We start from the raw sequence: 72,089 nt of genomic DNA, 5'->3' as shown, positions 1-72,089 counted from the left end.
AGATCATCCATTTCGGCGGCCATTTTAGGCGCCCAGAGTTCGATATATCGGATGTGATCTTCGTTATAAGGAATATGTTTCCCACGCATTTCCGTAACTGAATTATTTTTGTTCGATATATAGCATACTTCGCTCTATCCGGGTTCGTTATAGCCGGGTTTGACTGTATTCTTAGGCAGTTATAAAGCGTACTTGTTGAAAACATGCCTTTAAACGGTGCACCAACTTTCACTGGGAAGAGCAGCACACTGAATGGTCTTTCCACCATTTATTTACTTCGCCCAAAAAATGAAGCACACAGAAGCCCGTGGAATAAAACACAAAGTACACACAGCCTTTTTCAAAACATTTATACTGTCTTTCTACAACGTTTATCCCAACTTTACGAAACTTTATAGTGTTTTTCTGGAAACTGAACCTCAACAAAGTAGAATGACTTAAATTAATATGAAAATTCAAACCAAAAACTATTTGAGCACGCAGCCTAATCGTCCTTCCTGAGTTGAAGCGGCAATGACTAGACAATTCTGTGGATTGTTTTAGCTGCCAAATAGATTTGCAGTCGCTTGGAGGAAAAACAGGCCCCGGAAATAGCCGTCGCAGCTGCGAAACTCCACGGTACAATTTATATGTATCTGAAAAACAAAAGATTCGAGATGTTACTGAAATTTGGCGTGAGCCCAAAATCGAAGTAGGCATTCAAATAAATGCTCCTAAAAATAAACTAAGACAGGACACGAAGAAAAATGTTTTAGGTCCACCTACTTCCGTTATAGACAACACGCGGTGAAAATAAGGGAGCGGTTCACGCGGTGAAAATAAGGGAGCAACAATTTACCTGCAGAAAAGTATCCGACATGTGCTGTTTCCAACGAGCTCCCGGTGAATTAGGTCCACGTGGAAGAAAAGAAAGAAAATATCTTTTTTGTTATAAGCCAGTATCATTAGGCTGCAACTGAAGAACTTACTCTTAAGCCTAAAAATAAATAATCTATTTACCAGAAGTACTTACGTTCAGCCCTGAAAGGAAATCTAAATGAATGCTACGACCGTTATATTGGCCTCCCAGCTACACCACGCAGAAGTCTGAATGCCGCTGTATTACACTGATATTATGGATAAAATTACTCCTAGTTATTTTATCCGTGACATTTATTAGCAACGCTAATCACTTTCGCACTGTCAGCCTCGTTTATCGAGAGAAGTTCACGCTATTTAGCAGTTGCGTATCTTGTGGACTATTTTTTTATCAATATGGCCTCTGGCGCAATAAACGCCTAATGTAAAATTCTGCCCTTACCATACACAGAAGCTCTCGGCATGGCAGCACTGATACTTACTGTCAGCGCTCCAGCAACTATTGTCAGAGCAACAAGTATCCTCTCACAACTAAAAACATTCGTAAACATGGTGTCAATATCAGCATCACGCAGAGCCAGCTCTGTTGTTGCCACCAAGCTTTAATTTCGTTCGCGTATGTTTAAGAAGTCGCTAACGTGCGTAACATTTGTTCCACCAGTATAAATTGTAACACTAAAGCATTTATACCAGCACAGATAGTGTACTGTTAGTTTACAGGCCATAATACGGCTGTGGCGGCAGTAAAATACCATGCAAGTGACTTACCATAGTCTACGTGTACCAGCACAGCACGTATCATAGCGAACAATGCATTAATATTATAGGGGAACACTTTACTTTTGTACGAGCACTAACCAGCGTCATTAGTGCTATGAACGCGCAAATCACAAGAATGGAAAATATAAGCAAATACGCTGCTCCATTTGTCCTGTACCAGCGCAGTAATCATCACCCTGAGTCAACCATACTAACACTATTAAACTTGCTTAATCGTACCAGCTAAAAATTACTGCTACCTAGGACCAGCACCATTACCAGCACAGTTACCAACGCATTAAATATTATATCGGCGTTTTAAACATGCCACGCAGATGTACCAGCAGTAGTATTCACCACTTGTATTTTGTACATTCTAGGAACCCAGCGCCGTCACATAAATACCAGCATAATAACAGCTCAATTTGTATCACAAATACCAGCCCAACAGTAACAGTAATTAGCACCTGAGACTGAACTGCACATTGCTGGCAGATTGCAACCGTAACGTGAAGCTTCCCAACAACAAGAACAGTTACCAGCACAGTAGCTACTGTATTAGCTTCGTAAATATGTCGCCCTGTCGTACGAGCATCAGTAACCAGCACTATCAGTACGAACACTTCTGTTCGCCGCAAATACCAGCACAAAAGTATGTCGCCCTGTTGTACCAGCACCACTAACCAGCACTATCAGTACAAATATTTCTGTTCACCTCAAATACCAGCACAAAATATGTCGCCCTGTTGTTCCAGCACCACGAACCAGCACTATCAGTACGAACACTTCAGTTCTACCGCAAATACCAGCACAATGACCAACGCCATAGGTTTCGGTATAGCAGCATCAACAAAAAAAAATCAACTTACTATCACTAAGAAAATTTATACCACAAATACCAGCAAAATAACCAACGCACTGGCTTTGATATACCATTTTAAGTAATAGGCTACGCTCCGCACTACCATCGCATCGTTCCGCAATAACACTTGCGGGTGCACCATAAAAGCAAGTGGCTCTAGTTATGAAAAGAAACTCGTATACAAGCACCTAGTGTATACCACTAGTTCAGTAGTATCATATCAGCACAATCACCGTAGTAAGACCATTAGTTTCAGGGAACTTACACGCGATGGTAACGTTTCGTTCTAACCCATGCTCCTTTCGATTCTGCAACCAGCACACCACTTGTACATAACAGCGCTTTTGTTTCATTTCTAATGACTACAGAAACTGTCAAACAAAGCAGTACTACCGAACGTGACCAATACGTTTGCGACCAGCGTAAACGCGTACGCACCAACACTCATTTCGGGTTTTATGACGAGGAATTCCCATTTTGTTACACTCCAATAGCCACAATGGTGGGGCAGTTGGTGGGCGCAAAGTGCTAAGGCCATGAACAATGTTTTTTTTTTTAAATCATTTGTGTTCAAGCTGATTCTCAGCGTGTAGCCCAAACGCATCCATAATGCATCGTATACAGCATGCCAGAAGTGAACTCATTTAGAATGAGGATAAAAGATTGGAAGCAAACTGCTGAACAAGCAAAAAGATAGACCACCTTTGTCTCCCAAGGAACACAGTCAGTAAGGCGCTGATAGGGATTCCAGCCATGAACACAGCTGCCTGTAAAGCTGAGTGAATACCTGAGGTACAGCACCATTCAATAATAAAAATAAATTGCTACGTCACCCGTTGTGTTGAAATTGGGAGCTGGAAGTGAGACAGACAAAAAATTGTCAATTAAGCACTGTTCGTTATTTACGCATTGAACTGGGCAGGACAACAAAAAAATGAAAGACGCTGTGCCTACGCCAACGGAATATTGTGCAAAAAGTAGCGTGCATTAAGGCTTACAAAGCATTGTGCAATACACAATGGAGGGGATGTGCCACTCTGTCAGCATGTAACCGTTTGCTGTGCTTCACAGTACGCACACAGTATTCATGGACTTGTATTCATTTATTATGAAGCATTTTCCATACACCGTTACCCGTATGTGGTGTTTCGTATGTAGCCCCATCTTAGATTATATCTGGTATGTGCAGGAGTTCAGGAGTTTAAGCGTAACATTACCCTTTGAAGTGTTGTGACGTCAGCCGGTACACGCAACTTGATCTTCTACAGCTACTGTAATTTAGTAACTATTGCGAATAAAACATTGCTAGCGCTGGAGAAACGGTCCGACAACAATAAATTAACAGTTAATGCGTCTAAAAAAGGCCACGTTCTTTTTCGCTAAAAATAAGCAACCACAGGACAACTGTACCCTTTCCTATAAGTCACAAAATATTCAGGTCATGAGCGACTTTAAAATTTTAGGAGTACATTTCTCTAATTCACTTAATTGGAGCATTCACGTAAACTATGTGATAAATAAGCTATCTTCCATTGAGGGCGTGTTACCAAAACTGAGATTCGTAATACCAACTGGAGTAAAAGTATTAATCTACCACTTTGTTTTTCTGTCTCATGTAAATTATTGTCAACTTGTCTGGGGCTTGACAAACAAGACAAATAAACAAAAAATATTTAGTTTACAAAAAAGAGCGTCGAGAGCAATTTTCAATATTCATATAGACTAATCCATGGAATCCGCCTTGAATAGCTTAAATAAATTCAGTATTCTCACTCTATACGAAATCCGTCTATTCGCGGCCTATAGAAAAGCTTCCCGATCCCACCAGCAAAACAGTCTTCTTGAATTAGCAAACCTAATCGAGCGAAATATACCTTATCCTACACGACAACCGGACAAATGGATTGTAGTGCGCCCCAGAACAAATTATGGCTCACAGATGGTGTGTTTCATTCTACGCTCATGGCTAAACCGGTTGTGTAAATATAACGTGGATACCATGTATTTCAATCTACAAGATATTATTAGTTTGCTGAGAAGTTGACTACAGACTCATTCAGATTTTTTGGTTGTGCAGTAATGCGGCCCCTTTTAGTCTTTTGTTTATCTTTTTGTCTCGTTTAAGTGCTGACCAGTTTGTCTTTCCTCTGTACCTGAAGGCGCCAAGGGCTATAGTCAAGCTGTCTAGTACATCTTTTTTCTTTGGCCCCGCCACTCTATACGAAAATATCTGTATATATAGATGTACATAAGTGGAAATAAAGAATTGATTCATTCATTGATGTACAATAAGTACTTCAAGTGCGAGAGCCTTTCACGCTACATGTGCCAGTTTCGCGCGAATGTCGTGAACCCCGTTTCGTGAAACCTTTTCGCGAAGCCTGTTTTCGGAAGCCTCAATTATGAAGCCTGCTTCACGGAGCCTCGTTCATGAATCCACGCGTATTTCCAGCATATAATGAGCCACGCAAGCGTCCATGCCCAGCCGAAAGAGGGGGTGACGCGGGAAGGCGACGATCTGGCGTCAGGCTTAACGTGACGCTTTGAGGTCAACCGTCGCCACCCCGCTCCCGTAACCCGGCTTTCTAAAGTTTTACCTATCTCTAGTACACGGAACTTGACAGGAAATGCGTATGAAGTTGCTGCGCATGTTGTGAAGCTCAGCTTGAAGGATACCCAAGTTAAACCTACAATGGGACGTTAGGCCTAACGTCACGCCTTGAGGTCTAACGTCCTCAACCAGTACTCATTGGAAAAACGCACTTATGGCATATCAAGCTGCGGGTGCCTGTTGATGCCATAAGATCTCAAAACAAAGTATTAGGCTAAGCAGTTTCTGCTCCTAATCTAGCAAAGTGATGCACCCTGAATAGCGCTTTAAAAGCTCCGTGATCACTGGGTATGCTCCAAGGAATCAATACTCCAATCAATCAATTACATGAGCGGGTGCACTAGCAGGGTCAACCACAAAAAAATGGGGGGGGTGGGGCAATGGGTTCCTGGGTGGTTTAGCCGGGGGGGGGGGGGGGGGGGATGGAGGGCAAGTGCCCATTTTGCACCCTCCCCCGTGCCGACGCCCATGGTTACCGTATACCGTTATTGTGGGAGTCGATCGCGCGTGCGCGAGCGTTACCGTGAACGGCAACTTACCGGGGCTGTATAGTTGCCACCAAGCTCCCTGCGCTGGCGAAATCATTGTCTCGCGTATTGACTGCAGCCAAATGTATACTGCGCTCGGCGCTTCATGCTTGCTACAGTCACGATAAAGGTAGTGTTGATGTGTATTACGTATTCTTGTGAAGTGATCCTCAGGAGTACAAAAAACGACTATTTTTCTGAGATGGGTGAGCAAAATGCCCCCCCTACTCATGCTAATCCTCGTCCACCCCACATGGTTCAGATGCCTAACTAGACGGAAAGCGCTTACGCGTTTAAAATCAAGTTGGGCAAGGTAGGATAGGTTATTGTGTAATTATTACAACATACTTCACTCATTGTATCCCGAAATGTTTAAAAGAGTGAATTCTGCTTAACGTAATTATTGCAACATACTTCACTCATTGTATGCCGAAATATTTAAATGAGTGAATTCTGCTTAACGTTATTTGGTGTCAGTTGTGCCCACTATATGGCTCAATCGACATCATGATTTCTTTTTTAAAGCTGTACGGGAGATGTCTAAACTATTTCGAAAGAAAATTATTGTATTGTGAGCGTCTAATATCAGAAGTCCAAACTTCAAGCTATTTTGATCAAGCGTAAACAAACAGCTTGGGCAGCAGAGTTTTGTGTCATTCGCTTTGAGACCATTTCTTCAAGTGTCGCTACTTGCATTACGGCAGTCGGTAATCCGGGCACGGAAAGTGCAAACGGAGTGTTAAAGCAGGTCATATCGATTTCAGCGCTAAACGCAAACTCCCGTTTCCGGAATGCGATAAACAGTGACGTAAACACGGTATCGGTATGCTAGAAGTCCCTATTGAATGCCTACGGGAAACTTTAGGTAACATTAATTTGAAGCTTAACGCTATGCCAAGATAGTCAAACTCATTGTGTGATCAGATTGTGTGCACCAATTTGTGGCGTTCATTACCAAACTGTGACATTAGGACTACCACCGGACCACCCATTCCTTCAGCTGCACATCTGGGCTGGCGCAAGCGATTAATAAACTGGAAAATACGCAGCCTTCACGAATGAACCTTCATAAATGATGCGTAATCAAGCAGGCCGCACAAATTTCCTGCGAAACTAACTGAGGTTGGCTGGCAAAGGGCTTTCGCACTAAAAGTAGCCCGCCCGCTATGTTCTCCTGTCTCCTCCCTTGCACAACATAGCAAGAAATCATTCCCCCACTGCGTTCTAGTTGGGGAATGCTTGAACCGTGAAAGTCGCTCTCCAACGCCCCCTTGCCCCCGCCCCCTGAACTCGCAGCAAGGCACCGAAGGTAAGTCGCCGTGAACAAGATCAATTTCAACTTCTTTTCGACTGAGTCTCGCGGACCTAAGACACGCTTCATAAAGTTTGCAGCCCCCCACGCCTTCAGCTTCCGGCTGCAGCTCGCGGTGCCTTGCAAGCCAATGTCCTTTTTAACGCTTCCTCGCATTGAGTGCGCGGACTTATTGCATTTCCAGGAGAACAGTGCGAATGAAGCTGAAGGACAAGTACGCCCAATGAAGCAGCTACCACTAAGATCTTATGAATTGGTTCAAGAGGGCAGATCGGATCAATGACTGAACGACTTCCGGCGGACCGCGTCCCACTTGGAACGATTTACGACGGCGCGGCCAGAAATTTCACCCCCTGGAGCTTAGATTATCCCTAAGGTGGTAACACGTAAGCCGTCAGTTATCCCCTTCTACCTAAAGAACAGAAGTAACAGGTTCGTTTGGAACAACAGTGACAAGCCATTACTCGAATAACAAGTCATTCTCGATTCACGTCCTTGAGATTGAATTCACGAGAACGCTATAGCACAGATATTTCAAATTCGGTTATGGCTTTGGTGGCCGGGTGCCAATCGGACGCCCAAGATTCTGTGACGCCCCCATAGAGTCGCCATTGCTATCTCGGTCACTTATTTGAAGTTTGCGGTGAAATATGTATCATTATTCGTCGAAGAACTAATTCATTTTATACCTACGGGCCCTTCAAGCATAACGAACGTGATGACACTTTAACGCTGTGCCAGTGGCGAGGCTATTGTGTGCGGTGCTAACATTACAGTCAACGTCGCAGACGAGAGGGCAACGATGTGCGGTCACGTACGTTCGGGCAGGTTCAACGAGGGCCATTCCCTCTTGGCGCCCTCGGGGGTGGCGGAGTCGTTGGCCCCGCTGCCGCTGTGCCTGCGCAGACCCTGTCGTCCTTGAGCCTTGGCCCAGCGTATCTTTCCCCCGAACATCATTCCGAGAATCACCACGACGAAGACCAGCACCACGCCGCCCACGCAGATGCCGGCCGTCAGACACTGCCGCCAGCGGCCCTCACCACCTCCGTCCATGAACGCAGGCTCCGGCCTGGACGGGCGACACGAAGTATACGATGAGGAATTCACGTATCAACGCGCTCTCTGTTGTCAACGCAGGTTTGCACCGTGCGCATTGTGAATATTCTAAAAATTCAAATTTAAATTGTGGGGTTTAGCGCGCCGAAGTTAAGCCCTGGCTATAGGCCATGCCGTATTGGAGGGCTCCACATTAACTTTGACCTCCCGACAATCTAACGTGCGTGGAAATCTCGAACACACGGGCGTTTTCGCTTTTCGACTACATCTAAAAGCTGCCACTGTAGCCGGGATCGGACCCGCCTCCTTGGGCTCAGCCGTACAACGCCTTAGCCTTTGAGCTGCCGTGCAGGTCAAGAGGAAAGCATTAGACGTCTCACCAGATGCGACAAGTGGCCGTAGTCGACGTCGGCGACAACACGAATGGTACCAAAATGGCCGCCGCTGTAGATATGATACATAAAGATTCATTTCGGTTCGTGTGGGATTTGAACTTGGGCCGCCCGAGCAGCAGCCAAGTAAGCTAAGCACTGTACTAACCCGACACTGCCAGAATGGAACAGGAATTAGCCTTAATCGACCAGGTTTAGGGGAAATCCCCAACGTGGAATAAGTTTCTACGAAGGAAGGTTTGTTTGCAGCCGTACGGCTACAAAGGAAAGCTGTACAGCTTTATCAAAAGCTTCGCAGTTGAAAAAAAATTCGTCCTGGTCCAGGATTCGAACCCGAGAACACCGCTTAGCCGGAGCCGTCGCTCTACCTGCTGATCTAACCAGAAGGCTAGCAGTTTGCAGCGAAAGAGCGAATTGATCAACTCGAAGTGATGGACAGGTGTTCATCGACCAGATTTAGGGAAAATTCCCCAAGTTACTCCACCTTCGGTATTTCCCCTAAATCTGATCGATTAACACCTGTTCATCACTTCGAGATGATCAATTCGCTCTCGTGCAACAAACTGCTAGCCTTCTGGTTAGCTCGGTAGGTAGAGCGACTGCTCGCGTTAAGCGGTGGTTCCGGGTTCGAATCCTAGACCGGGACGAATCTTACTGCAACTGCGAAGTTTCTGAGAAAGCTGTACAGCTTTCCTTTGTAGCCATACGGATGCAATGAGGTGGATGTCAAACCCTTCCTTCGTAGGAATTAGCCTGAAGCGTGCCCCATGGCAGGTGAACTCGATGGCACGTACGTAGAACAGGTACACGCAGAGGAGAGCTTTTACTGTGTGGACCCGCCGCGGTGGCTCAGTGGCTAAGGTGTTGCGCTGCTGAGCACGAGGTCGCGGGTTCGATTCCCGGCCGCAGCGGCCGCTTTCCTGATGGAGGCGAAAAGCAAAAACGCCCGTGTGTACGAGATTTCGGCGCACGTTAAAGATCCCCAGGTGGTTAAAATTAATCCGGAGCCCTCCACTACGGCGCGCCTCTTCGCCTGCGTTGCGTCGGCGCGTTAAACCCTACAATCAATCAATCAATCAATTTTACTGTGTGGACGCTGCCACGTGAGTTTCGGTCAGTCTGCCTGTCGGAGTAATGCGCGTCGGAAGACGAAGAACCGAAACCGAAAATAGAGACGCAGACAAGATGCGGCAATCACAGTTTCATACTAATATATACTAGAGGGAAATCTGGCGATGCAATCGCGGGCTGTCGTGGGAGCCGCCATTGCAGCTAGCGACGTTCCTCGCCTATTTGGCTTGGCTAGCTACAACACTTCTTTTTTGCCACGAAGCCAAAATCAAGAAAAGGGGGTAACATCTTTTTCTTTTTCATTTTTCATGAAGCTTCTAAATAATTCTTGACAAATAAATCTTTTTGGAGCTTCAATTTTATAACATCGAAGAAAATTTGATTGATCTTGCACTGTTCCTTTTTTGCAGCCACAGGCAACTTTTCAGCCTGTTCATGAGCCATGCCAAGGACAAGTGGAATGTGCCTGCCCGGTACGTGACGGAACGCTCGCCAAAGCGCGGCTCCCGCAGACAGTGTCGCCAGATTTCCCTCTATTATATATTAGTATTTAACCCTGTGGCAGCAATGGAGAGATCCGTGAAAGTAGGTGTCATTCGTCTTCAAATCACGTAAGGAGACTTAAGTGCCCGAGGAATGTTTCACCGCAGGTGTGCATCTTACGAATTGCGAACACACCAAACGACGTGCTAAAGGCACTCCAAGAGCGCCTTTTAGTGATAGCGCCTGGATTGAGGCCAGAAGCATGTGAGCTTGCGCGACCTCGTAACCCTAATTACTGTCGCTTCTCTCGTTTTGCCCCTAATCTTGCCATCAGCACGTGACTTCACAACAGAAGCGCTATCCGTGGTACCGGGTAGGGATAAAAAAGCGGAAATCAATCCGCACAGCACGCTGTTTGTGCATTTTAGAGCGAAATCTTTTTTAGTTGGACCGATGGCATCCTGTCAGAAAACTAATGTATTTCCCCACATACCGGTTGGTCGACCGAAAAGCTCTGATAAGATCTCTAGACACACGAAGCGTGCATGAAACAACCTTCCATTGTGTCAACGCAATAACTTGAAAAGCGCGAAAAAGTAACTGTTCTACATAACACAATATATACACGCATCGATCACGAGAAAGGAGTACGATAATTTACATTTATCTCATAAACCACGCATCGGTACACATTCAGATCGTTCGTATGTGCGTTTACGTAGTGCGCAAAAAAAAACTCGTCGCTTCGACTCGTTCATCATTTTCGATTTGGGTTCTTGAAGGTTTGACTATCGATTGGACGCACTTTCAGTGAAGGATAGCTTAGCAGAGTTTTGGTCTGGGCTGGCTACATGTCGTAACGGTAATCCACGACTTAGTACAGCAAAAAAAAAACAGACAAGGACAGAAGGAGGTGACGGGCACAAGCGCTACGATAAGGACCTATATACAACATCCAACTTGGTTCAATTTAAAATGATTAGCCTTTGATAACTCACTAAGCTCCCTTCCAGCCACGAAAGACGTTTTTTGTAAGTGGAGAAACGCGAGAAACATTCATAAACCTGTAATTTTTGCGCTACATTAACGTTATGTGTGCACCACTGACGCAGTATATGCCAGCACCATAACATTTGTCAGTGTTGTTTTACGAGCACATCGAGGGATACGATCAAACAAAAGTTCAGGCCCCACTACAATAGCCCAGCCATTTTTTTCGCGGTGGCTTTGGTAGACATCCGCCAATCACACAAACACTATTTTGTGACGTCGTGTAGATTTCGCAAAAAATAGTGACTGGGGCCCGCCACTGTCATCAAGTGATGCTATCAATGCTTCTTCCCGTCGCCTCCCTCTGTCTTCATCTGTTTTAGCGCAACACGAAACCATTGTTTCAGCGAAGGCTGGACGCACTTTTAGCCTCCGCGTTTTTTCCATCTTTCTTTAGGAAGCGGCCGTAAATTTTTCTGCTCACGGCAGTTTCGTTGAACCGGCAGTCCTTTCAGGTATTTAGTAATACCATTTCAGTAAGGAAATATTCGGCATAAGCGAGAGAAATTCACCATGACCATGAAAACTAAATGACATACTTCGCGGAACACTCAGCAAATTATGTTATATCAAAAATTTCTTGCATATAGAGTTACAGCTGCTAGTTTCCACGTCTCTCGAGCCCAGGAGAACAATGTCCTAAACCTGGAAGAACGCACAACGCAAGAAGCCCGATTCAATAGTAGATGCATGAAAAGTTTGCTATCTTGAACAACTCCGGAGCAACCAATATGGATTAACAGGGTACTGAAAACCAAAGCTGCGCCTTATTCGACATGTTTCTATTTCAGTATGCGTCACGGAGTCGTCAATTTTTAGAGGCGAAAGAAACTTAAAGGCATCGCTATAAGCAATGTTTCCGCAATCTCCCTATAGTAGTCATCGTGAATAATAAAAATATCACCGCTTTTTGTCACGATTGATCTCGAATCTGAATCACTGTGTTTAACAGCCGTAATTCATAAATGTGTCGATCGCGTACACCAATAGATATTTTCATGCGAGAATAGTTTAACTGCGGCCTGTAAAACAAAATTTCTCATCAGCGTGTCTACGCAATAGATCATTAATTAAACCGCTCCTGTGCTAACTGCGACCAATTATCCCCGCAAACTTCTTGATCTCGGCTGCCTACCTAACTTTCATAACTAAATTATGCAGCTTTTAATCATCTGGCCAAACGTAATAGCGAAGGAATCTTTTTTAGCAGCCGACATTCCAGACATGTTACCTATGTTGACGTTCGAGTCCCGCACATTCTTGTTTTGACATTTTCTGACTTTCAAGCTGTTTCTGAATTCTCCAGTTCGCATTTTGTGAAGCAAAACGAACGCTGTGAGGAATACTTTCCATTTGGGCTCTGCAATCGAAGCCAGTTTTGGACGCACGTTTACGAATCTTTCCGCACTAAAGTTAGCGTGTGCGATCAATCTAAGGTTGGCCGGCGCACAGGATTAGTAGGTTCCCCATCAGATAATCCGCCAGTTGCTTAAAAGCTGCTCTCATGCTATCTTACGTGAAAACAACTATGAAGCTCGGCACTGCGTCTTAACACGCGCGCAACCACGTGAGTGTGGCCGGGCGTTATTTTGCCACCATCACCCAAGCCAAAGCAAACAAAAGCGAAGCGAGAAATGGAAGCCACAATTACACCTCGTTTTCCAGAAACAAGGAGCACGAAAAAAGCGGCGATGAACTTCCCTGCCCGCAACACTAAAACATACCTGAACAGATACCAATATCGATATAGAAAAGGGACAGCAATTGTTATCCTTTTTGTCGTTGTATTTAGCTTTCTTACGAGCAGCGTTTGAGCTGCTGCTTGCCAGTTATCGGTAAAGGTCCGTTCACACTAGCGACGAAAGCGACGGGAATTCTTTCGCGCTACGAAAATTGGTCCCGACCATTCGACAAAAACGATCGTCGCGCGACGAAGGGACGGAATCCCCTTCGATTTCGCTCGCTGTCGTCGCAAGTGTGAACGGACCTAAACGCACAGACCCTTCTTAGATCCGTACTAACTAGGACGAAATATGCGTTTAATCCGCGGAAATGGGGATTTTTTGAGCGTCACAGGAGGGATACGTGAGTAAGAGCGACCAACTTAAAGGTAGCCAAATTGCACGAAAGTTATAAACGGCAGAATTTTGACGTTGGTGTGGTATGCAGGGCTAATCTGTCGCGTATAAGACAGTTTAGGCTATAGTGACATTTTATTTGTTGTATATTTTTAAGGGGAATAGATGGTTTTGCTAAAGAGTAGACCATCTGGAGCAAGCCGCCTTGCCAAAGAGCAAGAACGTGTGGGGCTTCTACCATTGCCGCTGCTAGTGACCTTTTTGTGACCAGCTACATTCTCAGCCTAGAAGCCCTGGCGAGGATGTGCGTTTTTCACTGTCCCCGTTGCCTTCACAAAAAGGAGACTTAGGGTCTACTAAAATGCCGGTCATACAAGCCGAGACTCACATGAACTGCCTGTCGGCGTCGTTCGCTCCAGCTTCCGCCGATGGCGCTCCCTGGGTGCCCAGCCCAGCGACTCCAGCCAGACGGCTGCCGAGCTTTCCCAGGAAGGTACGCTTTCTGCAAGTACCACAGTAAGTCACTCGCGCTTCATGGCTGCCCTTGGAGTCATTTTTAAAATTGAACCGAACATTCCTCACCGGATCACCAGTAGCGCAGCCTACTAGGTTCCCGTCCATTCCCGCGTTTTGCGAAACTTCATAGCATAAACCTAGTTTTACTAGTTGGGCGGGCCCATGGCAGGACGAGTCAGCTGCGAGACCTAGGGCTGACGTTGAGGTCGCTGAATGTTGAATCACAAGACCTATACAGGCCCCTGGCATCAACACAACGCAGCATCAATACCGATCGGCGAGCGCATTCCATTAATTCGTTGCACCCGTATTTTAGGGAAATCATCTGTTAGTGACTACGCGCGTAAGATCACGGTGCTATATTTTGTAACGCGACTTTCATTCCCTATGGCGGAAACGTCACAGATAAATGGAATCGCATTTAGAAAAGATAAAGATAAAGAGCGCGCGAGCAGGCGATGTCATGAAACATCCTTCTCGCGAGGGGCATGGTCAAATGCAGAGCATTTTGGTGTTGCGACGTTGGTGTTGGATTGCGTCGCAGCACTGGTTGAAGGTCTTGATTCCATCCCGTACAACGCTGACTCCGACGACAGCATCTGAAGAGAGCGCAGGCGATGACTGGATTGGAGCCCCGCACATACCCGATTTTATCTGGTTCGAAAGAAATTGACAGCGAGAGCGAACGCCGAGAACCGCCCCATCACGGCACGACCGCGCCACGACCACGTCACGACTACGTCACGATCACGCCACAACTGTTGTTGCTCCCGCGCCAAACTACGACGCATGCGCGCCCCACCTGTTGCTGAACGCGATCCGAGCACGCAGAGAACACGCGAGGAGCAGCGGAGAGCAGGCGAGGAGGAGTGGGGGAGAGGGCGCACCTGGAACGGCTGTTGCGGACGCCGAGGCACGCCGACAACGCCGGGTGACATCGTGAGTTAAAGAAATGCTGTGCATTTAAAATTAAATGGGTTCCTACCTCGCTGGCAGAAAGCATGGGCACATTTGCCTCAAACGACGTGCGAATGCTGAAAGGCGATCGGTGGCGAAAACGAGAAATAGGAGAGCAGCCCTAAGGCAGCGCCCCATGTAGCGGAAAGCGGCGGGTTGCTGGTCCGACGGCGTTCCGCAAACGTTCCTCGCTTGTGTGGACTGGCCGGTCATGTGGTTAGAAACTGCAATCCTTTTGGTCCTCAAACAGCCCATAGCCTGAAGATTAGACGATCCACATGCTTTCTAAAATAGTGAGTCAGATCATGATAATAAACCGCAAATGAAAGTTCTAACTGATAAGTGATCATCAGAACGTCAACAAGCATCCACTAAAGAGTGTGGTTCTCAACTCCAAGCGGATTTTTTCACATAGGTTGCTTGCCTTCAATATTGTGCCGGTCATAATCATTGACAAGGTATTTTTACATCACGTTGAGGCTAATTTGGGCCTTTAATAATGTCAAACCACCAGATTTCTTCTGGAGAACTATCCAAAATAGCAAAACTTGAAATAAAGGTTGGGCTTCACCACATAACACGGGCACCACGCGGACTATTATTTTCTTTTATATCTGACAAATTGTACTGCGCAACTCTATTTTTTTTTCTAGGATGGGTTTTCGAAATGTCTACCTACAAAATGTATATTCTAATTTTTTTCTACTACTGGTGGTTCATTATAGACAACTTACTTTTTTTCTTATTTTCTTCGACGGCTGGACAAAAAATTTAGAATTCGATAATTTTTTTCGGAATCATTATTTAGGAAAACATTATTAAAACTGGTGTCGTTGGAAAGCGCGTGGAATAATCTGCATTTTATGTCACTGCAATAGGTGCCTAATGAATATGTATAGCACAAAAAAAATGTTTTGTTAGACCCTTCAAAATTGGTCAATTTCCCGCGGTAACGAAAGAGTTAACGACGATTGCCATAAGGACTCCAGCTAAGAGGACCGAGGCATTGCTGAGGTAAGAAGTATAATGAAGATTCCAGAGATAAGTGCCACGAAGAAATCAACATAGGGGAAGAGAAGTTTGACGACGATATACCTAAACCAAGACCGGGCCGAACAAGGTAACGAAAAAAAATACTAGCCAGGAAGTGGTGCTGTGAAGTGTGACGAAGGGTGAAGTGGGCTGGTGAATTGAAAGATTATCCTGATGAAGCATTCATTCGTCAAACTGAACGGCAATATAAGAAGACTTGGGCGAGCAGGGCTATGCCGTCGCACCGAGATTAACGACTATTCCTCGGAGAATATATCATAATGCCAATGCGAATTCCAGGGCGAAGGCGCGGAGGAGGATCTTAGGGTCTGCTTAAGCGATCAGTTGGCTCTAAAACAAGGATAAAGAACCTTACAACATTGCGTAGACACTGCTTAACCAACACACATCAATTGACGCCGTGAAAGCACAGTACGACCGACTTGTTCGCCCACTTCAGTTATTCATAATGTGTGCTTACACGCTCTAATTTTTCATTAACGGTATTACGCGTGATAAATTGAGGAAACTAAATGTTTGCACGGTCATTACTTTACTATTGAATACCAGTATAACAAAGTGTCAGATCCAACTTTATCAAAGCATAATGGCAACACTTAGCATTATTAAAGGTAGCGCGATTATCTGGGTAGTTATTCCAGGTAAGCATAGCAGATAATAGAAAATTTCCGGAAGAGACACGCGCGCAAGAAATATCACATCGCGGGAAATAAAACTTCGCAAGGAATAGGCTGCGTCTAATCTCACGGCAGCCGGGAGAATTGCCCCCGGGAAATTCTCACGTCAGTTACCATAAAAGCTGGCGGGCCTAAAATTCGCTGAATAATATTACCGCCCAACGTAACCTAACATAACCTTACCTCACCGAACCTGACCTAACGTAACCTAACTAATTATACCCGAATTTGTCTACCCTACCGAACGTATCATAACCTACCCAAGCGCAGCCCAACTGCAACGAACCTAACCCCACCCAGCCCAACGACACACCTAATCAAACCCATTCTAGAAATGCTGTGTGTCGATCGCTTGATATGGTAATAACCATAACGAAAAAATGCGTGAACAAAATCACAACGACCAAAAACCTCAAAAATTCCGAAAGTTACAAAAAATCAATTTCCCTCGTGCTGGACTCGAACCTGGGCCTCCTCGTTGAGTGGTAGGTTTTTCACCACAACGCAAGAACAACAGCTGTAGGAGGTAGTCTTAGGGGAATATGTTTCGTAGAACGTCCGGGTGGCGTGCTTTAGCCAATGAGAGGCAACTGCCGTGAGAAATTTCTGAGAGTAATTCTCCCGGTGGCCCTGATGATAGACACTACCCAAGAAATATCACAACGGGAAGACCAGCGTGGAGGAGGTAGATAACGCAGCCTTTATTGCGCCGGCGCGGCATGAAATGCAATACAACAAAAGCTAGCTTTAACTTCCCCCGTTTCTCTATCTCGAAAAACGAGAAAAGCCGCGGACCCGTGATTAGCAACGACGACGTACAAGAGGCCATTAACATACCCATAGGTTGCAATACTCTTTGTATGCGAGCCATATACCCTGGCAGTATCTGTATGCGTTAAGAGCTCGCGCGTGAACCATACAACGGAAAATTTTTAATAACCTACGCCTCCCATAAACGTGACCTGTTCGCCGGAGTATTTGTTTTCGCTATGTTCATTGTTCGCTTCTTGCACATTCGTCCCCTCCCTGGGTCCCGTCCCTTCTAAAACGGTTATAGAAATGGCAGTTCCTATTCTGCCCGCGCCGGCAGAATAATCTTCCTAGAAATTCTACCGGCTGTAACCACCCATTGGCGGCCCGAAGTCCCATGTCATATGCCGGAAAAATAAGGAAATTGGTATTTTGTCGGCGCCGGCTGAATAAATTTTTTCTAAATTTTTCCGGTAGTAGAATTTAGGACACTAAAACCTAAAGTAGCGTAACCAAACCAGCCTCATTTTATTAACCTAATGTAACCTAACCCATCATGACGTAAGCTAACCCAACACAGCGTAAGCGAACCTAACTTGACTCAACTAAACTGAACGCAGACTATCCCTTGCGCAAAGTCCCTTGAAACCAAATTCTTCGGTTTCAAAACGGGTACGAAACCACATCGCCACGGGAGAAGCCGAAAGGGTCCGGTTTTCCGCAGCATTTCTCTCATAACTGCTCCATGCTAACCAACCACAGACTACTGCAGGTAGAATTCCGGAAAATGTATATTGCCGGCGCCAGTAGGATAGACACTACGTGTAGAATTGGAGTCAACTCACCGCGTTGCCTCCGACGAGCCCGGAATGGTCCCGCTCGAACTGCAACTCGCGACGGACGCGCTCATCTGAATGGACATGCCGGAGGTGGTGGCGGCCCGACCGGGCAAGGCGGCGACCAGCTGGAGCGGCGGCGGTGGTTTCTCGCCGGTGGCCGGACCCGGGGTTGGAACGCTGCGCCCACGCGACAGGCCACCTCGCGCGCTGCCGGACAGCCCGAACTTCGTCGTCTTCCACCAGGTGTAATCGCTCCTAGCGCCGACGACGGCATTCGGTAGAGTAGTTGCATTAATGCAGATGTGCCACAAATAAAGCGATTGTTTCGATGTCTCACTTGTGGCGGTTTCGGAGGGAAAAAAACGCACAGCAGGAAAGCAGTGGGTTTCCCGCAATGTGGGAAACAATGAGTTTTCACAAAGGTCGCTTGATCATGATGATGGTGATCATAGTGATAAAACGCGAAGCGTTCGCCAGTGTCAGAAAAACTCTGCAGGAAAGCCGACTATAAGCAATGGGTTCTTACAAATAGCGGATGATGATGATGATAGTGAGGATTATTATGTTATCATTATTATTATTATATTATTATTACTGTTGTTGTTGTGCGATGTGATGATTATGATGATGAATATGATGATGAAACGCAAAGCTTTCTATACAAATGCAAAGTCCACACTCCAGCCAAACTCCAATCCATGGAGCGACAACGCTGAGCTAAGCGAATCAGTACATTCAGAGGACCCAATCACAAATAGACCGAAAATCATAACATCGATTTCAATTATCTCAGCGTTGTCGTATATTTGGACTTCGGCTGATTGGATTACGGACTTTGCATTTTTATCGGAGAAACCTTCACGTTTCAACCATGTCTCTTGCGGAAAGGGGCGTTTATTTGAAGAAGTAGTATCAGTGGTAGTAGTTTTCGACGCTAAGGATCTCAATTACTTTGTTCAAGGCCAGAGTACTTAGATATATCTCTGCAAACGTTATGGTGCCACCAAGGCAGATTGAACTTCGCAATGTGCCAATAATCGGTCGCGCAACATGTTTTCATTTGGGTGGTATTCCGTTCCCCTGTGGTACAAGTTAAGGATTGATGATGATGATATTGTGGTGGCGACGATGATGATGATGGTGATGATGGTGGTGGTGTGGTGATGATGATGATGATTCGACACCCTCCCTTGTATCAGGACGTCGGTTGACACCAACCGACTTGCCTGTGTTATTCTACTTATTAGCCCTACCCTTAATTAACCTAATGGGTTTGCCCCCCTCCCGCCCCGGTTTTAAACTACCATCGCTTCCCCCCCTTCCTGCCCTTGCACACCGATTTACCCCTCCCCCGTTTTTTTCTGTATTACCTGGCGCCACCTACTGGTTTTTTTTTTTTTAAGACCCCCTCTGTTTTCTTGGGCAACTGCTAAGGGAAGCCAGCTATTTGGCCTCTGTAGTAGAGTTACGGGTTCTGGAGCTGACGGCCTTGGTTCCAGCCCAAGCTTGTATAGTATCTTTCTTAATTTCTAAATTTTAAAAACGTTTCCTATCACCATCACTGCGCGTTGTTTTCTTTAACAGCAGTGATTTGTTATCTTTCAGGTAAGTTTACGTATGGGGCGCAGCCTATGACGACATCTAATTAACATTCTATATGGTACAGGTAGGGCCGTGCATGTACCTTCATGCAGACTGAGTGCCGCTACCATTGCACAGTGTAGTATACCGTGGGAAGTGAAAGTAATTGACAAAAACTACCAAAGTACAAAAAAAACATTACGGGCAAAGCCTAATACATAGCACGGCATGCAGTTAAGGCAAAAAAAGCGAAAATAACACCAGTGTTTGAGGTAAGAAAACGCGTGGCGCTACTGCTACGCAGTGGTTAAGGAAGACTAGAAGGCTAACGATGAAATACGGAAACAACAGTGGGGAATACAAAACAGCCAAGGTAACCAAAAAAGAGGCAAGGCAGATAGAAACGGATAAATGCAGAAAAAAAATGGAAGCTAAAATGTCGTTAGAAATGTACAGGGCTGAGAAATTGGACATCAGAAACGAAATTTTCTACGTTAATTCCCAGGGCAGTGCTTTGCTTTTTTAGGCTGGAGCAGGTTGCTTGCGAACTAAGAGCTTTGTGGGGAAGTATTGATGGGGTATGCGTGGTCTGCGGAAAAGAAACAGAAACTATGCGGCACATAGTGTTAGAATGCGAGGATATCCATCCAAATCTACATGAAGGGAATATTCGGCTTCCAGAGGCCCTAGGATTTAAGGGTAGCACAGAGGGAGTTAACTTCAAGGCTGTCGAGGCGACGGAAGGAAGATTAGAATAATGGTGGACGAAAAGCAGAGAGGGGAATATTGCCTAGGACAGTAACCACATGTAACCGGAAAAAAAGTATTTGGTGCCTAATAAGTTTTTCGTGCCTGCCCTAAACAGCGCTAGTGTTGAACCGAGAGTATAAAACATATTAATATTAGTCCTTTTTGGTAAGATGGCACGTCATCACCCCGCTACAAAAGAAAAAACAATAGCAATCATCAATCATCATCATCTCAGTTACACGGTCCACCTTTTTCTTGTATTGACAAAATGCTGTCCTAGCTGGATTAACCGCTAGTTTTATTGTTCACAATAAAACACCAAATATTTACGCAATAAAAAATAAAACACAACGGCCACACAATGTACTAACTTTTATTAGTCAATCTGCCGACGATGTATGCGACACCTGTGGTCCCCGTTATAGTATGAGCATCTGATTTCAAGTAGCTAGCAAGGCTTAGTTTATACCCTGACGTCACCACTGATCATCAATTTTAGAGTGTTCGCAGGTCACCCATAGCTGCAGCCAAGACGCAAAGGCACACGGACGCGGGTTTCCAAACGCTTCACTGCACAGCGACCCAAACATGACACGTTTGACGTCACTTCGCGCTATTCTACTGTGCACCTACTGAAATTAGAGAGAGGGTCGATTTCGGTTTTAGGTGCGGAGCACCTTAGGACCGCCCAATGTCCGTCCGCATCCGTGCGCATAGCATTTACAATCGCAAAAAAATCACACAGGCACCGGCAGGATTCGAGCCTGAGTCGGGTAGACCAGACAGAGTTAGTGTCAGTCGTCTTACCCATTGCGCTACGACCGTGAGTTCGTACCCGAGAGTCAAACGGCTTACTCCCTCGCCTGTAATGGTGCAGAGTACCTAAGGACCTCCCAATGTCCATCCGCGTCGATCCGTGCGCACACCGCCATCAAGCGAAACTCATGCGAAATTCGATTTGAGCCGTGAGTTGCAGTTTCATTTAGGGAATAATCAAGGTGTCACGGCTCAAATCGAATGACGGTCGGGGCGCAAATCGGATGTCACTCACAGCGCAACTTGCATGTCATTTCAAGTCCCCGTAATCCGCACCCCCGCCATCATCCACGGAGTGGATATGCTGCCACTTTTTCTTTGGTTCTCGTCTTTGTGTCCTTTAATGAATGGGCGCCTACCCACGGAGGGGGATTGTTTTCCCCTTTTTTCACCCCATATATATTTGCTGTTAGCGTAAGCATGGTTTGCTACTCCTGTAATTAACAGGCTTTAATTACTCCTTCAGTCTTCAATACACGTCCAACGTGCATTTCTAAGAAGAAGGCCACGCTAAAGCCAAGGTTCGCTTTGTTGGAATCCCCGACCCACTTAATTTCATTTTCTTTGTTTTTATTCTGTTTGCGCTTTAGGCCATTTTGCAGAACATATATACGTCATGTCGACAATTGACGCCAAATTTTCGGTAAATGTACATTTATTTTTTCGCAATAAATATCTTCACTACAAGCTTTTGAAACTGCGCTAGGCCTTATTGCGAGACTCCTTCTCCCGTGCTGTCCTACGCTGCCCAACACAAGCTGCATCCTAGCTACTATTGACGTGCTGTCCTCGTCGAAAACGTTCATTTCCAATAGTCCACAGATAACCGCCTAAGTACGAGGGGTTTGTCCCTTGATCCCAATACCGCCCCTGTGGAGGCATTTCTTACCATCCGGTAAAAAGTAAGAGCAAGCGAGTGTTCCCGGAATTTCAAGCATTTATTTCCTTGTTTTTGAATCTCTAGCATAATTTTTGCACCTCAAAATGCGGTAAATCACAAGACCGCATTAAACGTCGATGTTCCCGCCATAGCTAGTACTTGTGCGTGACACGTAGATAATTGTATTTGAACACGACATAGGATTCGCTAATTTGGCCTTTTTCGTAACTGCACCCCAGATTCAGCCATTATGTATCGCTTCACCACCACTACAGAAAAAATCGGCGCTGCTATCGCTAGTGGCGCATGGCTGGAGAAACAGCAGAGCAGGCGGCCCCTCTCCCTTCGTTGGCGACCCGGCTGTTGCACCTTACATTCATTCCTGAACTTGCCATTGAAAGTTCTCCATATGGTTGGCAGGCCCGGATCGTTTCGTCTGCAGGCTTTCACATGTCTCCCAAACTGGACCGCGTTAGCACGCGCCAGAACCCGCCGTCAAGTCCAAATCCAACGCCCGCGCTACGAACCCAAAGGAAATGGCTTGCTTCAGGAATGCGATAATAGCTCGATCGGAGAAACGCTAGTTTCATAACGCGAGAAACCCGGTTGCGATCCCGACCATGCGAAGCGTTGTTGTTTCTTTCCAATTGGCTGCACATGTTATTGTCCCCGCCTCCCCCACCCGCCCCTTCTCATGACCGCGTACCTCTCGGGACTGTGTGGTGGCCCAGCGGTTACGTTGCCGGTTTTACTTTCGTAGAGGTCCCGGGTTCAATTCCCGGGACCTCACTAACCACATTTTGTTCTTGAGGCTTCGAGGTGTTCGTGGTGTGACGGACGGATTTGTGCCGGCCTAAACAGCTCTGTTCTTAGGAAACAGCTTTCTTGCTAGGTGAGACGGAAAGGTAGCACTGCTTACTTGATCCTAGGTTTTTATTTCCCAACCTTTCGGGATCTACTGTTCAGATTTCTGCACGTTTGCCTTGCGTACTTTCTCGCGTTAAAATCCCGTAAAATAGTAGATAAAAGCGGTGCAGCGGTGCTATATGGGTTTTTTGAAAACGAGGCGATGTGCCTGATTGTCTGCCAGATAAACGCTGCTTGCTTAGTATTTACGTAGTGCCCATGTTTTTAGCGCGTAGGATGAGTTATAGCCCCAGTCTCGATCTTTGTGTTTCTGTTCGTCATTATGTTTCTGTGCAGGCTTCTAAATGAAGGAACGCAGGACGGCATTAAAGTTCTAAGAAGCAAGCTCCATGAGTTTCACGTTTTTGGTTGCACTCTGTTGATTGTAAAGGTGTTACTCAATTTAAAAATGTCCTGTTATTTGCCGGAAAAAACAAACTTTGGCGGCAATACGAGGTCTAAACATGTTTTAAAGCAGCTTCACAACGCTAGCGAAACAGTCACAAGGAAGTAAATTTCCGCATAGATGTTCATAACACACCTTCTAAAATCACACGCAGAATAAGAAACCAAACTTTCATTTATATGACTGGCAACAAACTTCATACAAACAAACATTGTACGTTAACAAGTACGCAAGTCCCATTTTACACGGCTTTTTTGCAGAGGAGCAAAAGAACTTCATGTCTAGCATTTCTCGAGGTGAAAGCATATGGTTAAACATTTTGGCAAGCTTTACGGAGCTTTGGGGAAAATAAGGTATTAAGAAACAGGACTGACTTGTAAGCATGTCCGCCTTGAGAAACGCTTGACGCTGCAATTACCTGGGCGCCAATTTTACCACCTTTTGAGTTAGCAAAGCAAACAAAACCCACACAACTGTGAAACGGTGAGTTTGCGCAATTGGCTGTGGCACGTGCAATTGCGGCTACACAAGCAAATAGAGGGCTCAAATTTGAGTTCCCCATATGCCTTGAGGATCGAGATACGTTCTCAAGGGCCAGCAACACTGTTCACGGAGACATAAGACTGAAGTATCGGGTCTGTGATGCCCCTTTGGAAGCATGGGAGCCTTCCTACTTGCCCTGTCACTGTCCGCACACATGCTGAAGAATTCACAAACATTTCCTCCAAGTTTCTTCACGTCAGAGGTACGTCTTGACTTTGCGGTCGATAACTCGCTGGGGAATTTCGTAGTTCGCCAGGGTGACTGCGTCTTGGATGGTCGGCGTAATGTGGTCCAATCCGATCTTGCGGACGAGACTCTCTTGGGATTTTATTGTTGCCAAGACCGAATCTAGAAAATAAGAAAAAGGTCGAGGTTGTTAAGTACTTAAACTTAAACCAGTTAAACGGCTACGTATATAAACGTTTGTAAACAAAAAACGTTTACCGGTCTTTTTATTGTGAAATCAGTTGGAAGGTGCTTTACCAGGCCATCAAGCGCAGAATCACTTTATTACACGCTCCGAAAATTACGGAAGCACCTAAAACGTCAACAAATAAGGCTGTGATTATAAATGTGTAGATAAGCGGCTTGACCATTCAATATCTCATTTACAAACCTTCAATGTGAAGCTCCATGCTATCAGCCAAATATCGAAAAACTTACTCACTATGGTTTTCGCAGTTTAACCCCCTCAACACCATTCTCGAGTCTGCTGGCTCCAGAAGCCTAGCCTAGACTGTATCAGCTGGATTAAGGGCCGTATTCTGAGTCCATCCTCCACGCGATTTGCTCCTTCCACTCGGCTGAGGAGGGATTTCGCAATGTTTATGTCTGGGGAAATCGATTTCAATTGAGGATCTCCTCTACTGGAGGCTCGAGTGGAGAAAGGATTCACAATTCCAGGGTTAGTGTTGTAACTTTTCTTTCGGAAAGCTTTTGGTTTCATAACGCTCACCTTGCAAAGCTGCCAAGAACAGCAGACAGTTGTTGTGACCGCAGGTCTCCGCTACCTTTAAAGAGAAGAAGATAATAGTCTGATTAGTGCACGTTACTGGTATACATATATTTCTCACAGCTACGTGAAGAGTTACTCAAAAATTTTTTTTTTCATTTTATTGGCTGCTCATGCACACCGCTAAGCAACATCTCTGCAAGGGCATTTATCCGGCATGTATTCCACTCTGGAATAAAACCGTTCCTCTGTGAATTTAGTCAACAGGCATGCTTAAAGTTCGCAACAATGTGCCTATAGCAATGCACAAAGACTGCGTGCTTGGTGCTGCCGCATAATTTAAAACGTTGATTACTAAGCCACTCCTTTCATTACTACGTCACTGTATCGCGAGATTTGAAAGTTATTTACCATTTCTTGAGCTTTTCGGTTAAAACAACGTCTTTTGCCAGTGGATAGAGCTGAGGGAGTTATCAAAGGCTAGTTCTTTCAAGCTTAACAAAGTTGTATTTTATTTTCATGCGCCTTAAAAACCCAGCCGGCTGGCTCGGAAGCCTCGAATCCTACTTTTGGGAACATCAGGCAGTTTGTAAACAGCGCGGTGGGTGACGAAACTTGCTTCTTTGATTCACGATTCTTGCCAGTAGTGAACGAGCATTTCTAGCAAACAGTTTTAGGAATTTGTAGCTGTAGTGTTTCATCCTGTTTTATATCCACGCAACAAGATTGTACAGATATCCAACCAACCATAAAATTAACCGGCAGTGACTGAAATTGGAGAAACTCACTCGTGTAAAACTTTCCAACAAATTATCCCACCATGAACTCCAGCAACTAAACGAAGCTTTTTATGGTTATATCAGGTATCAGACTAGCAGCAGTTTTTGTCAGGTGTTTTTTAGACGGAACGTGCAGTAAGTCCTTGCTGATTTACTTGCGTCATTTATTCAACAAAATTCACTTTCTTACACTATTCCACGTGCCATTTCTAATAAAATGGGATCTGCACTTTGTCACATTTCATTTTTGCACGAGAGTTGTGAACAGACAGGGAACTCTAGCATGCACCCTCGCAGCTACATTCTCAGGTACTTCGACACTCGTTGGGTAAAACAAATTACTCACAAGGTCCAGGGACCGGACACCACTGGAGTCAAGAAAGCTGATGCCCGCGCAGTCTATCACGATTGCCCGAACAACCGGCGTAGCATCAATATCAGCTTCCTCCCTGAAAACAAAACAGGGTGCTCAATATTATATACACATGAAGCAAACCATACAAAAAGAAAGTACGTCCAGAGTAATTCTCCAACGATACTTGGACTAACTTTGAATCTGAACTACGTTGACGCATCTGGCGTGTAAAAGTTCGGAACACATTACAAGAAACAGCACGAACAAAATGCTTTTTTTTTGTTAGACCATACTTTTACAAACGTTCGCGAATCTTGCTTAGTAATCCAGTGTTACACTCACTGAAAAGCCCAATTTTCAGAACGAATAAACTCCAACCTGTTTCCTTGAACGCAAATTCTTAGCATTTGTTCAAGGAGAATTAAATTTTCATAAGGCTTTGAACCAATAAAATTTATCGTGAGAGTTACACCTGTGGAAAGAACATGCGCGTCACAGCTACACCATCCGTTCAAGCATAGACAAATCAAGCTTGAACACAAACATATGAGCCAAGGCAGGTTCAATCGAACATTGTCGTTCGTGGACGCCCCACATTGGCGTTGCTCAGGCATGTTCAGAAAGCGCTATCATGACCACTCGTTATTGTATGTGGTACATGCGATAACCATACCTCCGTGCAAATAAATCCAGTAGTTTGTGCGTTCTGGTCCACATTTTTGTGTCGTGTTTCTCTGTACATTACTGTATGCCAAACGCCAAACGCCTTATTATCCTTCTTCCACAAGAACAGCCCTGTACCATATAGTTTAATTTGCCTGCCTATAAAACCGCTACAGTGAGCAGCCAATAGACTGCTTGTCCATGCTTCTGAGCACGCCTACAAAGTTAGTAGAAAGTGGGTCTTTACAGCGCAAGAGCGTATGTGGCCAAACAGCGCCTGAAGAGTTTCCAGCAGACGTCCAGTGATCAACACATTTATACTTACTCTAATGAAAATACGGTTAGGGGGCGATACAGGACACTCACATATCTCTGAGCTTCTTGTGGACCTTGTCATCTTGATATGAGTGGCTCTTGAAAATTTCTTCGATGTCAGCGACGATGCTGTTGTGGGTGGCAAAACAAAGCGGACTGCCGAATCGGTAGATCACCACTTTGTCACGCTGAAATGTAGGAAGAAACGCTTTTTAAACAACTAAACCTATTTTCAAATATATTTAATGTGTTCATTTGAACGTATTTCGAAAACCTAGACGTGATAACATTGTTCTATTACGAAGTTGAAAGTTTTCAACGCAAGTGGACGAATGTCGAAAGATGGCAGCCACAGCCAGCTGTTTTCTGTGGCAGTAAAAAGTAAACAACGCTACGGCTGCTCAGTTTTTTCGCACTTGGACCACAATTTTTGTCAGTGACAATGAGCGTGTATCAAGATAATAACCATCTGTTACGTGTTTCGTCATCCACGCACTTGCGGCACGCTGACGCGAGCTTTTCCACGAGTCTCGGATGGTTCGTTACAGCATTGAAATTTCTGTGGTACTCTCCGAGGGTAAAAATGTGTCACTGGTCGGGATTTTTGTTTCCTAACTACGTGCCTGCTTCGCGTCAAGTCCACGAACGCTAAGCTGGTATGTGTACTTGCCAAGTACCAATAAAACGTAATCACTTTTATGGCGAGTGCTTGTGTAATTTTCGTCGTCTGCTCGACAGCTAAGGAGCTCGCAGGCGATCGTTTGCTTTACCGCGTGATGGCATCGGCATAGATTCACCGGCTGACGGGGGGCTGTGACAGCATTATCGTTTATTCGCTCCGGACCACTGACTAAAAGACACCGGCAGCGAAGAAACGAGTGGGCATTACACTTAGCCCTCGACACTCAGCCGGCACTGCCGCCGGCCTAATTCTCGCTGTTCGTCGCACAGCCAAGACTGAAATGCTTCTGCAGGCATTTTGAATGGGCCAACATAATTCTTGCGCTCCTGTTCCGGCAGCGAGCCAACAGATTCACATTAGGACTGCCGAAATCGTCTGCCTCTATCGTCTGCTCTAAGAAGCCGCAGTTCAACGCAGCAGCTCCACCGTGCCAGCGTTACGTCACATCTAGCTGTTCGCTTTGAGCCAGTCTGGGCTCTCTCAAAACGGACACTTTGAAACGGACAAAATTTGAGAATACCCCCCCCCCCCTTCAAGTGCATCGTCACCCATCTTGGACAGCGTTGTAGAGTTTAGAGGAGTGGAGTGAGTGAGTGAGTGAGTGAGTGAGTGAGTGAGTGAGTGAGTGAGTGAGTGAGTGAGTGAGTGAGTGAGTGAGTGAGTGAGTGAGTGAGTGAGTGAGTGAGTGAGTGAGTGAGTGAGTGAGTGAGTGAGTGAAAGGGCGGGAATAACCTTGTAAGGTGTGCCGGCAATGGATCCACCCGACCAACGCCTTTGAAACTGCTACAGGCACACGTTCACAAGTCACAAAGGTTTACGTCCTCCAGACACAAGAGGACTAAACACGAGACGTCCGGCATACGAATCCAGTGCCCTCTGGGGATTAAGAGGTCCTCCAAAGAGGCATGCGGGACGCTTCTGCAAATTTTAAACAATGCTGACCGCTCCAACGTATGATCTGGGCAGTTCATGAGCAGATGGCTGACGTCACGCGGCACACAAACTCTGGACAGTTGGCGATGAGGTTGCCAGCTTATAAGCCCGCCTGCGATCTTGCCGAGTTCGTCTGGCTGCGGAACAGCAACGGAATCTGCGTCTTTTATTTCTTTGCCACACAAAGATAATGTGCATACCACGAGTATCTAAACGCCTGATAGTATACCTCCATTAAAGTTTACCGTTCGTATGGGACCACCTCCAACAAGTGAGTGTATGAAAGCGCTTTTCTGGACAACTCGACCCAGGCTTCGTTTCCTAGCTCTCGTACGGATGAAGAGTGCCACTGGAACCAAACACTAAGGCCGTGTCAATGGAGCTTTTTTTGTCATTTATTACGTGACCCACTTCAAGTCCTCACGCCCGAACCAGAACGTTAAGAGAAACATTTATTTTTAGATAGCGAACACGCTGAATCAACTCACTGGCTTATTACTCTATTTATTAAAGGGAGCTTTAGTGTGCTGACTGATGCCGTTCTACGCCGATACGCACCGCCGGAAAGCCAACTTTCTCTGACGATGATGATGAACGATCGAGGGTGAAGTGAAAGAACAAAACGCTTCCCGTGGCTGCAATCAAACCTGGGTCTCTCGCGTTATGAACCGGCCTCTATCCGATTGCTCCATTTCAACACAGCCAAACCGGTTTGGAAAACGCAGACGACAACTAAAGAATCCGTAACGAGAAGAATGGCGTTGCTCTTCGTGCCGTAAGGCTGTTAGCCACTGGACGTTGGGCCTAACTTCACATCTTGGTGTTTAACACCTCAAACGGGCACCCACTTAAAAAAATTCACCCCACCTGCCCGAAGGGAATCGTGAGGAAATGCGAATGCATTTCTTTTGCGCGAGAGTGCGCGGAATTTATAATTAATGAGGAAACGGTGATTTGTAACGTAACCATTGGCTTCCCGAGCACGGAGTTCGGCGTCGGCAGCTCGCTTCAAGCGCTTGCGTTCGGCATCACGCGCTCTTCGCTTCACAGCCTTGTCTTCCGCTTCTTCTCCTCCGGTTGAAGATGACGTTGAAGCCACTACAGTGACGTCGCCTCCAGTGAGAGGTGTAATGCTCGAACTGGATTGTATTACACTTCTTGCTCGAGGTACCGTTGCCGGCAGACATTCCATTTATATATACTTGCGACCGAGCGAACGGGAGAGTGGGGCGAGCGTGGAGAGGAGAAGCACCGAAGCACCGCGCCTACCCTCGCCTACACTCTCCCACACACGCGGGAGCTCCGGCGAGCTCCCGCGATGCGAGCGCCCTCACACGCCCGAGCGCGCTCCTCCTCTCCAATCACTCGCCGCTGATCCGCCCGCACCACCTGCTGCGGTTGCTAGGGAAGAGGAGGAGCGCGCGCGCTCGCAGCTGTTGCTATGGGAAAGGGGGTGAGAGCGGAGAGATACCTGCGGGCGCGTGGACGCCGCACGGCGCCTGACATGGCTCGGCTAAGAAATGCATTCGCATTTAAAACTGCTCAGTGAACGCCAAGCAGAAGGCAGCGATTCACGCCGTACACCAGGAACCCAAACGTTAGGTCTACGGACTGCACACGCGAGAGTCACTGTGAGTATTCTAATAAAGAGCCTTCGCTCTCTCTCTCTCTCTCTCTCTCTAGAAAAGTGGTGCGTACCTCCAAGTAGCACATACTCGCAGTGTGGTGTTGGCCAACGGAAGAAATCATTGCGAGAAAGCTTCGCGTTCAACCATCGTCGTCGAGACGGACGGGTGCGTTTTTTTATGTTTATTCACCTATTAATTTGCGTGTTTATTTATGTATGCTTTTGTAATACTGTTTCAAATTAAAAGGAAGGCTGTTGTTCCTTTCACAAGCGCTTTCTTTGTTATACTTTCTATAGCATCATTCGCTGTACATATATATTCGTGCAAACGTGAGTTCATTCGAACCTTGAGGTTTGAGTAAGATGCCACGAAGACATCAGGTCGGCGAGGCTCAAGTCGTGTCCCCCGGTGCCTGCGTAAATAGAAAACCCGTTTTGTCAAAGTCATCAGCAGATATTAAGTAAAGCCTCCAACAATAACGCCCATGCCTAAAAATTCTAAAAGCTAAAAGAATACTACCTTGGTTTGAAAAATGCTTAATAAAACTCTATACTACACTGAAATCGAAAATATTAAGCTTTTTTAAAGAGCAGAGAGAAGGAACTCCCTCGGCATATGCCACTTTTGAAAGCAGCAACCGCAATAACTCTTGTTATTTTGCGCTGTTTAACGCGAAAGTCTTACTGCTTTAGAATTAGGCGATAACGGCGTGCCCGCAGCCATCAATGCGAGCCGTGCTTAAAGGTGCCATGCAGACAAAATACTCGAAAGATTTCGTGTTTTATGATGCCTCCAGCGCTTATCAGGCACCAAAGGACACCGTATTCAGTGAGAAATTAATCAATTTAAGTTAATGTTCTGTCTCTCCTGCCAAATCGTGTGTTTTCGTGACGTCTGCCATGAAGTCACAGGGGCGGGTATTGAAACAAACTTTCAGTGCGTCATTAGGCTCTTCAGCCTTGCTTAACGTCAGTTCTTCCAGATGGCGCTACCATACTGAGCCGTGGACTGTTGCCCATCGTTGCTTTGTTTTTGACCGTATTTGGACCTGGCTTGTTTTTGTTGCGGTAGAAAGCAATCGTTTCGTGAAACATGGGGTATGCTCGACAAGCAGGGTAACGTAAGACAACGTCGCTTACGCCAATCGGGCAGTGTTGTGTAAGACAGCTCCAAAGCGGTGGACTGCTCTGCAGCTAAAACAAGCACGGTGCGCCCAGTAACAAAAGCAGTGCGCATCCGTACTATATGCTTACGTGTATTTTCGTAACTGTCATTGTTTACCCCACCATTCTTACTGCTGTAAAATGAGTATGCATTACATTTAAGGGCAAATAGCTCGCTCGGCAGACTGCCTAATTTGCGTTTACTTTTGCTGGTCTCAGCCAATCTCGCAGCTGGGCATATGACATCATAGGTTCTGTGGCGGGAAATGAGTTAATAGGCCGCATGGCCATTACCTTCTTTCTTATTTGCATACCTTATTTGAGTGAACTGTACGTTAACAGTGGTGCCATTATGATTCTAACTAGGCAATCATTCGAATGAACCAAACTAGTGTTTTGTCTGCATGGCCCCTTTAAAACTTACGTCACCACACAAAGGCGGAAACAAGAACAGCAGCAACTGGTGGGTAGGCGCCGGACGTTAATCCCAACTTTATGCTTTGGGGTGTTACCTCGTCAACCCATACCCGCAGCTCGACATGCATTGAATTTGACGTTGCTTAACACGTCGTTAGGCTTAACTTTAGGCCTAACAAGCGTTAAGCCTAAATATAAGATGAATAATATCGATTGGTAAAGGTCCTAGTCACAGTAACAGAGAGAAGGCAACCACTGCAGCAACTGCCCGGTGTGCACCGGACATTAACCCTATCGTTTCGTTTTGATGTTATGTATTCGTTAGAAGCAGTAATGACCATAACTCACCCATTTAGTCGAAGAAATATTATTAGAAGCCCGAGAACTGTTCCTACCAAGAGTCCGTACGTGGCGTCCAGCAACACCACGCACACGAAGCTGAGCGACCATAGAGCCTGCAAAAAGAGGTAAAATAATGTAACACAGCTTCGAAATTTATCCCGTGTAACAAGGTTTTAGTTAACATTAATAAGATATCTAAAGACCGCAGCTAAATCGGACCTTCAAACATGAAAACACCTAACGTTAAAGGCATTACATTTCAATTTCACACTTTATATTATATCATTAACATTGAATCAAAACTAAAGCAAATGCACAGCATACGGCGAAGTTTCCAGTCATATCGTTTAGAAAAACAAATAAGGTTCAGGTAAATAAATGTCAATTAACAGGCACCCGAGCCCCACATCGGCTATAAGGCACCTCGTGATTGAGGGCTCCCAAAACATTACCCCGCTCTAAGCGTCATAGCGTCGTTTGCGTTGAACAAAGGAACAGCCACGGCGGCAGTATGCATTTAAATCGCACGACTTCGTCCTTAGCATAGAAATGCTGTAGCCACATAAATAAGAATGGCGGACCTTCGAGGAGCGGCAGTCACGTGATATTTTATTCTCAACGAAAAATATTTCATAACGTCGGAGAGTGATACCTGCGCAAAGATTTTAACAATAGCCTTGCCTGGGCCTTCGGCACGAAGTATCTTTTTACATGGGCAGGGCTCAGTTTTTCGTCCATTCAATGGTTTTATTTGTCGCTATCTTCTAATCATCACTTTGTTTCTTTACTCATTGCGGTGCAAAACATTTAAACATCTCGCTGTTTTGTGGCGTGGCCTGTGGCGGTCATCAAACGCAGCCAACAAACATCTGTTCATCTTCCCTGCTGTAATAGAAATATCCTTAAAAATGCATTCAATGAAGCTTAACATCGTCAAATTGACAACGTGGCCAGCACCATGAATAATATGTACGAGTGTAAAATGTCGTACAGACTTCTAAAATAAGGTTCAACAGTCTGCATACAGCAAAAAGTAGCACTCACAAGGAACTAACAACGTATGGTGACGAGAGTAACATTGGTTTCGGCTGAGTAGTATGGTGAGGCACAGTAATCCAAAAATCATTAATGCTATTACGTAGCATGGTCAAAAATGGAGATCCTAATTAAACATATTTTTCTTGCACTTTTCACACAGGACAAAAACAAGATTACTTACAACGTCACACTTGCTGATCGTCCACAGGCTGCGTAGATTTCGAAGTTTGAACAACATCGGAATGAGGACAACAATAATCACAGCGCCAAGGATACACTGAAAACCGATAAAAAAGAAGAACACTTTGTAGGCCAAAAGACTACTATGTACGTGTTTTGTTCAAGTATACGGAACAAGAGGGTTCGCGTAAAACCAACAAATTAGGATAACTTAGTTCACTTCCTTGAAATTATTTTTCTCCAGAAACGCGGATGGCCTAGAGAGGATACATTACACAGCGTTTTATACTACGTCGTACATTGATAAATGGCCCTAAGTCCTTAAAAGCAAGAAAATATTTTACGAACAGTAGTTCTGATCTTTCCGGCGTTATGTATTGCACGATAAAACAACACCTTGACCTCAGTCAAACTTTTCTACCTCTTGATTCTCTTGCGCATTATTCTCTAATCTCTTCAACTCTTTATCTTCTTCAAGTAGTTCACACAGCCACCTGCCTTCCATCTTACCCATTTAACAGTGAAAGCATGGCCTGAATTGTTGTGCATAAAGGCGACGCCGTTATTATAGTTTATAAAGCGCAAGCTTAAAATCTGATGACTTAATATTTCTTCAAGCGCGTTTTATTCATTATTACCTGTACAAGGGCAGGAGTGGCAGGCCAGTATAATAGATGCCCGAACGTATGCATGTTTGTTATGATTTAAAAACAGTATGTGTTAGGCTACGGAATTGCGATGCTCGAAAATAAACAGATTCGTTGATCACAGTGGGCTTTAGATTAGAGTAATCCATATTTAGTTACTCGTGCGCATTGTAACATCTTTCACAAACTGTTTACCTTGCAAACACATCTTCCTTATCTTAAAGATAAGGAAGATGTGTTCCCTGCAAAGCCGTACAGAGTTCGGAAACAAAACGCCACACCTTGCGATGCTTACTTTCTGGAAAGTAACTTGAACGCTGTACGTACCGCGACTCTATCCCAATACTGCTAGCACCATGCAGCGCAATCAAATCCATCACATTCTATACTTTGTACATTCTATGTACGGAGATGGCGAGCCACGGTTCCGCGTTCACATTGCTACGTTGTAGGTGAGTGTTGTTCCTCAACCGCCGGGTTACGACACTGGCGAGCAGGAATAAAGAAAGCGAAATCAGAATTCGTATTTACCTCGGGCAGTGGGCGAAAAAATGGAGCGAAGGCCATGAGTGTCACCGCCACGAATACGCTTGACACTAAGCCAGACACCTGAAAGGTAGGGTGGACTTTATTAGCACACACGCGAATATGAACCAGTTTCCGCGCGTTCAGCCGCTATTTATGATTAAACACTGTCCTTGAACAATAATTCCGTTCTCCCTCATATTTAAACTGGACTTTGTTTCGTATCATGAGTACTTCTGCGCTTAGTATGACCGGAATCCTTCCAAACGTCCTGAAGCGCATAAGTTCGCGCTGTAGTGCACTCGCTAGTTGTTTAGACGAGGTGAGAGCCTTCCAACTTCTGAAATCGACAAAAATGGCTTCACTGTTTCCCTGGTCAATAGGCACGCCGTGCGTCCTATTCCAAATATCGTTTTCTTCTATCCTTTTCCTCTCTTCGACGAAGGTGCGAGTGACGTTGCAACCGATAGCGCACTTTATCTGGTTGAATGTGACCGGATTAGTTTGTCTTCCCAATTTTCGTGCGACAAATGTGCCTGACGGTGCAACGTCTGGATACAATGATCTTTTCGCGATGTGCCGCACCATTATCGGCAAAAGCCTCTCCGGATTTACAGACGTATAGAAAGCTCAGAAAGCACGAAGACGATCTCAGCTGAAGTGAAAACACCTAAATTATTTACTTTTCACTCAGACACACCACGCTGTCCAACGCCACTTCCAAATCTTGCAGTGTACTCCGGCACCAGCCGGGCGTTCTAGTTGATGCTGAGCACGGTAGAGTTAAAATTCTCACCAAACCTCGTACAGTTATGTCCGCTGTTTTTTTGTAACTTTGGTACTTCTGTCTGGGCATTTGTTTTTGCCGTGTAGTCCCTTTACCAGGACAGCAGCCCTGCACGAGTGTGATTTAGCAGCAGCTTAATTAGAAAGGTAAACGTCTAGGACAATAGCTGGTTCATATTAAAAGTCCGACTAAGCGGCGTTATAAATTACAACGCCCGCAACAGGAAAACAAAAACTGAAGCTCAGACTAACGAGTAAGACTTGAAGGTAGCGAGGCTCTATGCAACCTTCACGACCATCACGACGGTTTAAGTCCACGATTCCGATTTGTTTTTTCTTCGCTGCCGCAACGATTTTTACTCTGTCTTTGTTGCTATAACGGTGAAGAAGAAGCCAATCGAAGAAGCAGAACGTACGAACGGAACGCGCACAGTTAAACAAGGCACCCGCAGGTGTAACGTGTACCCTACCAAGTGTTCTGTGTCGAGCAAGTGGCGCGATTCCTCTGGCCCCAGTCACGGCCAAGTGAGTAAGTCGTTTCACTCTCGGGTACTAAACCACGGTCGTAGTCAAGTCAATAAAAAAAAAGTTCGTAGTCGAGTGCGTAAGACGACTGACTCCACCCCGTTGATCTGACAGACACAGGTTCAAATCCTGTCGGCGTCGATCATTTGTTTTCTTTATGCTGTTACACTGAGTTTTGTGAAACACCGGAATTAGCGAACTGCGAAACAGCTTCACGGTTAAAACATGAAATAGGACAAAGTAATCACTTCAGCCAATTTGTTTCAGAATTGACTGAGTGCTTACAAACATCCTGACGTCATAAGAATTGAGGTTGCACTAACACAATTACATCGGTGAATGTGAGAGACATGCAGAGTCGGAAACATTGAAAGAATGAAGGACCAGCACAGCAGAATGCAGAATAAAGAAGCGTGGTATCAGCACCGAGGTGAGTTTACGATTAAATTCACATAATAATACATCTTTCAAAGTTTAGGTGATGACTTTGCGGATTGGCAATATTACCATAATACTGATTGATTGATTGTAGGGTTTATAGCGCCGACGCAGCGCAGGCGATGAGGCGCGCCGTAGTGGAGGAATCCGGATTAATTTTGACCACCAGGGGTATTGTAATAATCCTGCATATCTGCACAACTTAGGTATCAACTTTACTGAACGCTCACCAGAAGATAGTTACAACAAACAACAAAAATAACCGACGGCTACGTGGAACGATAACCTGAGTAACAAATCTCCAAACACATCCTCTGCGACTAGTGCTTCCGGTAGTTCTGCGTAGTGGCGTAGTTTACTAGCCATGACTAGTAGCTGGCATCTTCAGTGCGCCAAGGGGTGGATAAATCTTGACCAACAGAGTGCTGTATTTTACTTTTCTAGACCCTTTTTTTTCAGCTAAGGATTATGCAACGTACTGCAGAAACACGCACAGACATCATAAAAGCCGCTTCATAGAGATCATAAAGTGAGCATATGAAGCGCTCGTTACACAGGGTCGTTGGTCAGCACTGAAGCGTTATTACGATAGATTGATCGTAGGGTTTAACGCGCCGCCGCAACTCAGGCGATGAGGCGCGCCGTGGAGGAGGCCTCCGAATTAATCTTGACCACCTGGGGATCTTTAACGTGCGCCGAAATCTCGAACACACGGGCATTTTGGCTTTTCGCCTCCATCAGAAAAACGGCCGCCGTGGCCGGGAATCAAACCCGCGACCTTGTGCTCAGCAGCGCAACGCTTAGCCACTGAGCCACTGCGGCGGGTGAAACGTTATTAGATTTCGAGAGACATTATGCATAGTACAACGCGTGATGCTCGGGTTCTGAGAGACTGAAAAGATGTTCTAGCTAAGCTCCTGTGCCTCAACGTTATTTCGGGCACCATAAACTGCGATTTATTTTCAAAGGATGTCACTGGCTTCAACGGAGGCTCTTACCTGCGTCTTGGCGCCGACGTTCTTCAAAACCACAGACCGAGCCAGTGCCGACCCCGTAGGTATGCACAAGAAGAAGGAGCCTACTACGCTACTCACGCCGTAGGCCAACATTTCCTAAAACAAAAAAAGGACACTTTGAAATCATCAGAACCAATGAACAACTGTCAACGCTTCCACTGACACGCCCTCGTTAGGCCGGCGCACCCTCAAAGACAATGCACGGATTGCTAAATTAAGTCTAGCGGAGAAAATATGTGCTACAAAATAAACCCGATAAAAAACAAGTTCCAAAGAAGCATTCCAACCGACTAACGTGCGCCGTTGGCAGTCGGCAGTAATTTTTATAAAACGCAGGGATTGATTTTCTAATTAGTTGGACAAACGGGAATAATATGTACACCCCGGCAACAGAAGGTGTTAACACAAGCTAAACTGCAACCACGTCCTAAATTAAACAATGAATGATTGACCTCATAACATTGATTCTCTGTTCACGAGAGTGCTGGCTGGGGCCTGTTGGTAGAACATGACAAAAAATTAAAGCGCTAGAATAACCACGACAAGCGAGTTGACGCAGACAACGCGCTTGCGTGTGTCGACTCGCTTTTCTCCGTTGTCCTAGCGCCTCAATTCGTTGATTTTTTGTCTTTTCAGATTTTCTAGTTGGCGGTGGTGTTCGCGCCTACCGTGAACTTTTCCAAGCATGTTTCCGTTTTAATGCTGCGCTCCCACCTGGCTAGCGTCCGCCCTGATGCGCTGCTTGCGCCCGAAGAGATCGGCGATGGAGAAGGCTGACACAAACTGCACGATAGCAATGGCCACGGCGTCCGGCAGGAGCGACACCAAGTCGTTGACGGGTGGCAACCTGGGTCCTGGGAATCTAGTAGATCGCGACGTGGTAGTTAAAACGTGCCACAGACATGTCATTGTAAAGACTTGTGGGCCCCTTCAGCACTTTTAAATCTTTACCATTTCGAACGTCTTTTGACCATCTGTAACTAGCGGGTCCACAAACATGTCATTGTAAAGACTTGTGGGCCCCTTCAGCACTTTTAAATCTTTACCATTTCGAACGTCTTTTGATCATCTGTAACTAGCGGGTCTTATGCTTAGGTTAGGTGGCCATGACATAATACAAATATTAATGCTCTAAGCGCATCAGATAAGCTAGATTCTTGCTTAAAGCACCTTCACCCCTTTTCCTGTCGCTTTTGAAATTTCAGACCTTTTTTGCATGAATATGTAGCGTCACACAATCAATGCGCGCACAATGTCCGGCTACATTTAAAATGCGGCTATAAAAGCATTAGATAGCCTCTCTACGAAAAAGTACAACAAAAAATGAAGGAAGCTCACACAAACGCGTGAGACTTGAAGGCAGCGAAGCTGTACGCAACCTTCACGACCATCACGATGGTTTACGTACACGATTGCAGCCTATTTGTTTCTTGGCTGCTGCAACGATTTTCACTCATTCGTTGTTGCTGTGTGTGTGGGAGCTTCCTTCATTTTTTTGGACGTGATTACCCTGGGACGCCACCTTGGAGGGGCGTACGCTATGACGTGTCTTTCTCGTACCGAGCAAGTGTTGCCACCTTTACGGCGAACTCTGGAGGAGTGGAAGCTTGGGCACGTTGGTGATTCATATTCGACAAAGATGTGCAGCGCAACACATAAGGACAAAACAGAAGCACGAATGGAAGGCCGACGTGCAACAATAACGATCATATATAAACTCACTCCAGCAAAACCCCACCATAGCAAAAGCCACCATAGCTGCAGCCTCTCTGGCTTCCATCTTCAGAGTGGAAGGGCCCTCAATGTTTAGGAGCCTATAGTTCCCAACTTAAATTTGCAAAAATTGAACAGTTCTATATTTGAAGCTGGTGAATGATTTTCATACAACTCTGCGCGTTTATTGTTCATATCCTATGTATGCAGCAAGCCAAGTCAAGGACATTGCTGGACACATATCTGGTATCACGACGTTTGCTCTGAACAATACGTGCGAGGCTTAAATAAAGAACCTGAACAATCCTACAAGCTTCATCATCATACCTGTGAACGAAACGATTTATAACGATGAAAAACTTGGTAAGCTAATGTGCGTTGATGGTGACAACAGCTGCAAATAAATAAACGCCAACGGTATGCAGCTAAATCATTTTCTGTCCAAAAATTCATAGGCGTCAAACACCCTTTCGTACGAGTGCCTCGAAGAGGGGCGCGTGGCAACGCCTTGTGATGGACTACCTACGGGAGAACTTGCAATCTTTGTCAGGTCACGACGTCTGTGAAAATACAGCGCCGTCTTTATGTGTCCTGTTTCCAGTCTTCGTCTTTTTTGTGTGCTGTTGTCAGCATGAACAGTTCATGAATGTTCAGAAATATTTTGAACATATCCTAGTAAGAAAACTCACCCTGCTGCGATGCGCCCAATCACCTTGACGTTGTACTTGGAGTCAAGTTCCAACAAATAAGACGCCACCGTCGCCACAGCAACCTAACATAAAACAGGCAAAAATGTTATTGCATTCAGTGTCGGATGAGAAGGGATAGAAGAGATAACAAATTGGGATTATAGCGCCACGGTCGTGACCGAGCTGTAGCATTAAATCCATGCTTTCGCTGAATGGGTGAGCGTGACGCACAAGTACTGGAGCTGCAATTGATATTTCACACCAAGGTCTCAAGCTGGAGGCAAACGCGAACAGAAAGCTTAGCCTCAGCTGTGATTTTAAATTGAACTGTGGGAAATTGAATTGAATTTTATTCTACTGCAAAACAAACATGGCGCTAAAGAAACCAGAAAAAATGCTGGAGAGTCGATTTACTGGCCCTTCTGACTATCCTAGCGTAGAGTTTGTTTATACGAACCATAACTAACACATAAATAATTCCGAAACAAACGTCCCCAGAGAAAGTAATGATTCATTTTTGTAGGTAGAAATTTCGATTTATTGCCATCCTTCTTGTGTGTGATTGGCCGCACTGCATCGCATTTAGCGCCGAGTGCCCTCTAAAGAATTATGCTGCACAAATGTCATGGCCTCTGTATTCATCAACGCCTCGTGAAAAGAGTATCTCACACATCCGGTCATCGCAAGGCATCCTTATCGTTCAAAATCAACCAAGATATGATATTGTGTACGCGCCACCATTATCCGCCTGTAGTACATTCCAGTTTTATCAGTTACGGCAGCCTCTATGCAGCCATTGCTAAAGCATCGATAGCATTTGGGGGACGTGCTATGCTGCCTGGAACGTGCTATGCTGCCCTACTATTTGTGCACCATATTTTGTATCAGGTTCCAGTCGCTACTCAAGCCTTGTAGCTCTGACAGTTAAAGGGGCTATGAAGGCACACTACAAGTCCGATTCAGTAAAAAGAACGCTTTGGGCAAAATGCTACCGATGTTATCGCGAACTTGAAACAATAATGTAGATTAAGCAGGCCGAGCAGTGCCGACACCTCAGCCATTTTCTGAAGGGTCTCCATGATGTCACAGAACCTTGTATGTGCTGTACGAGGCCTCGACCACAGCCAAGAATTATGACTGGAAGATCTTAGCTGGAATTCCAGTTGCGTTTAACCGTATCTTTTGAATGCTAACGTGCACTTTACACACTGATGACCACGTTTTAGTGCTGCCCCTTACTGCGGTAGTGCTGCCGATGCGTCACCGTTGACGTCGTGTACAGAGAAATTTGAAAGTTTTTCAAATTGCTTGCGCTTTTTTTTATGAAAAACGACTTTCTTGGCTCGAATACAATTGAATGAGTTGCCAAAGGGTAGTTCTTTCAAACTGAACAAGATTGTATTCTGTCTTCACGTCCCCTATAAAACACATGAAAACATAAAGGGAACAAAAGGGCGCAGCTTCGATTAGTGGTGGAAGGCTGGAGGAACAGCAGAGCTGGCGACCCCTCTCCCTTCGTCGGAGACCCGGCTGTTGCCCCTCACATAGATTTCCGAACTTGCCGCTGAAAGATTTCCATGACTGGCAGGCCCGGATCGTTTCGACCGCAGGCTTTTATATCTATCCCAAAGTGAACAGCATTAGCACGCACAAGAACCCGAGGCAACCGGCATCGCGAACACGGCGCCTGTAGCGAGAACTGTCTCGTGGTCCCCATTCGAGGCGCGGACGCACGTGAACTGTTTTTTTTTTTTTTTGCGAGCTCCTTCCGCGGCGCAAGTCGACGCGCAAGCCTGGACGACGCCACGCTATCGGACCAAGCTTAAGCTGAAACATCTCTGCAGGTAAGAACAGCTCAGGGGGGCTCAGTTGCGGCAGTGAGGCCTATGCGAGCGAGCGAACGAACGAACGCTCACATGAATTCCAAAGCCAACGCTACGATTAAGGCAAAGGAAATAATGTTGTGCCCCTGACTATGCTTATGATGGTACTGGAACATATTAACATTGGATCTGTCATTCTAAAAGGTACAAATGTATAACTACAATAATTGTAAACAAGGTTTTGGGAAAACGTATAGAGGTGCAGAGTTCCGTGAGGCAGGGTTGTCCTCTGTCTCCGCTCCTCTTCTGCATATACATCGAATCCCTCCTCTTAAGCATAATAAGAAGCGAGACTATCAGGAGATTTTAACTTTATGGCGCGGAAGTTCATGTTTTGGCATACGCGGATGATATTGTCATTTTCTGCGCAGACCAACAGAGCGTAACAGACGTCGTAAACAAAGGGAAATGGTTTTGTTACGTAGGAAGGTGTGTCATAAAATGGGGTAAGTGCCTGGGTATCTGGCACGAAGAGTGTAACATGGCACCGGCGGTGTTTCAGAACATCAAGTGAGTAACGACGCCGATTAGTACTTAGGCGTGACCCTTGAATATTATTCCGACAGTGATCTTTACTGGCGGAGACATGCAGTGGAGTTACGAGAGAAGACTGAAAAGTGGAATGGCACCAATTTATCTATTTTTGCTCATGCGATGGTGTGGAACCTCTTCATGGTGAGCAAACTGTGGTACGTGCTACAAGTACTCCACTGTTCCAGGGCAAACGTGCAAATTTGCATAGGATTTTCGCAGTATTCATCTGGAGCTCACCTTTGTAGCGAACGAGCCGTACAAACCTCTTCCTACGGGTGCGGGATGGGAGATTATGGTTAGCGCATCTATTTTTGTGACAGTTGGTGAACCGTTTTCTTTTCTTGCGAGATGCAAAAGACCCATTCTGCGCCCCGTGTGCCAAGTTAGATTAGGCAGGCTATTGCCTGAATTTACAGTTACGACATTGCGTTTGCCGGGAGGTATCCGCGGGTATTTCAAAGAAGTTGTTGATTTTTCTCGTTTTCTAATTGCGCGTTTTTCGTCGGAGTATTTGAGTGCGGTACCTAGGAAAAACTGTATTGTTATTTTTGTGACACTCTGTTTCCGGTTCCCTTGTACAGGACTGTTTACTATGCAGGCCCAGGTCGAGATGTACTAAAACGTGTTAAAAGAATGCCAGTAGCACAGGGAGTTAAAACGTTTTTCTTTAAACTGCATACAAACACTCTCCTTGTTAAGACATGGATGCAAGAAAAGCGTCTCTTTATGCCGTGGGGGCAACATTGTTGGTTGTGCGAAAAACCGGAAACGACTGCACATGTTTTCATTGATTGTTTGGACGGAATTTTCTTCTGGGATGTGCTGCAACGAACGCTGAAAAAAGAACTTCCAATCGACACCACCGGTATTCGGTATTTGTCCGTTCAAAACGGAGGTGTTATTCCTTTGGATTTAATCATGCTACTGGGACTGCACAGCATTGGGAGGTGTCCGATGGCAGTCCGGTACTCCGACATTGACGCGCGTGCTTTCCGGGACTATTTCCAAGAGGCCGTAATCTCCTTCATTGAAGTTGTAAAGGCACAAGTTGATGAACCAGAGTGGTTGTCACAGGAGGAAAAGCTAACACAGATGAACATATTTTTAGCCACTAGCGCGATACCTTAAAGTGGGTATTGTGATTTTATAATTTAGTTCAACTTTTTTCTGTTTGAACAACAGCTTCTGTTTGTACCATCAGGATATGTTTGGAAATAAAGAAAAAATGACGATAGCCCAATTGGATAAACGCCGGTTTCAGAACTCGAAGGGCCCAGGTTCGATTCCCATCAAAGGAGGCGTTTTTTTAAAGACGACAGTCTTTCTTGCGCTACTTAAACCCAGAAATTTTGGTCTGTCTGTCTGTGACTCGATTAAGCCACCCGGTCAAAGTAAAATAGACATTGCGCAATAGTTCTATATACTTATAGCCAAACGTAAACGTCTAAACCCAGTTTATGTGTTCATATTTGTCACCTTTGTTGAACAAGAACAAGACATTACGCAAATATAAGACAGGAAATTAGTACACAAGGGATATTTACAATGTTCCTTTATTAAAAAATTCATGGATGCTTGGTTTTTCGATAGCAAATGATATTCTACATCTGCTGTAGAAAACCGCCCCCTGCTGTTGTCCGCGCCACCTCCTGGCGGTATATGAAAAATCACGCGGCAACAGCAACGAAAGGTTCCACTAGCTAGGTTCCACGTTCTGCTTGGAACGCACGTGGAGCACGCCACGCGGTTCTATAAACCTTGCAGTCGGCCGCCTCGATTCACGTGCGTCTCCGCTGTACTGCAGCGCTGGCATCGAGAAACCCGGTCTCTAGCAGTGGAACTCGGTAAATTCAAATCACCTTGAGCAAACCTTAATATGTTTACCTTGGGATGAGCGCGACGGTACAGGAACAGCGTGAGAGGTCAGAGGGAAAGCAAAGGGGGGCATTTCCTTGGCAAATGTCTACAACGACTATCATCTTTTGACTACATTTGAAACGAAAGGAGCAGATACGCGGCCATTTTTGTCTTTCAAACAGGAGGTTTTGTGTTCACGTTGGACAACTTACGGGCGTACCCGCCGCGGTGGCTCAGTGGCTAAGGCGTTGTGCTGCTGAGCCGAAGGACGTGGGTTCAGTTCATGGCCGCGGCGGCCAATTTTCTGATGGCGGCTAAAAGCGAAAACGCCCGTGTGTTCGAGATATCGGCGCACGTTGAAGATCATCAGGTGGTCAAAATTAATCCGACAAGCCCTCCACTACGGCGCGCCTCATCGCCTGAGTAGCGTCGGTGCGTTAAACATCATAATTAATCAACTAACGTCCGGGTTAAACCGCGCCGCTGTTGAAACACAAGAACACGGGGAATGTGACAGCTTGCGCAGTCATCAAATGTGCATGATGTGCTATGGACTGGAACAGCAAGAAGGTGGGGGTCCGCAGTGGGGAATAGAATCAGCAAAATTCAATTCCCTCTCCGAGAATGCTGGCCTCTTGGTCACAGGCTGTGCCATCATCATCGCCCTCATCTTACCTTTACCGTATTAGCGGGGACGTAACTAAAACACGCTTCGTGCGATACGAGGTCCAATAAGTTAAAATTGTAGTGCAACACTCAACTTACCTTCTAGTTCACGGATCAAATATTGCCTCTAAATAACGGTTAAATGTGGACAATTTTTTGAGCGTTAACAAATGACCATTGCGAAGATAGCCGATTAATTCTTCATTCACTGAAGTTGTAGAGCGCGCAATATCCTACTGGACATGGCCTTTAAGTATCAATCTCATTTTAAAGCAAGATTACCAGCATAACAAAATCGCCATTTGACGAAAACAGAATCATCAAGTGTATAGCGAGTCCTGAAGCTGTCCACTAAGTCACATGCAACCTGCCGCATTCCGTCAACCATGCGGATCGCCCCAGTTTGCTCTCCTGGCATAAGTGCCTACGGCAGTACATGTTAAATTAGGCACAAAATTACTTAAAACAGGATTAGACAACTACAAAATTAAGTCCACCCTGATTCGCTAGAGAAGATTGTGGAGCCAACAGAAGGATTAGCTGCGCATGCGCCTTATTCGCTGACTCACCAAGATAAGGTCCGAGGGTAGAGGCACGGCTGTAACTCGTTTCAGCTGGCGGGCGAACACTGCCTTGGACACGCCAAGCACGACGAAGGCCGCCAGCGAGAGCAGCACGGTGGCAAGGTTGCTCAAGGCGATGCTCTTCGCCACGTAGTAGATGGTCTGGCCGTAAGCATAGACGAATGCAACACACAACAGTCACTTTCCTAAATTGGTTCCGCGGATTTCGCATTTCTTGGTTCAAAACTACGATGTTGACCGATCGCCGCCCGCACGACCGGTCGACTAACCTTAGCTATCTTCTGTTACAAACAAGGAAGCTATCAGTGCGTTACGTTACCTTTCATTATCACGAAGCCAGCAAGTTATGTCTGTACCCGGAGTACATTCACAGGGGAGGCACAAAGCTGAAAAAAACTGTTTCACTCTGTTTCTACGCTGCGGTAATAAAATGCTTACCACAAAAATGTGTATACATCGCTCGTGTTTGTCATTTTGAGCGTCTCCGTCTTTGCGCTATTTTTCAGTATGTTCAGTTCAAACCAATTAGCCAGGCTTCTTACGTCAGTGTATAGCTTCCCGCTAAAATGCACTGAACAATCGTGAAGCCTTGGAATAATGTGCTGGAAACCAATCATCGGCCGTGTTCGGTAAGTAGCTAGTTGCTATCTTCAGTAGAGTCAACAATAAACGGCAGCTTCGCTGGAAATCGTTTTCTTGCTCGGCCGATTTACGAAACAGACCTACTTTTTAAGCAAAGCGTGCTTTTTCTAACGGGTTCCTACAACTGCTCAATCTAAAGCCAACACCACCGGCTTCTCTTTTCGCGAAACAAAAAACACCTATTCTCATTTCGGTATAAACGAAAAATCACACTTAGAAGAACTGCCAGTTGGGCTTGTTGGTACAGATTCATGATTCATGATGATTGTGTTGTGTTTCTTCCTTCGTCGTCGTTTTCAAGTAGCGCTTTTACAATCATAAACGAAAAGGCCAAGTTAGGATTATGGCTCAACATTCAGAAGCTATAGGTGCGTTTTGAAACGCCCTAATTTTTCTGCAAACCGCAGATATGCAGATTGACGGGTTCTCTATCATTCACCGAAAGCGCGTACTGGAAGCCGTTTTGACATTTCGCCCTCATCAAAAATGGCAATGGAACGCCTGACCTCGCCACCTCGCGAACATCAGCAAAACGTCGCGTCCACGGAGTCTCTGCACGGGTCTTTCACCACAGTAAAATAACACTTTGCTTCCAGGTTTAGCGGATATACAGAAATCATGTATGGCACGGCGAACTTACCAGTGGCGTGCCGAAAAGCCCTTTGCTTGAACTGACGCCGCTTCCGAATACGGACGGCAGTTGACTCACGATGACCATCACGGCGCAGCCCGTCAGGAATCCCTCGGCCATCGCTGGAGAGACAATGGCCGCCAGCCGATCCAGCCGCACCATCCAAAAACAAACCTGTAGAGGGTACAAAACACAGGCAAAACATTGGCTGATGATTACACATCATTGTAATAAGAAATTTCAGCGAAGCTGTCGAGGTGCGTTCATTACAAATCTAGTACATTTCATTGCGATGCTATGATTTTGAGTCATTCCAAAACCAAAGGCAACCACAACAATAAATTGGCCTCGTACGTATCTGCACCTTTCGTTGCAGATGTCGACAAAAGACGATGATCTTTGTCAACATTTGCCAAATAAACGCCTCCCTTCACTTTCCCGTTCAAGTCACATGTTCCTCGTGCGTCGCGCCCCTCCCAAGGGAAACATGCTAAGGGCTTGCTCAAGTGAATTTAAATTTACCGCATTCCACTGCTCTAGGCCGGGTGCCTCGATGCCAGCGCTGCCGTACGGCGGAGACGCGCGTGAATCGAGGCGCCCTACTTCAACGTTTATAGAACTGCGTTGTCCTAGTCCAAGTGCGTTCCAATCAGAACGTGGAACCTATCTAGTGGAACCTTTCGCAACTGTTGCCGCTTGATTTCTTAAAATGCCGCCAGAAGCTATAGTGGCGCGGGCGACATCAAGTGACAGTGTGAGTTCTTTTTTTCTGCAGTGGATGTAGTAATCCATTTCGCAAAAATCAAGCATCTATGAAGTTTTTTATAAATTAACACTGTAAATATCTCTTGTGTAGTAATTTTCTGTTTTATATTTGCGCAATAGCTTCTTCAACAGTGCTGACAAGTATGAACATATAAACCGGACTTAGACGTTTAGATTTGGCTGTGAGTATATAAGGCTATTGCGTTGACTTGGTTTCACGTTCGCCTGATGGCTGAATCGAGTAACAGACAGACAGACAGACAGACAGACAGACAGACAGACAGACAGACAGACAGACAGACAGACAGACAGACAGACAGACAGACAGACAGACAGACAGACAGACAGACAGACAGACAGACAGACAGACAGACAGACAGACAGACAGACAGACAGACAGACAGACAGACAGACAGACAGACAGACCAAACTTTCTGGGTTTAAGAAGCCCAAGAAAGGCTATCGTCTTTAAAATACGACAGGATATGATCACTTTTATTTGCCCCTTTATTTTATGGGCTGTCCAATGGGCTGCGGACTAGCCACTGCTGAAACGCCCTATTAAATAGAAGAATGGCTGCCCCCACTTGCTCATGTGCCACCGTACCACCAACAATTTCTTCACGACGTTCTAGGCCGTTTTTTTCTCTCCGCGTCACCATAACGACAAACCCCTACCAGCACCAGCGACTCACCCTACAAACCTTCCCTCCTCCTCGCAAATCCTTAACGAGAGAAGAGGCGACATTCTGTAGGCCGTTTTTTTCCTCTACGCGTCACCATAGCGACAAACCCCTACCAGCACCAGCGACTCACCCTACAAACCTTCCCTCCTCCTCGCAAATCCTTAACGAGAGAAGAGGCGACATTCTGGCGTCAACTACAAACGAACACGTTCCCGCACCTAGGAGGGCTCCACCCCATCTACCCTACGATTCACCCTTCAACCAAATGCCCTTCCTACACAACTGAGTAAGCCTCCCTTTAAATCACCGGATATCCAACCCAACTTTTTAGTAGGGCAAAGCTGCGTTGCTCAGCTCAGACCCGGAAGATCAGCGACAGCTGGTACGACGGGCCACCAGTGCAGTCAGAGCTACAGGGGCCCTGGAAAAGGCTTCCTCCTCAAGCAAACGACACCATTTCCTAACCAGTGCAAAATAAAGTTATTCCTCCTTCTCCTACTCCCAGTCTCCTTATGCAGCGCGCTCTCTCGTAACTATAGTTACGACCTTGGTTGCACGGTCGGTTTCGGGATAAAACGAGAAAAAAGGATGGTACCAACAATTGAACGCTTCTCCTCCACTTTATTCCCTCGCTATTCTCCCATACTCTCCTCCTTTGCTTTCTTCCTTGCGCTCTCTTCACCATCATATTTATTCTCCCTCCTCCCTTGAGCCAATAGATCATTCGCTCGGTCACTCCAAGAGCGACGCCAAACACATGAACGAGCTCTTAAGATGCGCCTGTTGGAGACTAGCAGGCGACGAAGAAGAAGAAGAGACCGTGCGTTCGAACGGAGCGTGCACTACTATCATTATCATTGTAACTGAGTCGTCGCCAATAAAGAGACGTTGGATCAGGGGTTCCACGGCTTCGTTCCCTGGTATATATAGCTAGACCGCAACGAGGTGGTCGATCCGGAACAGCACCCTTGAACCGTATTTAAGAGATTTCCTTTATCTTGTTGTAAAATGCAATCCGGTAAGCTGCGGTACAATCCACTCAAATCGGCATTTACGCTCCAGCGCATACTGCCGCTAATACGACGTAAGAGTAATACTCGCCTGAATAAGTCCTGTCAACAGCGTCAGCGAAATGGCAACGCCCGTGGCCGATCCTTCCAAAGACAGGTCATCGAGGTTATCTTGAGATACCGTCATGTTTCCGGCCACAACGCTACCGCTGTACCTCTTCACCACCGCGCCCGTCATGAGGGCCGTGACCGGAAACATGCCTTTAACAGAGAACAGTAGCACGGAATGTACTTTAGCACCTTTTCAACCATATCTGCCTCGAATTATTTCGAAGAACGTTCAAGCTTTAAGAGCTGGAAACAGCTGATGGGCTTGTTACAGCATCTATACAAGCGTTTCGTTTATTTAACTTGAACCAGTAAAGGAGAATTTGCTCGTAGTAATAGAATGGTGACCTCATGATTTGCGGTGGAAAATTTCAGCCGTGGCTCTATCGCAAACGGCGATTACAATCATGCGGCACTGTAAAAAAGACTTACAGCATGTTCTTACACTTGCCTATGCTGTCCAACCGCAAGGTTCTACCAATAACATAGGGATACTCCCGTACGCCGACTCGGCAGGTTGTGACATGCTCTTTAAGAACGTGACCAGAGTTGTTTTTGTTGAGTTACATTGCAAAAACCTAAAGTACCGCAACTGCAACTATACTACAGCAGACACAGGTGTTGTGGCGCATGGCCTGTGGTCTCACTAGCGGTCACGTATCCAGAATAAGTGCATTCAATCATACGCACCCATGGAGATATAGGGCGAGCTTCCCATGACAACGTAGACCAGCGCTGGAAAGAGGGAACTGTACAGGCCGTACACTGGGTCCACGCCGGCGATGATAGCCGACACCAAACCTACAGCGGGCATAGCAAAGAGATCCCAACTATGGCTCTTTCGTCGTGTTGGAACAATAAGGCAGAGAATATTTACTTCTAGTAGAATAGCAAAGCACGCCACGGATATCCCATGACTTCACTCACAGCTTACTCCGTTTCAACAGCAGAGCTGTTTGAGCTTTTGGTTTCGCCGTCGAGCGTTACCAGAAAAAAATACCAAGAAGAAAGTCCGAGCGCACGTGAGCGTGCGCCCCGGCCACCTCCCCGGCCACCACAGCGCCCAGTCTTGTCACGTTCTTTTGTCCCGTTTTAGCGCTGTTTTTCTATATTCAGTTATGTACCAACAAGCCCGCACCAACACACTTTTTCAGCTCGCCTAGAGGTCGATCTTGTATAAAGTGCTTCTCTCTCTCTCTCTCTCTCTCTCTCTCTCTCTCTCTCTCTCTCTCTCTCTCTCTCTCTCTCTCTCTCTCTCTCTCTCTCTCTCTCTCTCTCTATCTCTCTCTCTCTCTCTCTCTCTCTCTCTCTCTCTCTCATAAGGAGCGCCCGGCGTCGGCCAGCTCGACCTTCGAGCATCCTCTGCCCAGTGTTGGTGGCGTGATCTCCCCACAGACGCCGAGTTCGCGCTAGAGACGCCGAGTTTGCCAAGCCGGTTTTAGCGGGTTCCAGCGCGTACTAATGCGGTCCACTATGGGAGAGATGTCAGAGGCTGCGGACAAAGCGATCCGGGCCTGCCAACAAGGAGAACTTTCGGCGGCAAGTTCCGAAATCCCTGTGAGGTGCAACACCCGAGTCTCCGACGAAAAGAGAGGGGTCGCCATCTCTGCTGTTTCTCCAGCCTTGCACCAATTGTGCAAGCTGCACCAATTTTTGGTAATTGGTCAGATTTAAACCAGCATACTTGCGCAGGCCTTAAACAGTAACAAGGGGAATTGTATAGCAGCAGGGTAACTATAAACAAACACCGTTCATGATGTCTTGAAGTATTCGAGTGCATTTCTTTTAAAACTTCACACCTGAACACGCTCATCAAACCACGAGTACATAGCACCCCTTTCCCTCTGGCGGTGTTCTGAAATATGAAGCGGTTACCCCTGATGCCCGACACCGCTGGTTCGTATACCAGTATATACGGCCTGGCGTATACGACCTGGCGGACCTGCTTGAGCACGCAATTCTACCTGCCAGCTGTGCATGTCCAACCGATATCCACTGGGACTGTCCACGACTCGCTACAGTTCGCTAGGAACGTCTTCTCCACACGATACCACGCTCTCCGAATGAATCCTCGCAAACCCAGGACGTCTAAACAAAGTCTCATCCCCTTGTGGACTTTCGGCGGCCATGCCGGACTTCTGAAGATGGCCTAGATTTAATGGTCAGTGTATGGGGCGGACGGACGTGGGAATGAATGAAACACTTTATTAAAGACGAGAGGCCATGAGGCCTTGCAGGGAAGTGATAATAGGAAGAGGGAGGAGAAAGGGAAAGGTCACAATTAACCCAATGTACACAGTTCTAGTCTTGAGGTCCAATTCACAGAAGGCACAGTTCACTAAGTCGGTGGCAATTTCGCTGTTGACATCGGACGTGGATGAGTAAGGTCATTCCGAGATAGTCTGTAAGACCGCTACACCAATTTATAGAGGCCGTTTTCAAGACCGGTTACGGAAGCTGCCGAGAACGCCCGACAATAAGCCGAAAAGATCCGAACCCGTCCGATGGCCGGCGCTCCGGAAGCTTCTTTTCTCTGCCGCTGGAGGGCGCTGCAGTCAACGGTCTCAGCGGCGTCAGTTTGGCGACTTTATTAAAACGACTAGTATACGTTTGTATTGCAAGCTGTACGTGTCCTCACCTAATAGTATATCTTACACCGTGCTCCCGCTTATAAGCTCGTAGCATCCACAGCGCTTTGAGGAGCGAGGAAAGGGTGAAAGCTCCAGGCCGCGTATTTCCAAACGCTTCGCTGCACAGAACACCCGCGTGACATGTCTGTTCGCGTGACGCAGAACAGTAACCAAACGTCGTCATTGGCTGCGACCCGAACCTAAAGTGATCTAAAACATACTAAATCACTATTATTAACCAATACAACACGTATATTTGAATTTAAAAATTACATTTAGAAAAAAATAAGCAATAAAAAATTTTAAAAAAGGGACAGACCTACCGGGGCTCGAACACAAGCCGTCAGCGCCAGTATTCAGTACTCTACACGGAGGCCCGAACGGTGGGTTCCTTTTAGCAGGTGCTCGAACGAATAGCGCGCGTAGTGACATCACACATGTCACGTGGGTGCTCTGTGCAGCGAAGCGTTTGAAAACACGCCTGCAGCCCCTATTGCCTTCGCCACCCTATTTAGGGCACCTTTAATGACGTCATGACGTCACTGGACGAGCACTGACGATGCGAACCGCTGCTTGATCTGCAACGAAATTACCTCGACATATTAATTCTAGGCTTTTTCTATCACTCTTATCTCAATTTTTTACCAGCAACCATGACGAATTGATTATTATTGCAAATTCAGAGCGACTGGGTAAAGGGACGACTACGGAGCTCGCTGGAGCGTATTGGAGGCGTGGGAGCGCGCTGCGCGGGCTATCATCACCAGTCCTTTTGGAAAGCATCTTACCGCTGAGGACGCAGTAAAGTGGTCTCTCTCCATCCCCCTCGCCCGCTCATGTGTTTTCAGCGATTCTAAAGCACAACGCAAAATACTATTGTGATTTACAAATCCAACGAAAAGTGAAAGCCCCGTTCTTAAGCGAAACATAGTTAAAACGTGAAGCTTTCTTCCATGTAGCTTCAGTCAATGTCCAGAATCCAAACTGCTTCGGTCGTGTCTGAATTGCGCAATCGTATTACCCGTTGGCTTCGTAAGATTCCTACCACGGGAAACGTTTTCTCTTCCTTGGCGTGTTTGATGTGCCTTCGCTTATCATGATCATCATCATCGTCGTCGTCGTCGTCGTTTATGTGGAACCCATAGTGTGAAGTTGGCTTTCTTGCAGTACGTTTTACTCGAACGAACGAGACCGTCACTGAGGCATAGAAAGCTTTGTTTTAAAATACCACGACGGTCGGATAACAGCATAGCACTACCCAGGCAAAGGCAGGTAAAAGGGGGCTCGCTTCGTAAACGATAAGAAGTCTAGCTAAGTGGGCCTCAGTCGCGGCTAAGTGGACACTTCGTAGCCTTTTATCCACCTGAGATACCGCTGCCGTTTCACACCCTATACTTGTCAGAATTTCACGAGAGTTCCCAGCATCACTTATCTCGAAAAGGCGTTTGAGCCGTTCGGCGAATTCTGGCTTAAGCCGTCGGTTTTCATTTAAAAGGTTGATAACTCTGTCTTTAATCTCCAGATAGAAAGCAACCGCGGGACAGGGTATGAGTTGATCTACGACTCTTCTTTTTTCGTCCAGAAATATACAGAGACCGCTGGTATTCGTATATCGGCCACTTGGCAACTCCTCGGCCCCAAATACTTAATAGAGCCCGAATCAGCGTACGTCAGTGTTGACGTCATCATCGATTCAGATAAGAATGGCGCAAACTGAGCATTTGGAGCTGAATTTCCAAATCCTCTTTCGGAGCACTTTTCCTTGCATTTAGTCGCCGAGCACTAGAGCTCTGCATTTGCTCTTTTCTACACAGTACTCTGATAAGTGTAAATTCTGCCAGGAACCAGGAACTCTGACACACATATTATTCTTCTGCGCAAAAAAATCAGACCTTCCGCCCCTGAACCCGTCCCCTTCCCTTGAGCAGTGGGATATACTGCTGTCCAGCTGTCGACCTGAGGACCAGCTCCTGCTTGTTACCAGGGCTAACGGCAGCCTGGACAGCACATGGGCTCCTGGACTAAAGAACCACTCTCACATTGTTGTGTAATAAAGTTGCCTCTCTCTATCTAAGGTATGGTAATCATAACAGACAAACAACGTCTGATAAAGCTGCCGAATTATTTAGAGTGGCGCATCTGCATTTTTATGCTTTTGTTACAAGCCATCGCAACCACTTTTTTTATGCTTTTGTTACATGCCATATCAACCACAAGGTTTTGATACGCACCTAAAACTGAACCCGCGCAAGATACCCTTTAGCGAAGGAATGGTTTCGACATGTAAAGGAATGTATCTTCCCAACCCGGTACCATGGTTTTGTTCACAGCAGTTTTAATTATTTTTTATCATCGTGAAGAAATTCGCATTCTACTCTTCTGGCATGCATCACACATTTACAAAACCGAACTGTTCGCGCAATTACTTTTAAACCCCCCAATGCATGGGCACTTCCCATCTACAACAGTCCGAACATTTTTCCGCTAATCCTGGCTACACCGGCCGCTTTTCTGATGGAGGCCAAAAGCAAAAAAGCCAGCGTGTTCAAGATTTCGGCACACGTTAAAGATTCCCGGGTGGTCAAAATTAATCCAGAGCCCTCCACTACGGCGCGCCTCATCGTCTGCGCTTTGTCGGCGCGTTAAACCCTCCAATCAATGAATCAAGCCCTTCAGTTAAAATGTTCTCTCAAGCTAGGATTTCGGCTAAACCATTTTTTCAGCTCGCACACGCATCATTTTTGTTAGTAGCTTTTTATATTGTCACCTCACATACACTAACTTGGCAGGATTCGGACAATGACAATTTATTGCCACTCAAGGTACTCACTCATAACGGTAAACAAACATTTATCCAGATTTACAACACGTTACCAGTAACACCAGTAACCAGTAACACCAGTAACCAGTAACACCAGTAACTAGAGAATGCAAGCGTTGCAGGGGGGGGGGGGGGCGGCAGAAAGTTAGATGGGCAGATGAGATCAAGAAGTTTGCGGGGATAAATTGGTCGCAGTTAGCACAGGACCGGTGTAATTGGAGAATAATGGAGATGTCTTTGCCCTGCAGTGGGCGTACATAGGCCGGTGGTGATGATGATGATGATGATGATGATGATGATGATGATGACCAGTAACACATTCCTTAGGAACCCTTTGAAGCTTTTTAATTATGGGACCCCCATATGTATGAGATGTTTACTGTATTACTTTTTTGTGGACATTAATGAGCAGAAACCGAAACCGAAGCCATTACAACGTCGCATCCAAGCTGACAATGTAACAGTAACGTTATTGCTGCACTTTTTTCAGATATTTTTATTATTTCCCTGTGTATGATAGTTGAAGCAATCATTGCAAGCCAATGTTGCACACTTTCTTTCTCTAGTGGCTACCAGTCGCCCTGAGACATGCGCTCATGAGCGCTGGCCATTTTCTCGCTCAAAATTTCTGCCAGTTTTTTTTTTCTTTTTGCTAAAGCCACTGCGCGTGCCGAGGACGCTCGGTGGTCGCCGCGGGGCACGCGCTCGCGAGCGCTCGGCATTTTCTTAGTATTTTTTCCAGCAACGGCGGACTAATTACGGCTTGTACAACAGCTCCGCTGTTAGAACCCTGGACTCCTCGCTGAACAGCGTGCAGTAGCATCGGAAACAGAGTACCCACCACTGTTCCGTGTTGATTTGATCGGAGGTCCTTTCATATCCTTTCGTGCGTGCAAAAGATACGCTTACCTTGCGGCACGTGCAGAACAGCTGTTGAGAGTCCCGCCAAGACGTCCGGAATCAGGTACGACTTCACGTTGTAGCTCCTGACCCAGGCTGTGCACGGGAACAGCCCCAATAGAAACGACGGCGCCCCTGCCAGAGAGCTGCGGCATGATTGGGCCACCCGCTCGGCGAGCTTCGGCTGCGGCTTCGGCTGCGGCTCCCCGAGGGCGTCGTTCGTGAGCGCCTTTCGGTCTACGACCACCCTGGCTTCCGGTGGACACGCCGGAGCTGTAAGGGAGGCAGTGATCTGCCTTTCAGTGTTCAAGATTCGTAAGAATTTAAGGAGAATAAACATCTCATTTGGGGTTTGATGCCTCTGAGTACGCGTGTTTGGGCCACGATTACCCGTAGTTTTCGTCATTCCTTGGCTATATATGGGCAGGCAATAGCATCGCAAGGAGCACCGCTTCATATCCTTCAGTCAATCACTGGCGAATTTATTACAGAACTTTCGCACACTTCTGCGGTTTTGTGCCTCTATAACCTGCTGCAACACGTCGCCCCTTCGTTGAAATGCTTACCGTTCAGAGCGGTGGATACCTCAGAAAACAGCCCGACATTGCGCCCCATCGTGTCTTCACACATTCTCCAGGATGTCGCAAAACCGCCACGGTCACATATTTCCACGGTCCGCGCTATAAAATGCTCTCGCGGGACTTCACGCACTGTTCATTATCTTCTGACATGACGCCTGTCGAGAAGCTTACTATTACGCGCGGAAAGGCGGTGGCTGCTGCGGCGGCTGCTGCAGCGACAACTGCGGGCCACACCGATTTTTTTATTTTTATTTTAAGATACTGCGTCCAGCGTGGCTGTTAGATTTACAGAACAAATGCTGACAGGAAGTGTTAAAAAATATACATCACACCACTCCGCGAAATCAGATTAAGAACCTTATTGTTCAATTGCACTGACCAGGGACATTGAGTGGCGACCCCCTGATTCGCGTAGCGGTGCTTCAAGCTGACGAGCAGCGAATGCAGCCCAACACTTGACGATGTTCACGTCTTCACGTGTCTATATAACTAAGAAAAACGCCGTAAACTGTGCGCAAGAATAACTCAACTCGTATTTAGTTTGCTTGTGAGCGTCCAAACACGCCCCGTGTATGGGGCGTTTTCACATCGGTGATTGCTATGGTGCGCACTTTAAACACGCACCCCGAACACACTCTGTCCGTGAGCGTGCACGTGCGCGTGCGCGTGTTCGTGTGCGTGCGTGCGTGCCTGCGCGTGTTTTTTGAACCACTTGTAAGTTTCAAGAACTTGTAAGCTTTTGCACCAGCCATATTTTCCGTGGACGTGTTTGAAGTTTTCCCAGAAAACTTAACTTGCGGTTTCGTGTTGTATAGTAAAAACTTTTGGGAAACGGGGCACAGCTACTGTTGCCCATGTGGAGCGTTTCGGTGGGGCTGATGGTTTAAACCGAGAGTTTCAACCATCAACGTCATCTGAGCTGTTCATCAATGCAAAATTGTAGAAATTTTTCTTTAGAAAAACTCCTACTTTGGGCTATCATTGAGCACCTGTCGAAGCATTGAAACTGTTGTCGAGCGATCAAGTTCTTTCGCAATATAGCCACTCAACTCTTAGATGCGACCCTGCGCGAGAACGGTTCAAGATTATTTTCAATTTATTTCAAATCAACTGTATTTTATATCAGGCATTTATACAGAGATAACATTGGTGTCCACAACATCTGGGCCCTTAGCACAGCTGTGGACCCATGAAATTCGTACATACCCATACACCGACTCAGGTTATAGGACATAAGTTAATTGTACACGATTCACTCAGTAATATTTGCGTGCCACAAAAGGTGGAAAACGATTTGATTAACACAAATATACGTTATTTATGACAATCGCCACGCAGACATATACGCAGCCCCTGAACTACATAAATTAGCAGGAGCACCGACAAATGGGCAAGTTGGTATGGAGACATAGTGACGAAAAGCGCAGAAAAGCGCAGGACAAAGAGAGGAACTACACAGGACAGCGTTCATCCTGTGTAGTTCCTCCCTTTTATTCGCCGCGATGGCTGAGGCGTTGCGCTGCTGAGCACGAGGTCGCGGGTTCGATTCCCGGCCTCGGCGGCCACTTTTCTGATAGAGGCGAAAAGCAAAAACGCCCGTGTGTACGAGATTTCTGCGCACGTTAAAGAGGCCGAGATGGTCAAAATTAACCCGGAGTCCTCCACTACGGCGCGCCTCATCGCCTGCGTTGCGTCGGCGCGTTAAACCCTACAATCAATCAGTTCCTCTCTTTGTCCTGCGTTTTTCTACCCTTTTCGTCACTATGTATAAATTAACAGCTTCAGAAAGAGAAAACAGCCCGTCTTCGGGAACCTTCGGCAACCCTGAACCTTCCTATCTCACTATGCACAGTTAAAAGATGTACAGTCATGGAGAAATGAAATCTGAACACAAAAATATGAACCAAAACACGTAAAATTCGAAAATACTGTTCCTGGAAGTCCAATAATGGCGCGCTATTTGTATGTTCGGAAGGAACGATTTCCAAACATTGTTACTGTATTTAGCAACGCGCTAATTTGACCTAAATGGAAAGAATACGCACTATTTGTGTGTTCTGGTTCATATTTGCCAGATCACGTTTTATTTGTTGATGCATACTACGCGCTATTAAAACAGTTAAAAGTGCCAATACAGAAAACAGCTATAGCTCTCAACCTAAGAACAAACAGCTCTGCTGTACCGAAAAGATAAAGCGTCCAACACACGTGCGAGAACTGAAGCAACAGCTTATTTTGAAAAATACTACACGCACAAACATATACAAGAGCGGCGACCAGTAAACACAATTTACCGGTCAGGCTTCACCGGCATGCTGGCGTAAAAAGATCAGCATTTTTTGGCGTGCAATAGATGGGGAGCTGATACGCGTGCTGCCCAGTCTGTTTGTCAAGTCAGCTTGAATGTTATCGCGCGTGACACGGTAGGTACATTTCTGGACAACTTTTTTTTAAGAATGCGCGCATCCACACGTGGAGCAGTGAGAGCTAGCAAGCCATCGCGCGCATTCCGTTCACGAGCTTCTTTTACATTGTAAGCATGCTCCCTTAACATATATCCTTAAGCAACTTCTGGTCTGCTCCACATAATATCTCAAACAACTAAGGGGAGCTTTGTAATAGCTTCCGCGCCTTAACCGTACAGCCTTCTGTGTTTTTTACCACAGTTCTGCAGAACTGTGGTAAAGACGCCTCAGTGACGCAGCAAAGGAAGTTTTACCACAGCTGCGTAGAACTGTGGAAAAACACATAAAAGGGCAGACGCCGAATGCACAAAAGGTGTTCTACTATCTACAAAATTTCCCCCAGTTGTGAGAGACATTATTTGGCAGAGTGGAGGATATAGCTGTATAGGTATAGAGGTATAAAGGTATAGCTGTACCTTTCAGTGTTCTTTTTGTTAAGGTTTTAGTCATCGTTTTTAATTATACCAAAGAATAAATGCTCCAGCGTCGGAACCATGCTGAGCTCCATGCCAATCAGCAGCCACTCGGATCCCAACATTTTTTTCCGCACAAGCCTGAATCTGCTGTACAGTAACAATACATGGAACATGTTCCGGTCTATTAGGTTTTAAGGCACCCAGAACTACGCTGCTAAGACACAAATACCTACTCGTAGCTTACAACCATCGCGGCTATAAGTATCTTGCGATTGAATTTTTCTGCAGTCACCCTTTTCTAGCTAAAGCCCACTCTCTCTTTCAAAAACAAAGTAACTCGCGTGCATTGATAGGCTTCTTTAGCCTCTCACCAAAAATATCACATGATAGCCATTATGCTCCGTTAATACTTATTCCACACTATTTGTATCTCCAGAACCGAGCTTTGGACTTCTAAACGGTTTTTAGCCGTTCCTTTTCTCGGGTAGACGAATGCATGCTTTGCCTGAGGAGGTTCTTAAGGGACCAGTGCATCAGCGCAAAATGAGTTGAGTGCATCAAGATGTGTGCAAGATGAGTGCAAGGTTAATTCAATGCATCAGTGCCAGGAAGAAATCGGCTCGATAGCTAAATGGAATCTATCCAACAGCAGCTTTTTTCTTCGATTGCAGGAAGCTCTCTACCCGCGCAAGGTCGGAGGTGCACTATAATCTAGTATTTCGTACCTGCATCACACAACGATGTCTCCTGAGTCACCACGTGGTCATCCATACTTTGTAGGTGTTTTCCCACGCACAACACATGCGGACGCTTGGATTCCTCCCTTCCTCGCGGCGGTACAAAGGCGAAAGGGCGTTAACAGCTGAGCGACGAACCTTCGTCTGTTCGATTAGACTGTTCCACACGTTCAACTCCACTTAGCGCATGCTATGTCGTTCCCAGCAGCAGTCTGTTCTGGTTCATAAGACAGGACACTATCATAAACGCCGACAGGAAATACCTCCGTTGCGGTTTCCTGGCGTTCACCCACACTTCGAATGGGCTGCGCACACGGACAATGAATCGATTCTGGATACTGTCAGGCAGCGTGGTTATCACCTACTCGTCCTTTCCGTTGTTCTCTTGACACATATCGTACCTTCTCCCCTAGCTCGTCCATCTTGGCAAACAGTAAGTACCTTTTATCGCACGGGTAATCGTCGTGCCGACTAATCCTCATGAACGATTTCAAAAATGTTTTTTGGTAGCTGGAGCCGCGCTTAGAGCGAAGCCAACTCCAAGGACGCAAGGCATGGTTTCAGTGCAGAGCTAATATTAACATATGTCTACTCGGCAGCCACGAATACTCACAGAGGGAACTTAGTTTCGGAAACAGCGCAAACTCGAAGGCTGCGATTTTAGATTGTGCGCACCAGGAGTGTTTTGGCGCGGATACGAGATGCTGGTGGACGCAAGGGTCGTAGAGTGCCTCGTAGAGCGCGGACCCAGAAATGTAGGTTTAGAAGTCGAAATTTTAGCGCCAGTAGCAACGTTGTAATTACGTATTATCATGATCAGTAATATTTTACGTAGTTTGGTAGCCCCACTAACGGCATAATATAGCAGCATAGAATGTACCTGATGTCGTATCAGCCCTGATACGAACCACTATAGTATACTCGGTGCATCTATGAATAAGGGAATACATGTAAAAAAACGCAACTTCGTATACAATACAGATGCAGCCGCTGCCCCGTGCCAACGTTTCGACAAGAGGACCTCTTTTCGTCAGGGTCTGAAAAGCCGTGCTGTCGAAGCGTTGCCACCGGGCTGAGCTTGTCACCTTTCCCAAATTTGTGTCACTCGTTTTCTCGCCCTGTTTCGAGCTTCATTGTATGCTTAATACAGTTATTTAGACTGGGGCACGTGATATGCCTCGTGCAGAGGAAATAGGGGCTGTAGGGAAAAGAACAGCGTCCACAAAAGGAGGACTGGTCTCACGACGCAAGTGCACCCGCGATAGCCGATCAGAGGGCGAATTTAAAAAACTACGCCCATCTTCCCGCGAGGGAACCCTGGTGTGATGCAACGCATCGGGGGGTTCAACGAAGTAGTCAAAGCAAGGTCACGTCAGTGCGAGAGCGAGCGCTTGACTGAACCGCCGTGGCGCGACACCCGCTTTATATTCACAGCGATTTAAGGAGAGGAGACAACGGAGGAGAGTCGCGCATGCGCGCACTTGCGCGCACCGGAGCAGTTGTTAACGCAGCGAAGCGCGCGCCAAACAAGTGCGCCAGCTGTGGTATCCTAATGAGCCGGAGTGAGAGTGTTGCACACAGCTGTGGGAGAGAAGAACGGAGGAGGGATGCGGACGGACGCCACGACGACGACGCAGGAGGGACAAGCCCGAGAGCAAGAGATGCGTCGCATGTAAAAAGTGTCACTAAGGAAGAATACATGTCACGAGTGGGAATGATTCCTTGTTTTGGGGGGGTAACTTACGGGGGTAAGCACGTTCAGAAGCGAGTCTATGATCATGGTGGTTGGTTTTTAGTGACGCAATGCGAACTATAGGGCAAAGCTAACAAATCTGAGTTAAGAGAGAGAGAGAACTCTTTAATGTGGGCTGGAGAGGTCAGCTCTGCTAGCGGCAGTGCTTGCTACGACAGATGGGGATGATTACAATGCAATGAAGTGAATGTGAGAGATCGGGAAAGCAGCAATAGAGAGAAAAAAAGTTAAATAAAAATGGCACGCAATGTAGTGCAAGGAAAAAACTCGAAATAAAGTTAAGAAAAAGAAAAAAATATTGAGCGAATGGAGCCCAGGAAGCGCAGAGCGCCAAACAAGAAAAAGGAGTCAAAGCGTACAGGACGACGCAAACGCGTACAGACGTAGCCATGCGCACAATGGAAGAATTACAAAGTTTTGTCTAGTCCTGAACCTCGCAAAAAACGCAGAAGAATTTTTGTCCCTAAACATGAGTCATTGTTGTTGTCCCAGGGTCCAAGAAAGTGACACAACTGAAGGCTTGCTTCAGGCACACGAGACAGGCAGCTCGCCGCTGTAACTCGCGCAGCGGAAAATCGCGGGCATATACACAAGTGCTCGGTAGTCTCGCGCACAGCGCACGTGGAGCACAGTGGTGAATCATCGCACCCTATTTTGAACTTGAAGCTTCGGGTGCAAGCCACGTTGAGACGCAAACGATGCAGTACACCTTCAGACGCTTTGCTTAGGTCGGGTGGAACACGGAATTTACAGAAAGGGTCAATTCCATGTAGAGGTGGATATCCGCTGCGAGGGTTCTGCCACTTCAACATTTGCTCTCTCCAACCAGTTCGATAGATAAGGGCACGACCATCCTCTCGAGAGAAAGGAAGCTGTGTCGTGTTACGCAGAGAGCGGCCAGCGCTGGCGGCTGCATCAGATATTATATTTCCTTCTATTCCCCAATGACCAGGCAGTCATTGAAGCACGATGTGATGACCCGCGCGCACTACCGCTGTGTGGATTTCACTGATTTCACACACAAGCTGACTGCAGTGGTTGGATAGCCTTCTTAGAGCTTGCAAAGCACCCCGTGAGTCTAAGAAGATCACGCATCGTCGAGCTTGATGTGCACCAATGAAATGAAGGGCAGCCCTTACAGCCGCTAGCTCAGTAGCGGTGGATGATGTTTTATGGCGCAGTTTTTTCCTGATTGTGCAATGGACCGACGGAATCCACACGCCAATGGAAGATGATTCTTCGGTCACTGAGCCATCCGCATAAACATGGGTGTGGCTTGCGTACGCGGTACATAAATACTCAAGTGTGAAAAACTTCAGTGCAGGTGCGGGCATGGACGACTTTTTGCTTATTCCGGGAATTGTCGTTATTATATTCTATGGTGCAAGTATCCACAGTGGCAATGCTGGCTTCACAGGTCGCTGGAAATTTGCTGGAAGCAAGTCTTTTACATGCGATGCAGTGATGGCTGCCAGATGATGCGCATGGCACCGAGTGACGTGGCGTAGAGACGTTCGAAGGCACTCTTGATGTTGAAGCACTGACGCAGAGAGGCACCGAGCTTCCCGCAGTGTTCCAATTGTAGACGTGCATTTGGGAAGACCCAGGCACACGCGTAGAGCTCTCGCCAGCACTGAATCTATGACCTTCAAATTTGTAGAAGACAGTTGATCCAGGGCCTGCAGAGAGTCCAAGAAGAGAGGACACGGAGCATCTCCAAGATTGTCCACTCAGCATGCGCAAAATGCGCACAAAAGACAAAAGCCTTTCTTTCAACTGCCGAATATGGGGAGTCCAAGACATTCAGCGGTCAAAGACGACACCGAGACATTTTTGGCATTTGACATAGGGTATCTGCGTACCTTCTACACTGAGCGTATATCGTGAAACGTCACGCCGAGTGAACGCAATCGCTGCACACTTCTGAGGGGAAAAGATCAACCCGCAGCATCTCAGGTACTTTCGCATTGCCAGGATCACTCTCTGAAGTACGACACGAATGTTTCGGCGGTTTTTGCCTGAGGTCCAGATGCAGATGTCATCTGCGTACAGCGAAATATTGATGCCTTGGGGAAGGACCGTTGGCAGGTGTATAAGGCATATGCTGAAAAGAGTCGGACTCAAGACGCCGCCTTGAGGAACTCCATGTGTGACAGGATGCTTGGTCGTTGCGCCATCACTGGTGACCATATAGACGTACCGATGTTGTAGGTAATCGCAGAACTACTGGAACATACGTCCTCGCAGCCCTACGAACGTCATCTCTCTTCGGATAGCTTCGTGTGCCACGCTGTCAAACGCTGCCTTGACATCCAAAAAGACAGCTATGGTGATATTTCCAGCTGCTTTTTGTCGCGAGATATCCACCGCCAGGGAAAGTATGTTATCCGCGCTGCTTCGTCCTCTCTTGAATCCAGACATTTGCGATGGATAAACACCTCGATTTTCAAGGTCCCAAGCAAGCCATTCTAACACCATCTTCTCCATCACCTTGCCAATACAACTTAAAAGTGCAATTGGCTGGTATGAATCTATACCGGTTGCCGGCTTGCCTGGTTTAAGGACCACAACGATCCGGGCGACTTTCCAGCTGGCCTCAAGGCGCCTTCTCTGCCACGATTCGTTGTACACGGAGAGGAGCTGATGAAGAGATTTTGGGCACAAGTGGCGTAGAGCCAAATACGTGGTGCCATCAGCACCAGGCGAAGAAGGCAAATTGAGATTATTCAACTCCCTGGTGAGCTCTTCAATGGTGAAAGGTTCGTCCATCAGCGTCGCATTTGTGGTGGAGTGACAAAACACGATCACCTCCGAGATCACAACGTTGCAGGGCGGAGTGGTGATCTTCATGCAAAATTCTTTTGCAACACTCACTTCACTAACGCCCTTCTGAAGAGCAGCCGTCGAGAACGGGTGAAGTGGGCTTGACGCGGTTCCTAAAGTGCGAAACATTTGCCATATACGTGTTAGTGGCTTTCGTAGATCTAGCCGAGAGCAGAACTGGCTTCAGCGCAGTTTAGCGAGCTTGCGGATGTGCTTTTGGACATGTTTCTGCGCACGTCTAGCAGCTCGAATGTCGTCCGGAGACGACGTCTTGCGTGCTCGCCGCTGTACTCTCCTGCGGAGGGCGTGAAGGCGCTCGTACTCAGTCTATTGCTGATACTTCTTTGGGAAGCAAAAAACGTCTCTCGGACGCAGCCCTCGCGTTAGAGATAGCGTCACCAAACTTTTCATGTGTAATAAAAGTCGCACTGCCATCCTCCAGGATACCTCTAAACTTCTTCCAATTCGTGCTGCACGCTGTGAGTTTTTCCGAACCACCGCCAATTCTTTTGATTACTGTGTAAGTTGGAAGACGGTCACTTCCGAAGCTTTCCACGTCAGCAAACCACGACGCGGATGTCACCAGGGAGTCAGAAAGCATTGTCACATATAAAGCACTTGATGTTTTTCCACGGAATGTGGCGGTGCCCGTGTTTAGGATGTGTAATCCGGCATCACTAGCGATGTTTAGAAGGCGGTTCCCCCGAGGTGTTGTTTTTCTGCTGCCCCAAACCGGGTGATGTGCATTGAAATCACCCGTAAGAACATGCGGTGATGGCGTGTTATCAATATGGAGTGCAGACGCCTAAGAGATTCGATTTTTATTTGATTGTGGGGTTTAACGCGCCGACGCAACGCAGGCGATGAGGCGCGCCGTAGTGGAGGACTCTGGTTGAGCTTGGAGAGCTCAACCAGAGTCCTCCAGGAGAGCTTGGCTCTGGTCCGTCTTCCCATTACTAACAAGTTTATCTTCATGCGGAGGTTCCTTTTCTTAGGCATTGTCCAATTTTACCCACCGACGATGGACAACGTAACGGAGGGGCTGTTTGGTCATGAAAATGTCGCGTTCCGATTCCTTATCCGCCCATGAGCACGCCCTCAAGTTCTTCCTCGCGAAGGCATTCAGCTTTATCACGCACTCTGCGGGATTGTCGGGGTTGACTGACACGTGGGTTATTTATCACCAGGCAGGAACGAAAAAGCAACCTTCATTGCTTCCTTGTTTTAAATGAAAACAGCAGCGCGTCACACGGGACAGAGACGGGGAAAAACACCACTTGTGCATGATGTTTGTTCCATCTCGCTCTGTACCATGCGACACACTGTTGTTGTCATGTTAAATTTACAGCGCAACAAAGACACAAACAAGGACAAGTAAAGGACATGCGCAGCGTTGACTTCCAACGGACACTTTATTGACACGGCAAACATTTATACATGCAAAATACAGTGACACTTCAGCATAAAAGCAGAAAAGCAAGATATTAAATGCACTACACTTTATCTGCCCGCCATTCCCGTCCAGTGCCAACACGTGCTTCGTCTAAGTGAGCCATTTCCTTTGCAGTTAGTGAGATTGAAGGAACACTGATGCAGTCATCCCCAAACCGACAATCTCTTCTGGTTCGATTATCTGCCTTGTGGTCCGATTACCACTTCTGCTGGTCTGGTTGCCACACGCTTCGGAACGTGAATGTTCCGGAGCACGTGCGGAGGGTCTTGTCCCTGGGACTGAAGTTTGCCGTTCCACCAAAGCCGACGGCGCCGCAAATTTTGGCCCTTTTGAGGCAGGTGTCCCGACTTGCACCCGCAGGTGAGACCGAGAGGTGTGTGTCTGAGGGGGTGGACGTTATAAGACGGTCCAAGCCTGCTAGTTCCGGGTTACCATTGAAAGGTGTGTCGACGTTCCTTGGAACCAGTGAACTCTCATTGATTCCTGCTGATAAAGAAGGGGTATTCCTTGTTCTGCCGAAAGGAACCTTGCTACGCAAGGGATCTGAGGCAATCTTGTCACACTTCAAAGAGTGCAATGAGGTGCGTTTGTCAACATTGAAGACGAAAGCGAAGAATCTTTGCGACAGACTAGACCTGAAAGGTCCTGGCATACGAGTTAAGAATACCAAGAAGTCAAGCTTAGAGATGTTTTTTCCCGGGAAGACACACAAGGTTGATTGCCCGTTACGAGTTATATCAGAGAGAGGTACGTGGCAAAAGTCAATGGGACTGTTCATTCAGCAGAAGCTCAAAATTCTTACCATTGATGACCCGTTTCTGGTCAAGAACTTGAATGAGGTTATGGAATTATTAACGGCCCACCCCCACAATGCGTTCAGCATGTTCTCGGTAAATATAAAGGATTCATTTTACTCTCTGCCACACGAAAAGTTAATGCCCGCAGTAGAGGAACGCATTGACAGTTTTGGCACCGCTGCATTTCATAATAAAATGGGATCGTTACTGGTTTTCTCGAGTTTTTGCACATGTACCTCACGTCAACGTATGCCACTTGGAACGGCGATGTGTACCTGCAAAAGCAGGGTGTTTGTATCGGATCATGCGACACACCAATACTGAGTGACATTTTGTTAGCCAGGTGCAATCGCGATATGTTTTCATAAAATGTGGCCGCTGTTGTTAGAATTTCCCGATATGTAGACAACTTCTCGGTGGTCCTCGAGAAGGAAAGAAGTTTGGGTGAGTTGCATTTTCTGCTGACTGTGTTTGATGAGTGCCTTGCTCCTCTGACGCTGACGTTGTACTTGAGGTTGCATTTGAGGAACGACCATGTCTGCTGGAATTATGAGCCGCGGGCTAACAAGTCATTCTGCCGTATCACTTGGCTCACTCGGAGCTTGTGAAGAGGGAAATTGTGAATCTGTGCCTAACCAATGCCCTCCAAAGTCTTGTCATCACGTTGTTCACGATCAGGTAGTACGGCTGGCAGCATCTCGGTATCCTGAACATTTATTAGTTTCTGTGTCCGAGGGCATTCATAAGAGGGCAAAATCGAAACGACTTCCACATGACCCTGCGCAAGATAAGCAGCCGACAAACAAAGAAGAAAAAACGACAGTGGTGGCTTACATTCACGGGGTTTCCCATGGCCTAAAATGAACAGGGAAGCGGGCAGACGTTCGCGTGGCACTTTCCGCGCCACATAAATTGTTATGCCTGTGCCGAGTAAGCAGTGGAGCCACCAAGCAACCTCGAGGACGTCAGACTAAGCACCAGAATCGTTATGTGAAGTGTGTTCAAGGTATCGGGTGCCGCATTCCTCTTTCATGTGGAAAGTGTTCCGTTGGCCAGAGAGGACGATGCCTAAATGACCGCTTGCGGGAACACGAATGCAACGTGAAAGGGGGGCTGACAGGGCACTTGGCAGCGCATTGTCGGAATCACAAGTGCGCACCTAAGTTTGAAGAGTGTACGGTGTTGAGCAGAAGTGGCAATCAGACCACAAGGGAGATAATCGAAGCAGAAGAGATTGTGCGGTTGGGGGACTACTGCAAAAGTGTTCCTTCAATCTCACTAACTCCAAAGGAAATGGCTTACTTACACGAAGGACGAGGTGGCACTGGACGGCAACGGCGGGCAGATAAAGTGTAGTGCATTTAATATCTTGTTTATCTGCTTTTATGCTGTAGTGTCACTATATCTTGCATGTATAAATGTTTTCCGTGTCAATAAAGCATCAGTTGGAAGTCAGCGCTGCGTATGTCCCTTACTTGTCCTTGGGAGTGTCTTTATTACGCTGTAAATTTAACATGTTGAACCCACTAGCCCAGACGTCAACCTTACTATGTTGTTGTCACTCGGGAGTTGTGCAACAACGAGCCCCAGTTTCAACTCTCCTGCGTGTACAGCAAAACCTGTACATCGCTACCCCCAACGGTTTCGTCTCCGTGGGCAAAAACGATCTCTGTGTGCAAAAAAATTGGTCGCCGTCCCGCCCTGCGAAAGTGGATGTCCAGCAACGCCGTTGTAAACCACTACAAATGGTGACGAACGAGCGTATGAAATATTTTTCGTCCTCTCTGTCCGAGGCAGCCCGGACAAGAGGCCTCCTGGACTTAGGAGGCTAAGCCCGCCCTTATACCCCTTCCCTTTAAGCTCAATAAACGTTTTGCCATCCATCCACAACTCTCGGTCGGCTTGTCGCTTGCGCTCGGCTATAGTGTCACTAGATAAGGGTACTGAGTATCGGCACACTTTTCTCGTATTGTTCCCTGCCGCCGCCATGATCATTGGTCAGTGACATTTGTTTACACTGCGGGGGTTCATTGGTGCGTTTTAGCCGGTCAACTCTGGCCGTCTTAGCTTATCCTCCCTGCTCTGCGGCTGCACGCCACTGACGTCGTCCGAATGCGAATCAAAGATAACGCATGTAACAGCACCGAAGTGTGTCCAAAGTTGCGGCAAATTCTAGGTCTTGCCTAGCCTGACGCATGTTGTCGGTGTGGTGCGCACGCGCGCGTGCGTAGATGCGTGCGCGTGTGCTTGTGCGTGTGTTTGTGTGTGTACGCGCGTGCGCGCACTCTGTTTGATCCTTGTTGCATCGTCTATCCGGAAATCTGGTGTGATAAGTGTAGCAAAAACAGTGCAGTCGGCAGAAGGGGGTTTTGAAAGTCCAAAAACTTGCTTCCGTGCGCCCTCTTACAATCAATGGATCAATGGAGACAGCAGAAAGGAGTTGCGGAAGTCGAAACTCCCAGACATGTTTCCGAATTCTCTTCCCCTTTGGCCACCGAGCAGTAACGAGGTGAAGAAAAAGGAAAAAGAAAGAAAAAGGCGCTGGGACCCCCCCGCTTGCGTTCTCATTATTTGCAACAGGTGTTCCTCAAGACGGTAGAGAGATATTACTCGCTAACTTAGTAAAATATACCTTACCGTTTTGTGCGGGCGTCTCCACATCCACCGTGAACGCCTCGTTGCTCCTTCCGAAGTCAGGCATAGTTTCCCGCATCGCATGGCTTGTACAATCCACTCGTTCACGACTACACACGCGCGCGAAGACTACGCGTGATGCTCGCTCTTCGAATGCCGCACAAGTCGCATTTTGAAGTCCGGAATGGTGACACCAGATTTTTGGAGCCCTACTGCCTGATTAAATCACCGGTCCTCCCATCGTTGTTGATAGTAGTCTATAGGGTCAGATTATTAATGACAAGATAGTTCGAGCAGTTTGCACCACCACGAGTAGCGACAACTCGTTTTTTCAAGGGGCAGGTGGTTTAACACCCACAAAAAAACAAGTGTAGGCGAAATACCGAAGGAGTGAATAGAACTAGACTCAGTCGGTTGCCGCCTGGTAGTACACAACAGAGGTGGTACGAAGGGACGAAATCAACGTCGACTTTGAGCAGGGCAAAGCCGCAACAATCGAAATGGTACGAAGGGGCAAAATCTACGTCGACTCCAAACAAGGCAAAGCCGAGTTAGTCCGACTTCACAGTACACGCTCGGCAGTTCTGTTGCCTTTCTTTCCCTTCCCAGCAATCACTGATAGCAGAACTCGTCCTTCACAGCCACTGTACACCAGAATATAGACACGTACGTAATACATCCAGTCCAACCACAGCTGTTTTCGTCTCGTCGCAGATGTTTTAACGGACAGTGATGAAAGGCGGCAACCCCTGTAAAACACTGCGCGCCGAACCACATGCGCTTCCTCCCGCGCTGCCGTTTCATCCGAGCGAGGTAGAGGCTGACTAAAACAAGCCGCGCTAGGATGCAACCTGGCGCCCAACGTGGGGCAAGGGAGTTGTACGCTACCCGTACGCCCTCTCCACTCCGCGTCTGAAGCTGTCAATACACCGTCGACTACGCCGAGGACGCGGCGAACAGCGCACGTTTCGACACTATACGTCCAATGAAGACGCGGCTTTCTTTATTTTTTTACTTTCCTTCCTGAATGCTTCAACGATTTGCGCTCCCGGTGAAGGCGCGTGCGCACTGCTTTCCGGGTTCTATACTCGGAAATCGAGCGAGCGATTTGCCTCCGGCCTCTGTTGCGGATACCGGTCTGTGGCGACACCGGCGAACGTGTGTCGCGTTGCGAAGTCGAGCGGAAAAGCGGAAAAAACATACATTACGCTGGCTACGGCGGCCGATTTAACATCCCCTATGCACTCTGAAAGCTTGGCTCAGGAAGTCATCGGCGGACACTGAAGCTTTGGTTACTTTAATGAATTTCCGTATCCGTTTAATAAGCGACGCATTGTACATGTTATTTCTAACAGCATCGCTGTTGTAGAAGCTGTAGGTTCGCCGTTGCAGGAAAAAATACCGAGAAAATGCGGAGCGCTCGTGAGCGCGTGCCTCGCGGCGACTGCCGAGCGTTCCCGGCAGCATCTTTCCAAACGCTTCGCTGCACAGAGCACCCACGTGACATGTGTGATGTCACTGCGCTCTCTGTTCTTTTGAGCGCCAGCTAAAACAGGCCCACCGATCGGGCTCTGTGGCCTCGATTTAGAGTACTGAGTGCCAGCGCTAATGGCTTGGGTTCGAGCCCCAGCAGGTTTCTCTCTTAGTCTTTTTTTTTTCATTGCTTAATTTTTGTAACTGAAAACTACGCCTTCTTTTTGTTAATAATAGTGAGTTGGTATGTTTTAGGTCGTCTTAGGTTTGGGGCGGAGACAATGACCACGTATAATTAGCGTTTTGCATCACGCAGACAAACATGTCACGTGGGGCTCTCTGCAGCGAAGCGTTTCGAAATACGCTTCCCGAAACGCGCAGTGGCTTTAGCAAAAAAACAAACTCCAGCGCTGTCGTCGGCGCTACCGCGCATTTAATGCTTGGCATAAGGAACACGACGGTATCGATGCATATGACGATGACTACTACTAGTACAATGCAAAGCAACGACGGAAAATGCAAGTAATTAATTTCAAGCTTGTACAAATGCGTGGTATTATGTCCTTCAATGCTCACGTAGAAAGAAATCCTGCGGCTTCGCTATGGTTCAAGCCTTGCGCTACTTGTACAAGCTTCGCTAATTGAGCATGTGGAAGTCTACAATGCACCCATCCCTCGCCGCGAAGAAGACGACAACCTCTTCGATGCATATGACTACGATTACTAGCACCGCTGCTATGCAAATAAACAATGATACTGAAACTTAACTTGGTGTCTGGCAATGATATCTACAACAGCTTCGCCATTCAAGTGTGCAAGCGTCCTTGATTTTTTTTCCCTTGTATTATAGGTTAAAACTTTAAGCTAACATAGTGCTACCCATTACTTGGTGCCGTGTCGGAATATAATATCGTTGCTGGTAGCATAGTTCGGTTAATAGTATTTAAGGTAGTCAAATTAAAAGCGGAAATTTTAGCTTTATGTGAGCGGCTTAGCTTTGTCTCTTTTGTAGGGATTACGTTACACTCAAACGATGAAGGATTTAGTTTGTTGAGTTTAAAGCCAGAACTTGAAACACAGTGCGTGCCACGGGAGCTCAGTTTTCATTAGTCGATCGATTTTAATGCGAAGTTTTCTCTGCCGGCTATCGCAGGGCGAACATTGCAATACTTCTTATCCGCACAAAAATTGCGCAATTGGTGAAGTGACGACATTTAATTGATACTACAACAATGTGATTGCCTGATTTCAATCCTTTGATTGCCAAAGCCTCGCTTATTTGTATTTTCACAGATGAGAAGAAACAGGGGAACGGCAGTTAATCTGTTTCTCCCATTCCCGGTCCCCCAATTAGATCTGAAGACAGAATTCGGCAAATAATTCTTCCTCCTTACAAAGAAATACTACATGTGAACTGAGAAGTGACGTGCTTTCCAATACTGCACGACCTACAGAGAGATAGAGCTCATCGACACCGCAAATTAACTATTTTCGAAAGTATTTTGTTCAGAATACCAAGAGCAGAAGTGAACATTGGATCGCAACCAATTATGTATATAGTTATGGGGGAGAGGTTCATTGAACGTGTGATCTAGCGACAACCGGAAAGTATACCTTAGCCGAAATCAAGAACCCTACCTGCTTTTTGTCAGTGTGGGAAGAGTGCCCAAAAAAATACAATCGATTTATTGAGGAAAACGGAAATGAGAGCAAAAAAGGGA

The 72,089-nt window shown here is 46.5% G+C and overlaps 1 protein-coding gene across 1 annotated transcript; it reads right to left on the bottom strand.

Moving 5' to 3' along the window:
* Positions 1 to 22,575: 22,575 nt before the first annotated feature.
* On the bottom strand, positions 22,576 to 69,693 carry LOC144165992 (solute carrier family 26 member 10-like). Its single transcript, XM_077695663.1, has 17 exons — positions 68,899 to 69,693; positions 55,246 to 55,509; positions 49,576 to 49,686; positions 48,869 to 49,038; positions 46,326 to 46,490; positions 45,029 to 45,184; positions 39,520 to 39,602; positions 37,832 to 37,979; positions 37,100 to 37,213; positions 34,359 to 34,436; positions 33,182 to 33,277; positions 31,969 to 32,075; positions 30,386 to 30,452; positions 26,849 to 26,985; positions 25,811 to 25,913; positions 24,689 to 24,743; positions 22,576 to 24,081 (listed from the first exon to the last, which is right to left on the bottom strand). The coding sequence occupies exons 1-17, from the start codon at positions 68,972 to 68,974 to the stop codon at positions 23,930 to 23,932; spliced, it is 2,082 nt and encodes a 693-aa protein (XP_077551789.1). The 5' UTR covers positions 68,975 to 69,693; the 3' UTR covers positions 22,576 to 23,929.
* Positions 69,694 to 72,089: the final 2,396 nt, after the last annotated feature.

The sequence above is a fragment of the Haemaphysalis longicornis genome, unplaced genomic scaffold (genome assembly GCF_048455015.1).
Source record: "Haemaphysalis longicornis isolate Haplotype H1 unplaced genomic scaffold, Haemaphysalis longicornis Haplotype H1 scaffold_153, whole genome shotgun sequence".
Taxonomy (NCBI): domain Eukaryota; kingdom Metazoa; phylum Arthropoda; class Arachnida; order Ixodida; family Ixodidae; genus Haemaphysalis; species Haemaphysalis longicornis.
This window is presented reverse-complemented; position numbering and strand designations above follow the sequence as displayed.

Excerpts from the sequence above, each read along its gene's own strand:
- LOC144165992 (XM_077695663.1), bottom strand. The coding sequence starts at position 68,974 with ATGCGGGAAACTATGCCTGACTTCGGAAGGAGCAACGAGGCGTTCACG. Across the intron at positions 45,185-46,325 it reads GGCTTTTCGGCACGCCACTG|ACCATCTACTACGTGGCGAA; the intron begins GTAAGTTCGCCG and ends GCTTACGGCCAG. Across the intron at positions 37,980-39,519 it reads ATTGGGCGCATCGCAGCAGG|ATTCCCAGGACCCAGGTTGC; the intron begins GTGAGTTTTCTT and ends GCGATCTACTAG.